Consider the following 72,089-nt stretch of genomic DNA (forward strand, 5'->3'; position numbering starts at 1 on the left):
TGATCCTGGTCACCTCTTGCAGGGTCTCCATGTGTTTTGTTGACCATTTCAGGAGTTCAGTCAACACACGGGCAGCTGAAGCCCTGTGGTAGAAATATGGAGGTATGTGGATGTGCGAGGACACGGTTACCTGGGTTGCTTTCCTACATCAAAGGTCATTAGACTCAACTCCTGTCCTCAAAAGGAGCAGTTTGTTTATTTCTGCTACAGATAATTGTTAGGCTTATATGGAGTATTTGATGCACTTTTGTGTACCACGAGTCTCAGCTAGTTGTCTTTGAGTCATGTTATTTCTTACCTAGAAGAGAGGGTGGGTCCCTCCTCTGTTGCTGAAAGAGCTGTACTTGGAGTGTGGAAAGAACCTCAACTTGAGGTGACATGTCTTTTGCCTGTATCTCTGCTTTAACCCTCAAGTTGTTAAGCTTCCTAAAAAAAAAAAAATCGAAACAAAACAAAACAAAACACCCAAGTTAAGTGAAGAGGAAGAACGGTGAGTGATTTGGGCATGAATTGTGGAATTTGGGAGACACGTTCATTTACCACTGCTCTGGTAATACATCTCTCAAGCACTTTGTCAGGACAGGAACCTGGGTTGTCTGGAGTATCCTAAAATGATTGTGCATCAGAAAGAGAATAACCATATTAAAACAAGCTAATAAATCTTACTTCTTTGCTGAAAAATTTGCCTGGGTGGGCAGAGCTCAGATTAAATGTAGCTATTTTGCTTCTGGTACTATGGTTAGCTCCTTCAGAGATGATTTAGGTATTTCCACATTGCAGCATGAGAACAAGAAATATAAATATAAATAAATATATTGTTTATATAAATATATAAAAATAAATACATATAATTGTGTGTTGATGTGTATCTATAATTGTTGATGAGTGTGTTGATATATATGTAATTGTTGATGTGTCAATGCTTGGTAGCAAAGCAATAATAGTACTTATGTATCTCACAAGGGTCTGAAGAATTTATTAAAAATTGTGAGGGACTTTCATGGTGATTGTAACCATGTAAATGTATATAATTGTGATGTGAGAAGTGTGATTTTTTGTTTTTTTCATAGTTATTTTCTCTGCATGTAGTGCAAAACTTTTCTTCTAAAAGCTCTAAGGTAGGGACAGAGTCCTTCTTACATTACATTGTATTTTTCCACATCAATTTTTCTCTACTAAATAGCTTTTTCAAAAATAAGAGATTGCTTCAGAAAAAGCTAGTAAAAATGCTGAGAAATAAGGGTATGAATAGATGTTCAAGAAAAATATGCACAATTGGAGATATTCCAGAGGAAATAAGCAGGAATTGATCAGAGATCGAGAAAACATGACCTTTTTTTTGAGGAAACACTGAAGAAATCAATAGTTTTTAGTCCAGATATGTAAAATTTGGCTGCAAAGAGCAGACTATTCTCTTAGAAAAAATACACACAAAACCAGTTTAGACTCAAACAAGGAAAACCTTAAAGGCTCTTTAGAGAAAACATGTTTTTCAGGAAGGATTTCCAGATCTGTATTTCCACATCATTAAAGGGAAGGAAGGAAGGGAAGGAAGGGAGGGCAGGAAGGGAAGGAAGGGCAGGAAGGGAAGGCAGGGCGGAAGGCAGGGCAGAAGGAAGGGCGGAAGGAAGGAAGGAAGGGCGGAAGGAAGGGCGGAAGGGCGGAAGGGCGGAAGGAAGGGCGGAAGGGCAGAAGGAAGGGCGGAAGGGCGGAAGGAAGGGCGGAAGGAAGGAAGGGCGGAAGGAAGGAAGGGCGGAAGGAAGGAAGGGCGGAAGGAAGGGCGGAAGGAAGGGCGGAAGGAAGGAAGGGCGGAAGGAAGGAAGGGCGGAAGGAAGGAAGGGCGGAAGGAAGGAAGGGCGGAAGGAAGGAAGGAAGGAAGGAAGGAAGGAAGGAAGGAAGGAAGGAAGGAAGGAAGGAAGGAAGGAAGGAAGGAAGGAAGGAAGGAAGGAAGGAAGGAAGGAAGGAAGGAAGGAAGGAAGGAAGGAAGGAAGGAAGGAAGGAAGGAAGGAAGGAAGGAAGGAAGGAAGGAAGGGCGGAAGGAAGGAAGGGCGGAAGGAAGGAAGGGCGGAAGGAAGGAAGGAAGGGCGGAAGGGCGGAAGGAAGGAAGGGCGGAAGGAAGGAAGGAAGGAAGGGCGGAAGGAAGGAAGGAAGGAAGGAAGGAAGGAAGGAAGGAAGGAAGGAAGGAAGGAAGGAAGGAAGGAAGGAAGGAAGGAAGGAAGGAAGGAAGGAAGGAAGGAAGGAAGGAAGGAAGGAAGGAAGGAAGGAAGGAAGGAAGGAAGGAAGGAAGGAAGGAAGGAAGGAAGGAAGGAAGGAAGGAAGGAAGGAAGGAAGGAAGGAAGGAAGGAAGGAAGGAAGGAAGGAAGGAAGGAAGGAAGGAAGGAAGGAAGGAAGGAAGGAAGGAAGGAAGGAAGGAAGGAAGGAAGGAAGGAAGGAAGGAAGGAAGGAAGGAAGGAAGGAAGGAAGGAAGGAAGGAAGGAAGGAAGGAAGGAAGGAAGGAAGGAAGGGCGGAAGGAAGGGCGGAAGGAAGGGCGGAAGGGCGGAAGGGCGGAAGGGCGGAAGGGCGGAAGGAAGGAAGGAAGGAAGGGCGGAAGGAAGGGCGGAAGGAAGGGCGGAAGGAAGGGCGGAAGGAAGGGCGGAAGGAAGGAAGGAAGGGCGGAAGGAAGGGCGGAAGGGCGGAAGGAAGGGCGGAAGGAAGGGCGGAAGGAAGGAAGGAAGGGCGGAAGGGCGGAAGGGCGGAAGGGCGGAAGGAAGGAAGGGCGGAAGGAAGGAAGGGCGGAAGGAAGGAAGGGCGGAAGGAAGGGCGGAAGGAAGGAAGGGCGGAAGGAAGGGCGGAAGGAAGGGCGGAAGGAAGGGCGGAAGGAAGGGCGGAAGGAAGGGCGGAAGGAAGGAAGGGCGGAAGGAAGGGCGGAAGGAAGGAAGGGCGGAAGGAAGGAAGGAAGGAAGGAAGGAAGGAAGGAAGGAAGGAAGGAAGGAAGGAAGGAAGGAAGGAAGGAAGGAAGGAAGGAAGGAAGGAAGGAAGGAAGGAAGGAAGGAAGGAAGGAAGGAAGGAAGGAAGGAAGGAAGGAAGGAAGGAAGGAAGGAAGGAAGGAAGGAAGGAAGGAAGGAAGGAAGGAAGGAAGGAAGGAAGGAAGGAAGGAAGGAAGGAAGGAAGGAAGGAAGGAAGGAAGGAAGGAAGGAAGGAAGGAAGGAAGGAAGGAAGGAAGGAAGGAAGGAAGGAAGGAAGGAAGGAAGGAAGGAAGGAAGGAAGGAAGGAAGGAAGGAAGGAAGGAAGGAAGGAAGGAAGGAAGGAAGGAAGGAAGGAAGGAAGGAAGGAAGGAAGGAAGGAAGGAAGGAAGGAAGGAAGGAAGGAAGGAAGGAAGGAAGGAAGGAAGGAAGGAAGGAAGGAAGGAAGGAAGGAAGGAAGGAAGGAAGGAAGGAAGGAAGGAAGGAAGGAAGGAAGGGCGGAAGGAAGGGCGGAAGGGCGGAAGGGCGGAAGGGCGGAAGGGCGGAAGGAAGGAAGGAAGGAAGGGCGGAAGGAAGGGCGGAAGGAAGGGCGGAAGGAAGGGCGGAAGGAAGGGCGGAAGGAAGGGCGGAAGGAAGGAAGGAAGGAAGGAAGGAAGGAAGGAAGGAAGGAAGGAAGGAAGGAAGGAAGGAAGGGGGTAACTGGCTGTACAACTCAAACAAACATTTATTTTTCTTCAGTGCTTATTTTTTCAATGTTGACTTTTCTTGATGTAAATTTTACATTATTTATGAGAACATTTCTATTTTCATGCCCATTTAATCTGCAGACTGTTCTGTTCAGATTTGACCCCCAAAAATCATTTGTGAGCATTCCTTCCTGATCTTCATAGAGATTTACTTAGAAATGAAAGTTTATAGTGTTTCTGCCCTTCAGTTTTCTCATAGTCTTTCTGAATTTTTCACAACTGTCTGTCTCTCTCATTGATGACATGGTAACCTATAGATCTATTTGTGTATTTATACAAGCAGATTGTCTATGTACATAACAATATAAACAGATTTCCTTGGGCTAATTATCTCTTACTTAAATTGCCAATAAAGAGGTGACCAGAAGTACCTCCGATTATTTCCTTTTTCATCTTTCTCTATAAATTTACCTCTTACTATGTGACAGGAGCTAAGTACATACATTAACAAATATATTTCAGTGTGTTGAAAGGTTTTATCCATACTTTGGGAGCATATATGCAGATGTTGCTTATGATTACGTACCCTTTGTTTATATTAAAAATAGAAAAGTCAGTCCAGAACTAATAAGTAACATAGACAGTATAATTTAATGGTAAAACAGCTGAGGCATTATGACAGCTTTTTCTTGCACTTATGATTAATCATTTTTCTATTAAGGCTGCTGAGAGGACCATGAAAGCAATTCTTATACTTTGTCACTACTGATGTCACCAGTTTCAGCTTAGCACTTTCAACAGACATCGTGCTGTATACTTAGATTGAAAATGCAGCCCAAAGACTGCTAGCAAACCTGATGCAAACCTGTTGTTAAGCTCTCTTCTGGAAAGATGTCACAGTTTGTCATATCCATTTTAATAAAATCTCTTTGGTGATGGGCAAAGTTCCCCTGAAATACCTGTTTCAAGTTGGAAAGTGCAGTTGTCAGCACGGTGTCAGAGCTGAGCAGGGCTGGGAAAGGTTTAAATTCTAGGTCCTAATAACCAGCGCATCTGTCCGCTCATGGGACTATTTTTTTTTTTTTACATTCTAATGCTTCCTGTACACAGACTTCTCAGGAGAAGCATTTCCCTGCCGTTCCTGGCTTCATGGCAGGTACTGCTCATGTTGAGCTGCAGAGCTCCTCTCTCCCAGGCGAGTTGCCTCTCTCTGCTCCCCTCAGGCTCAGCCAACATGCCTCTGACTGGGGTTTTGGCTCATCAGCCATCTTCAGCACACTCATGTTCACAGCCTGCTGTTTTTGAAATCGTGTCCTCCCTAGGCTTTCATCATGTCTGAGGGATTGCTGTCCTCATTCTCTCTCCTTGTTTCTTGATAGGTTCCAGATCCGATGTTGCACTCCAGATCTGCCTCAACTAAAGTCTCATCCCAGCCTTTTTTCCTAGTCACATCATTTTAATGCTGCTGTGAGAAGCTACTGTCTGCTGTCTTTTCTCTGTCTGTGGTACCCAGGTCTCTTGTCTTAATTTTTTGTAAAATCTGCTTCTTAATTTTTCAGAGAAACCTTTTTGAACTACTGCCCATGCTGCTCCTCATGCTTTCTTTATAAAGCTCTCCAAAGCTTATTTATTCTTTTCAGGTCTTCCATAAAAACTCTTCTGTTTTAAGATTTATATCAGAGTTTGCCAGAGACCACAAGGCCACACATGGAGAACTGTACTGTCTTATTGCACTATCTTCTACATCTTTATTCAGCATTTGCCTCTTCAAGTCAGATCTAGTCAGTTTTGAGTAGGTACAACTTCCAGCTAGTGTTTGGTATATTGCTGGACACCACTGTAAAGATACTGCTGGTATCCCAGCATAATTCTTTGTGTACTAGTCAGCATGTATTCATATAGCACTTTCTCTATCTAGCTGGAGGTGGGTTCAGTGTAGGCAATGTAAAATGCTACAAAAAATTCCCATTGATAGAAGTGATGCCTTACTGACAGGGAATGTGTACTCTTAACCTGACTATGACAAGGGCATTAATAATGTTTTTCCTCTTTCTGTGTTGCTGGGAGAAGGAAAAAATAGGAGAATTAGTGTGCTTTTTGTTGATTGCCTCAGACCGCCAGAGGCAAATGAAGCTGACTTTCCTAATCACATAGATACAAAGCGGGTAGTTTCCCACACAAGAAAACCACCTATATGACTCAAAACTCCTTTCTGTTCAAATGCTTTTATTATTGCTTGTTTGGATAACTAGGAATTTCAGCAACACTGAATATGACTCACCCTTGACAGGGAGAATGTCAGGAACATTGTGGCCAGTTTTGTATCATGGTAGGGATGGTCGAGTCACATTGTGAGGCATGTGGGTTACAGCAGATCCAGCAGAGATTCCCAGCTTGCATGGTCAACATAGAGATTTGTGGGAGGCTTTATTCTCTGTGCAATCTACCTCTTACTATTAGTTCAGTTAGGAAGCAAAGGTCTTAATACTGGTAAGTGTTGAGATCCCTGGCTCTAGTCCAGACATGTACTAGGCATGTGTGAGTCAGACTATTTCTTTGGAATTGATGATGTGCTTAAAACTTAAGCACATGCCTAAGTAATTTACTGAACTGGGACCAGAAAACTTGGCAACTTGCTGGATTGAGCCCTAAACTAATCCAAACACGTTTTTATTTTTAGTATAAATCCCCTCCCACAGCTCCTAGTCCCATCCTCTTTATTTTTTTTTTTTTTTTTAGAAAAAAAAAAAAAGAGATAAATATCTGGAATAAAATTTTCCCTTTAAGGTGATAATTCAGATTTTATCTATTTTTTACTAGGTTCTGCATATGCTACCAGATATGCTGCATAAATATTTTTTCTGACTGGCTTACAAAAGTACTGTATTAAGGGCATAACTCATAGCACAGATTGTTAACATACGTTATTCAATTCAAAAGACAGCAGATTCAGGGCATGAAGGACTGAGATGCAGCTACCAAATTCAAAGAAGTCTTCCATCATTCCACCTTGTACTATATCTGGGTTTCTGTTTGCCTCTGATTTCCATGCCCCTGTTGACAAGCTCTGAAATGAAGCTAAGCTACCTCACATTATTGCAAATGAAGCACAAGTTGTTAGGCTGACAGTAGTTTAACATTTAGGAATTCCGACAAAACATTGTTTTGTGCAAAGTGTTTCAATGAGAAAGAGTTGCATTGAAATACAGAGATCGTTTAGCTGTTGCACATTTAATTCAGTATTTTTAAATGAGAAATAATAAAATATTGGCATTTTTAATCAAAGTTTCTGTAGATTATGCTAAAAAAAAAAATCCCTGAGAATAACATTTCCCACTTTGAAAAGTGTTTTGTGATGTAGGAAGAAAAGCATAAGTAGTGTCCTCTGCTTTACAGTGTTATGTCTACTAGTCAGTATCTCGTTGCTTGACTCCATTAATTACAGTGTTATCCTTAGTTATCTGAACTGGTATTTCATTTGGAAGTTCAAAGGATAACAGACATTTTGGAAGGCTGGGAAAAATTTTATATCAAAACTGAAGGACTATCGAACATAAGAGAACTATGACCTAGGAGTAGAATATATAATATTTTCCTTGAATAAGGTGTAGGATAAAATGTTAAGAAAAGACTTCTATTAACAGAAGAATAAAGACCTCTTTGTTGCTTAGAGATAGCATAATTTTACAGGAATGTACATCACTGAGTAGTCTTGTAATATTATCTGGTCCATTCTGTTGTCATAGTGTAATGACTCCATATTGCTGCAACTTTGAAGTCAGGCCTGGGAGTTAGTGATGTGCAGAGCACCTTCTTACCTTAAGAAGAGAACAAAACACATCATCACAAGGAATAGTTTCGGGAATCTTTTTTTCTATAGGTATCAGAACAACGAATGCTGTACTCTAAAGTAGTTGACCAGGTTTCATTCCATTACGGAGTTACATATATCACCTGAATACGTATGTAGGAAATCTGTCCTAAAGCCTTTGGATCTGTTTATTCAGTTTGAGTTAAAATTAAAACAATGGTATTGAGCAAGAGTTTTCTTGTCATAATTCAGAGCTGAACTTTTCTCAAATTGTGCAAGTGAAGTCTTCCATTTAGCTGTCCTGGAACACTTGCATAAGTGTTGTAAGGTTATGGGTTCTCTTGTGTTAGCCTGTCATGATTTGCAAACTACTGTGGCAATCAAAGGCACTTGCCTAGATTTTTTTTCTGGTTTGAAACATTTTCTAATCATTGCAGACTGATTCAGAGAGTCATACAAATAAAATGACAGGATGGAGTCTTAGTTGCTCATCTTCTCACTTATGCAGCACAGAAAGGGCTGGATGACTCTCCAAGGGGACCTGGCAGACCTCAGCACGTATATGAGGACTGCTGAGTTGCGTCAATGAAAAGTTCTACAATCAGAGCCTTGAGTTCACTTGCCCTCGAGGCTCATGAAGACAAGCAGGTTTATATCACACAACATCCATTCTCTGCTGAAAGCTGTCTCACACCTATTTGGCTGGATGCCACACTTCCTACTGCACCTTCTTGGCCATGCCAGTTAGAAACAAGCACCTCTGGAAAGTGTACTCCTACTTATAGGGCAATCCCTAGGTCATTTCTGCACGTTTCTGGTACACACTGAAAACTTGATTTCTGGGACAAGTTTATGTATAAAATTCACATGTTTATCCATAGGGAAAAACACAGCAACCTTTTTTGTTTTGAAATATAAGTGACAAAGGATACTGGTGCTAATGGGCAGGAAGAAGAAGATGTGAAGGATTATCACCTTTTCTTAAGATGTTTATTTTGTTAGGTATGTGATAGTTGTCCTTCACGTTTTATGGAGTTCTTGGTCACCAAAACCACTGATGCCTCCTTGATTCCTTGGGTGAACATACAAAACATGAAGAGGAGGAATATGCCCTCTTCTTTTTTTTTTTTTTTTTTTTTCTGGATATATGTAAAGTTTGTGGAAGCATCAGTCTCTGTGCTCTTTACAGTTTTGGGACAACAATGATCTTCAGTCTCTACTATGGTTGGTAGCTTAAGAAACTTCCTTACAGTTTCACACTTCTTTGTGTTTAGTACTTCTCAAGGACAAGCAATACTGAAAAGATCCTATGTCCTGTCTGCTTTTCATATGATTTTTTTGCATACATAATGCCTATAAATTGGCAAGTCTGGACATTGTTACTGTACTGTATGCTGAAATTTTCAGGCTGCACAGACCAATACTCTTTCAATATACTGGTTGAGATTTTGTGGGTGTAATATCAGACACCTGTGGTCTTTTGATGTATATAGATTTATACCACTTTGCACTAATAACTCTGGCCAGTTTCTTTTGCAAATGAATGCTGACAAATAGCATTCAGAAGAAATCTGTATTCACCAATATGATTGTCAGTAAAGACTGAGAAACGAATACAAAGTTTCAGGATGGTAAAATGTGGCCTATGCTCTGCATGAAGGGTGAAGGGTGTGCGTGCTGATTTAGGACTTAAGACTTCAGTGCGTGGCTTCAAAAGGGCTGGTGCCCAGAGGAGATTTCCTTTCTTGCCCTTTCTTTTGAAGCGTGCTATTGTTACAAGGGAAAAATCACATCCTGCAATACCTACAAAGAGCCTGGTTGTACCATCCACTGCTCATGTCAAGTAGTGTCTTATGTAAGAAGTTCCATTCACTTCAGTTTAGATGCTGATGTAAGTGAAGATTATCCAAAGCAAGCAAGGTTTGCAAGAGCAGGACATAAAAACACATAAACAAAGAGGAGTATTGCAGAGGCTAAGAGCTTAGTATTCATGCCTGGCTATGTTCTTTAAGAGTAGTTTAAAGGGAAGAAAGAAGTTTTCTCTAAACAACAAGTAAATAAAAATAACCTTAAATTGTAAAGAGCTCTGGCTCTGTATTTTTATAGTAGAATCAAGGGCTAGGAGTGTTTTGAACCTATGGTGGAAGAAAAAGAGAGAAGAAAAAAAAAAGAGCTTTAGATTTTTAGACATTCTTGAAAATATTGGAAATGGCAGTTTGGAGATTTTTTTTAAGCTAAGTGGATCATGGCTTTCCTTGGAACAGACACTTTGCAAATTCCTTCTTGACTGTCATCTGCAAATCATTTAAGTGCTGGTAAACAGAACACTCTGTGTTGTCCTGATAACAGAGGGAAGACTGGAAACAAGGAATTCCACCCTTAAAGCTGTTAAGGTAAGTTTAAAATTGATGTGTATTGGATCAAAGGGTGGAATATTTTCCAGATGATCCTGGAAATCTTTTTTCTTTCTTCTGAGAAAAAGAAAAAAACCCAACAACACAAACCCGAAAATCATTTCCAAGGTGTTAAAGTTCCAGTTACTAAGCATGGGGATTCAATTTACAATTTTGTGTCCTAGGATGAAACTTAAATTGCCAGTAAAAAGCACTTTGTTTTGCTTGCTTGTTCTTTTACCACTAATGAAAATTTACCATCTATCAACAGCTATGGATGTCTGTTTTAGAAGGAAAAATCAAATGAAAATAACCATTTGAAACTATTTTTCTGTAATGTTTATTTTACAATATACTTATGTATGAAAATGACAAGGCCAGAGGAGGTTCCTAATTTAAATGAATCCTTAAATTTTATTGTTGAGAAAAGTGGAAGCTTTTAGTAAAGTTTGAGATTATACTTCTACAGACTTATTAGTCATTACAGCCTTGGAAAGTAAGGAGGAATGTCAGCACAAATCAGCATCCATTTAAATTTCAGTATATGCAAACCACAGAGGGAGATGCTTCTGGTATTTCATCTTCAGCCCCCTAAGAACTTATTGTAAATGTGGTGAGTTCATTGGCTTGTGTAAATTGTATGTTATGCTCTCAGATCCGTTCCTAGGAAGCAGTGACCACATCAAACAAACAGCAAAAACATCACCATTATCACCACCATTAACTTTTCTTCTGTCTCAGTAAAAAAGGACAAGGATAGGATTATGATAGAGAAGAAATTGTGTTCTCACCTTCTGTGTAGCACCTCCATATCTGACTTAAACATAAATTATTACAGGAAAGCTACCCCTGTATATGGCTAATGACGATCAATTGATTTTTCTGTTGTGGTTTTGTGTAAAACTCTGGCTCCAGACTCCCCTCTGGTCCTCTTTCTGAATGTGCTTGTCTCTTGTTCATATCTCCCTCCCTAATCCGCTCATCCCTTCCCATGCAGTAGTTTCCTCCCCCCTCAGCGTTTGGCTCCAGCAGGGGATGGTGCTGAAGGCACAGGAGAAGCACCTGCCCTGGTTTTTGGAGAGATCCTTTACTTTTCTCAAAGACTGACATGACTTACAACATGCTGTGGCTTGTTTTAACGGGAACAACAGAGGAGACATATTTTACAAAAAGGTTCTTTTCCATCCTATTTAAAACCTATGCTCCAAAAAATAGGGAACTGGATTTTATCAAAGAAAAGATAACCAGAAATTTTACTGTGTAGGTCAAATGTCATATTCTGTCCACCATAACTTTCGGAAGGGCACTCACGTATTTTTTTGGTTGAAAAGATACATAAATCCTCAAAATCATACATCCAATGAATCACACAGACTTCAGTGAAAATGGTTGATCAAGAGTAAAGGTAAAACAGCCTTTAGAGTGGAATTGTTGAACTGTTACTACATTTTGTTACCATTGAGAAGACAGCCTTCTGTTAGCAACCTTGCATTTAATTATAGTAACAAAAAAATTTTTAAAAAACTACCCCACCCTAAACTTCTAATATAGATTTGTCACTGCAATATACAGTACAATACTCCATGAATCCTAAGAAAAAAGGTTTGTCAAGATGGGGACTTTATCATTCATTCTTGTAAATTCATTCTTCGTGGAAAACATGGGAAAAAATGAATTAAGAACTCTAATAACCAGCCAGCAGGAAATACAAAAATAAATCTAAATTGATGGCTATGCTCTGCATCTATATGGCTTCCTTTGCAGAGAGTATCAGCCTGAAAATTCTCCAAACTCATTAGTATGGAATCCTAAATTCCAGTAAAATTTCCCCCTCCCATTTTGCTTGACCTTCTGCTACTGTTGACCTAGTGTACAGCTCATCTCATGGCTAATTCTGAGCCAGATATAAGTGGGACAGATATTCTTCAGATCTGCTACAACCAGTGTCACCTTTTTGAATTTTAAGTTGAAGCTGCCAGTACAGACAATTGCAGACCTGTAGTTTCAAAATAAGTGCAAGGAATGCTCTTTCTCCTTATTCTCTTCAAGAGAGCAACAGTTATTTTCATAGTTATTCCCAGGAGTCCATTAGTAAATCTGAATATCTCTGAGTTGGGATCATAGGGAAGATTCAAACCAACATTCCTGTCAAATGTGTCACTAGTAAGATCCAGTCTCTTTCTCAAAAAAAATTTTGACAAGTATTTAGGTGATATTTCATGACATTAGGTGCTGGCTAAACATAACGTGTTATCATGACATTCTTTATCTGATTAAAGACCTATGCACTTTCTAACTGATGTGGAGACAGTGTTTAAGACTGAATTTTGTGTTACCACATATTTTATTGCAGGAGGTTTGCCGAGGCTCATATCATCAGAAACAAATATTAGTGCATTATACACCCCAACGCTGATACTACTGCTTACAGTGGAGATATCATTCCATTCCCACTGAAAGCCTCTTGATGCTCTCAGTATACACTTATATTCCCTCTAAAGTATATTAACCTTTTTAATGAATACATCTCAATTTGTTTTGTTCTTCAAGAGGAGGTCAAATCACATATTTCTGCTCAAATCTCAAATCACATGATTCAGATTTGAACTTAGTAGTTTCAGGCAGATATAGCTCTTTTCACTTCCTCTTAAATTGGTGATGTTATTTTCAAGCAGTGTTGTGTTCTATAGTGCATTTGCATTAAAGAGAAATATTCATTCTAAGACAGGAACCTCTTGTGATACTAAACATTGTACAAATTGTTGCAGCTATTTTAAATGCAGTCCTCTTTAAAGAATCAGTAAATACAGTTTCAAATTGTGATTTTTTTTTTTAAACTCCAGTATGGTAATGATTATAAAGAATCTTTTTTCCCCTTTAGAAAATGTTCTGAGTCTCAAACAGGCTAACAGTTTATTAGTAATTTATTTGCTGTCCTTGTTACTGAATGGCATGTGGCAGTCATTTCCCTGGCTGCTCATCACAAACTTTCAGGAGGCTTAAGTACTGAAAAAAATCCATTTCTAGAACACTAATTGTGATAAAAATCACTAATGTTTTATAAAGCACTTTTTTCTGTCAGGTTTTCACATTCAGACATTGGGAGTAAATCATATAAAATTAACAAATTGCAGTTGACGGTTTATTTCAGTCAATTATGATTTACAAAGGGGAGCTCTAAGGAAATCCAAAATATTTTATAGCTATCACTCTATGTCCTCCTTAAAAACAAACGTCTGATTATATGCTTCTGCAATGCTTGCCACAGTGTGTCTGTGTGTGTGTGTGCATACAAGCGCATATTGGGTCTGACTGTCTGCTTTCTCATTCCAGTTTTACCTCCTTCACCCAAACCGATTGTTGATTGACTCTAAGGGGTTACAGAGATAAATTTTAGTAGTAGATGAAACTTTGAAAGAACATTCTAACATTATTTGTTATGCTACTATGTGAGCAAAAGCATTTGGCATAAGAAGCACCTCAGCAAGCTGCATCCACTAATCACATCTGGTTGATTGGGGGTTCATGTTGTTTTGTCATATCATAAAACATCAGCTCTCTCACTTCAGCTGTGAGAAGCTTTAAGGCCAGTAAACCTCATCTTTCTCTACAGAAGCATAATTCCTTCTCTTCTGAACAGTTCCCCTTTTATTCCTCATGCTTATGTCCTTCTGCAGCACTGGAGGAGAAACTGAATATGGAAGAGGGTATAATGGATATAGAGGGAGCCGTAGAGATGTGGGTGTTACTGATTTTTGGAGACTGCATATGATACAGAAAATATTATAAAGAGGTGATGAGATTCTGAAGCACCTCAGGGCAGAAAGGATGGTGCCAGGCTTGTGCAGGCACACGGTCATACAGAGGAAAAGGCTCAAGGAACTACAAGCATGGGCAAAGAAAGGTAAAAGTAATTTTAATGTGTCTCTCTGAGAAAAATAAACATGTACCCAGAGGCCAGCTAGGGGGGCTGCTTAAGAATAAAATCAGCAAAAGAGAGTTTAGATATTAAGAGAGTTGAAGATATTAAGGTAAGGCATAGATGGACAGACTACCAGTACTCTGACACCATAGTTTCCCTTGGAAGACTAGAAACGTGATGTCTCTGGCAGAAGCCTGAATTTTATCAACAAATTTCCTAGTTGTAGGGTTTTACCTATAAGCAATAAAGCAAGTGGAAGATAGCCACCACATAGTCATATTTATTTTCTAACAAAAGCGAACTGACTTTAAAATGGGATATGTATTTATAAGAGCCAGAAGAAATAGAAGCAACCAAGTAGTATTATCCAAATATTTCAGCATTCTCAAAACACTTTTGTTCTTCAGTTAACACCTGAAATATCCTGGGAGGCTAGCAACCATTTATTTTCATTATTTGTTAACTATCTCATCCAGCATTGCCTATTTAAAAGTTAGCTGACTATTTTAAGCTCTTTATCTAGACTTCTCCTGTATTCAGTGAGGAAAGACAGGTCAATCTCTCCACTGATAGGGAAAGTTTAGATGAATAATTTTGACTAACTCTCTAACTTTCAGATGCAGAAAATTCACTGAAAGAAATTGCACCCTTAGTAATTGATGAAGCATAAGAAGCTGAAAGGGAAGGTAAGAAAGCATGCTGAAAATAAGATTGGAGAACACAGATACCATTGTTCAAGTTAAAAAATATCTTATCTGTTATTTTCTAAGGGATATTAAAAAATCAAAACAATTCAATTACTACGTAAACAAATAATCTAAGAGGTAAAAATAATTATAGACAGCAGAAAAAAATTGAGACTGACTTTCTGATTATCTAAAATTTAGAATCTACTAAATGTCAAAGGGGAGGTGACTAAAATCTCAGCATCTTAGACCAAATTCTGCTTTGAACTGTATTCATAAAACATTACTTAAGTTATGAATACTTCCTAGGTGTGATGACATAATTTGAATGTCATGTAGTGTGGTGTGAGATCATACACTTTCATTACCTGGAAATTGACATAATGGCAATAAAATACAGTTTAAATATGTGACTCTTAAAATTTTAGGAGAATCTAGAACATGGCTTTTCTTCAGGAGTTGTGAAATATTTGCTTATTGGTAAAAGAGAAAAAATACATGCTGAAATTAACAAAGTTTCAGTCTGCAAACAGCTTTGTTGCATTTGGCAAAGTCTGTCTTTAACTGTTTAAAATGGAACGTGCATCCTTCTGTTCTGGCATATGGAAAGGCCAGAACTGGGGAATGGAGCTTCACATCCTGGCTGGGCCTCCTTGGATCGCCAAGCGCAGAAGCATCCTCTCCAGCAATTTTAATTCATAAGGAAAGGTGATTAATTACTAGACTAATCTCTGCTTTTCTTTCCAATAAGTTGACAGGAACTTAGTTAATTTCCCCAGGAGCAGGTTTGGGGCCTTTGTCATGGTCTTTTATGTTCTTTCTATATCTTACTTTCCTATTTTTAATCTCCTTCAAAATTTGACAGTTCTCCTTTAAATGCTGGAATCCTGCTACCCATTACTATGGTTACAGTTCCTGAATCTTGACCCATTTCACTTTCTTTTGAATGTAGAAGTAATAACATTAGCAAATACCACTGTGCTGAGTTGTCATCAAACAGGATACAACATGCTAATGCTAGCTGGGCTGTAATGGATATCTGTGCAATACCAGTAATTACTCTCATTTAGCGTATCTACAGTTGCTAGACTTGTCCTTCATGGTACAATAAATGAAAAAAATTATTTATTCAAACTGGGACGAAAAGTGTATTTCAAATAACAAGATTTACAAGTCAGGTTAGCAAAAGGTTACCATAAAGACATTTATTTTTCATTATTATTTCTTCACAAAACAAACTGTAAACTCTTAAATAGTTTTATTAGTATTAACAACAGATATTTATTATTATTATTATTATTATTATTATTATTATTATTATTATTATTATTATTAGCAGCAGCAGCAGCAGCAGCAGCAGCAGCAGCAGCAGCAGCAGCAGCAGCAGCAGCAGCAGCAAAAACAAAGCAACAAAATATTTCTATGAAAATGGCACCAGATATCCCCAGACTAGAGCTATACTATACTGATCTAGAAAATAAGCAGTTGTTATCATTTATTGCTATATATTTCAGTTTTATAATTACTTTCACCATACAATCTGAGGACATCTGTCAGGTGAAATGCACTTAACCAGGGTGAGATAAATTAGACTCCTTCATGGTTTCCCATTTCCTTTTACAGACACAGAAAGAGCAGCAGGGTAGTTTGTAGGGCAATGATGTGCAGTGCTCTGATTCAAATGTTACCAGACAAAAGAAGTACATTTTCTGCTGTTAAAAGGTAACACATTGAGAGTCTCCTGCTTCATCCCACCTGTGCCCTCCTCTCCTTTTTAGTCCATGCTGTCACTGGGCACTGTGTGACAGGTATTGCTTGCTGGAAGGGCCACGGGTTTGTGTGGCGAGTCATCTCCGTTCAGTAGTGCCATGTGTGAAAGTGAAGTCTGACAACTACGTGGAGGAATGATTGACTTTTTTTGATGAGATTGTGAAAAAAGATAAAAAAGTTTTTTATTTAAAGCTGACATTTTATATGATGGTAGAGCACCCTGTTGTGTTTTCTGCTCTAAAGCACTTCCATCATATTATAGAATAGTAGTTTTTTGAGAAAGAAAGTGGTTAAGCAAATGCATACAGTGAAGCGCACCAAAGACCCTTATGTTTTACTTGTAATTAACATGTAGTCAGTTCTAGATTATAGGTGCAATGAGGTATGTGTTTGTGTTGTCATAGTGGTGGAGAGACTACAGGGTTGTTTTTGATAAAATCTGCCCACATGCTCCTAAAATATGTTGGCAGTCCAGGATTCCTGCTTTGACAGCTTCTGTGCCTAAATTTACCTCACATTCTCACGGTTTGCAATACTTTCTCATTTTGGTAGGTGAACTTTCATTTCAGTGCCACCATTGTCATCTTCCTCCCTCTTCACTTGTGAGCACCTCAGGGACTTTACCAAGAGAGCCTGGGGGCATGTGTGCACACATAAGGGATAGATTAAATCAGGGGTGCAAAGCTATTAAACCAAACATGCAATATGAGTGCTGCCAGCAGTGAGATCTGGAAATGGGTTGATGAGAAGAAACACAACAGGAAGGTTGGTCTGAAACCGTTTTATCTAGAGCTGTGAGAAAAGTGTTGCACATCTGCCCCACAGATGGCCAGAGCTGGAAGACCATTTCTGAGTGTGAAGTATGCATTGCTGCTTCAATTTAGGGTATATGGAGGCTTCGGATTGAAGTGTGATTGTAACACATGTAGCACATACCAAGCTAGTTTTAATCTAAAACTGAATACTATAGGATACAGCTGCCAAGCAAGTATTCAGGTTTATGTGCAAGCATTCTTTGCTCACAGCAAAACCAATATTCTGGTGGGTTTTCTGCCATCAGTACAGGAACAAAGCAGGTGATTAGAAGATAAGAAATAATCCAGTTATGTCTATATGTGCACCAAACCTATGTCTTAATTGCATCATAAATGTACTTTCCCTGTCTGTCAACACACAATGTTGGGTTTTACTAACCTAAATTTACATAGAATATCCTCCAAACTGTAACAGTAGGACATATATGTTTATGTTCAATGAACCCCAAAGAGAAAAGCAAGATATTATTCCACAGTAGATTATTTCACAGAATGTTTTCCAATATACATACATATAAAAAAAGTGGGAAGAAAATATCATAAAGAAAATTTTACATTGTGATATATTTTCCATGTTATAATTTCAAGGGTATATGTTAGCAGCCATGAAATGATGGAATAGAACACACTATCCATGTTAGTAAGATACAAGGTTGTCTTTACTGTGAAAATCATGCAGATGATGTCCTCAGAAAACAAGGGAGCATTTTATACATGAAAACTTCGGGGAAGGTTAGGAGAGGCAATACTCATAACTTTTTATTGTGTTGTTGAGAAACATAGGTTTCATGGATTTTTACTTTGGAGCTACTTAAGAGCAATTCAATATCTGAAAACTAAGCACTTACATCAGAAGTATTCTGATGATACAGATAAAATATGCTTTTTCTCTAAAGCTATAATGCTGAGATTTAGGGTTCTCCTTCTCTTACCAGCATGTGTCATATTTAGGTACCTGACCAAAAAACCAAACTAACATTTTATCATAATTTAAATTTCCCCTTGTTTCTCCCACCCACATGGATACTGGAAACACTTTCTAAAGTGTTCTTAAGAAGAGCTAAGCAGTGAGGCAGGCTTCAGAAAATAACAGAAGAATCCAATTTCTCTCCCAAAAAGAGAAGTCTATCTTAGGAATGGGCTAGACAGACTTGTCATGGATAGCCTAGGCACATTTAATTCTTCCTCAAAGCAAGCAGATAGCCTACTTGATCTTTGAAGTCTCTTCCAATGCTACATTACTATGATACCTTTATTTGTTTTTATTTGTGTTAAGGGGATTAAGACTGCTTTTGCTGAGCATTATACAGGATCTAGAACAAAGGGAACTCTTTCTCTGATGAATTAAGTTTCCCTTCCCTAAGGGTCTTAGAGTTCAACTACAGACAAGACTACACAGATGAAGAAGGCATAAAAAAAGTTCAAAATTACAATCATGGCACTCCATCTGGCTTTTCACAAGCATAACTTTAACATTTTTTTCTTATGTCCTCTAAGGCCATCTCTGATTTACCCACTATAAGTGATAATATAAGAGAAATATTACAAATATAGAAAAATTAGTTATCATTCTCATCTCCTTTGCAATAGAATTTTATAACTTCAGGTAAACTGCTGAGTAAATTTTGTCCCCTTCACAAATCTCACATTTTTCTTTGATAACTACCATTTCATCAATGTAATTGTATAATTGTTAACTTAGATCCCAGCAGTGAGAGCCCATTTTTTCAACACTACTTTGAATAATTGAAATTCAGGTCTGGCCTTTAATTTTGATTTATTATTGTAGGCCTGCCATCAGTCTCTGGCCTACAGGCAATAGAACTGAGCAGGAAATGAACTATAGTCAACATTAAACCTTTTTTTTTTCTCCCTGTAAGCTAATGAAACATGTAGAAAACAAAATACTGGTTTGCAAGAAAAATCAGAACAATTTTTTGCCTGTGTAGTATTAAGTGGGGATTACTATAGGTCAAGTGTTATTACAGGGGGACATTCACCAGCAGAGAAGGGCAGGCAGATGCATGCTTGTTGCTCTGGACAGCAGCTAAATGTTGTGCCAGGCAGTGGCTGTAGAACCCTGTGACTCTATTCTGAAGAGGAAAGAGGATTGCTGCTGCCCCAGGTCCATGGCACTGGAAGCCAAGGATGCTGGACTAGTGTGTAGTCTTCTGCCTGGCAGAAACTGGGGAAAAAATAGATGGTGCAATACAGGTAGCAGGAGTTTTTAGGAGCTCTTTAGACAGACACAAGGTTAACAGTCCAGAAAGCAAAGACATACCTTTGAGCTCGGGTTATGGTGTTTTATGGTTCCTGAGAATGTTTGTCGTCTTGATGTCATCAGACCCATTTTGCTGAAATTTTATTTTAGGTTATTGTTCTTTACTGACACTATGTAAGTATCTGCATTTGCTAGGAGACTGAGTGCCCTCTACATTGGTATGATTTGGAGACCTGCTTCCCTCCAGAGCTTTTACATATACTTTTGGATAGAGCAGAAGAAAGTGCTGAACCTCAACTACACTACTGCACCCACTTTTCTTGAAATAACAATGAGATAATATAGATTAAATTATTTAATCTAAATGATTTTAGAATTTTAAGAAAACTATGGTTGCAGTATAACACACACAATATGAACATTTGGACTTTCTTTCCTATGCTAGATTAGGTATTGAATTATTATGGTATGATGAGTTAAGATCTTGAATAAACTCTAAATTAAAAATACATTTCCATATGTAGACGAGCAGTTGTTTTGACAATATATATTATGAGTTCAGCTTATCATCTCTAAAATAACCCCACCAACCCTTTTTCTTCACATAGTCCCTTGAAATGCAAGAACACCTTATATTTTAGCTGTCATCTTAATGGTAGATATTATTATAGGAGAAAAAGAGCTAATATCAACTGCTTTTAATTTAGGCAGGATTTCTTTTACATGAAGACAGAAAATTTTTCTTCTATAACCATTTTGACTGGAAGTCATAAGGCCGTTGCCAAGAAGTTTCAATTATGCTTTTAAAATATAAATCCTAGGAGTCTTGAAATTACAGGGTGTGGGTAGCGATATGTTAAATGTTTTACAAGTGAGGAGAAATTAGTGCATTTTGGCTTATCCTCAGTGCTGTTAAGAAACAAAACTGTTCTTTTGTTGTAGGTAAAAGCAGTTACTTCCAAAGAAGTCTGTAAAAACTGGAAAGCATTTTCATATAATTCTATGAAAATGACACACAGATAGCTGTAGAATGTGGAAAATAAAGCCAGCCGCAGAGCCTCACCCAGGACGTGTTCATCAGGAGGACATGGTGTAAACACACCGTAGGATGTTTTGGCTGCTAGAACAACCATGGGATTATTTGGGGTGTGTTTTAGATCTACCCACCTAACATATTTCCCATGTGGTATTTGGGTGGGGGAAATGAAAAACTACCCCCTTGTCAGGTATGAAACTATTTCCTTTTGTCAGTTTGAGGTTAAGTGTATGCCTTGGTCGTTTGGGTGGAGGACACTAACAGCTGCAGTCAGTTTTGAAGGAGAGGGTATTTCAGTTGGGGCATGGAGGATTTCTCCACACCTTAGAGTTGTTCCTATCAATACTGATTGGGACAAAAGATGCTGTGTCAGGAAATGGTATAGAAGACTATTCATAAAGCTTTCCTTCAAGTGTGGTATGTTACACTGTAGTTCCATTGTCACCAATACTATGTTTGCTAGTGATAAATAGTAAAATCACTCCTCTATAAAACAAGTGTGATCCAGCTTGGATGTGATCAGTTGGCTGTACTTCTGTCACATTAGCCAGAGTACACATGCCAGAGTTTATTTTGGTATTATGTTTTTTGTTTTGTTTTGTTTTGTGTTTTTTGTTGTGTTTTTTTTTTTGTTTGTTTGTTTGTTTGTTTGTTTGTTTGTTTGTTTTTTCCTCAAAGACAGAAGAACAAATTATATCAGTTCTTGTAATAAGATGGAATGGTGAAGATGAACAATACCTATTGCGGTACAAAGTTGTACCTACTGTTAGTACAAAGTTAACTCTTCAACTATTTTTGACCAAATTTGAGCCAGTTGAACAAGATAATATAGAATCAGCCTTTTATATCATATGGGTTTGGCTTTTTCAACCAGTATCAGGAGCCTTAAAGCCAACATTTGCTGTCTTATACACCTATGGCATCAAGTAATAAAACACATACAGCTCCTAAAGTGCCATTATTACAGGTACATAAATCAGTGCACTTCAGAATAACTGTCAAACTTGACAGGTAAATACAGCAAGAGTCACCCTCAGGGTTGCTATTGACACTTGTTTAATGGGAATATGAAATCCTTCAGGTGTCTCAGTCCCTAGGGTGGTCAGTGAGTCTATTATATTTTCCTTCTTTTCACTGTTGGAAGTAGAGCTTAAAACCTAAATGGTAAGAATGAGACCTTAGCTCTTCATTTTGGTAAGCTTTCTCTAAAAAATTGTGTTGAATCATTAATTTTTCTTTAATTAGCATTAGCAATAATAAACCGTTAGCACTTATCTAACCAAAGCTTTAGCCTTTGGAGAACTATAAGAAAGCAAGGGGAGTTTACTGTTCCCAAGTGAATTATTTTAGACTGTAATCTGTGGGAGGCAGGGAATAAATTCCTATTGCACTTTTGAATGCTGAAAGCAAAATGGTCTACAACTGGGATTCCTGAACACAACTGCAAAATTATAAATCAGCAACAACTTTTAATACAGCCATGACCTAATTAAAATTAGTACACAGTAGGCTTCAGTACAGACGTTGGAGGAGCTGATGAATGGTGGTGTATGAACAAATCACCTTCCATCAAACACAAATTACTGAACTCAATTCAGGGATAACTTGGGGAATTGTTAGGCATCTGTGATAAACAGGAGATGAAGATTAGGTAATTTAATGGTCTTTCCTCTAAAGTCTGTTAATCCAAAAGAACTGATGAATAAATACGATGTGAATTGGATACCCTGAAGTGTAAACACTCACCTTAAGCTTGGTGCTGTTTTTTTTCCTTTAAGGTTTCTTTTTCAAGGTGATGTGTGCTCATTATTTATAGTACTACTGGGAAATTACCTGGATATAGTTAGATTTCCCTGTGAGGCTCAGACAGCAATTCCTGACATTTTAAAGACTTCCATGGAGCCAAGGGGAACTAGAAATACCATGAACCACCCGCAAATTGAATGCAAACTGTGTCAAAGAGCAAAGCTCATGATCAGAAACTACTATGAAAATTTGGCATTACCTTCTTTCCACTCCCTCTCCCTAAGGTCATCCAGAATTGGATTTCTGTGATTCCTGTTTCCTAATCTTCTGTTCAGTAGGGCATGTTTTGCTGCCTTGCTCTTGACATTTCACAACAATTCAACAGGATATAACAGCTATTACAAAACTTGACAAATTAAATTTTAAGGTAATCTGAGAGATTTCTTTAAGCAGGTAAGATTCTGATCTTGCTATTTGTTTCACATAGAGAGGGTTCTGTACAGGATAACACTCATGGGGAACTAAGGATTAGTGATGCATTAATGAATATGAAATCTGTCAGGTATTATAAACACCACTGCTCTTCAGTATGAGACCGCTATCTTTCATCCTATTATATCTACTTCTGATATCTTGTAAGAAAGCCATGATCCTGACCTAACAGAGGCATCTGTGTGTCCCATTCATAAGTCATTAACAGATTCTTAGAACTGAACACATCAAACCAATTTTGTATTTTTTTTTTTTCAGCCCATCCCAACTAAGGAAAGAACATCTGTTTGTGCTGAAAGCTGAGCTCATATTTAAGTATATAGCTAAGCAGTGGCATTATTTTTTAACTTCCTTTATGGAATGGTTCAGAGTAAGTAAAGCTCAGTAATCTAGAAATAACCGGAAGACAGAACTTGAAAACTTGGCCCAGTTTGTTTCTAGGATATAAGAGATAAGTTTCTGAATCTGAGGTTCCTTCCCACCCTTCAGAGATAAAAAGGTCAGGACACATCCTTTCGTTCTGCAAACATGTTGATCCAAAATCAGAAAAATGCTTTAAAAATCAAATCTGAATTGTTACTTTTCTTAGGGTCAGGCACCCAGTTTGTAGGAAGATTTACTGTCAGAGTATTCAGATTATCTGACAAAAAAAGCGTCACTTGATAATTTAAAGAGTATCTTTGTTCTGTCAAATGGCCAGTTGACCTGTGATACATGTAAAAATTCAACAGAAGTCATTTATACTCTAAAAGGATACTATGTAGAAAAATTCAGCAAAAAGCTTTGGGGATTTATGTGTTGAACTAAGGCATCAGTCTCATGTTCTATTGAGGCTTATTATCTTTATCCCACACTACCTAGTAGAATATAAATCTATAATGGGAGAAGTACCACAGATGCTGTAGATTACAATATCTAGAAGAAACAACAGAGACAAAGGAGACATAAAAGGATAATTTTGCTTATACAAAATAACAGCCTGAAAAATAAAACCAGGAAAACAAACAAGCAGATGGAGAAGGCGAAGTCTGGAAGACACAGCTGTGCAAAGTATTTAAATATCCAGATGCAAATCAGTTTAAGGGTCAGGGACAAGGAAAGGACTCAGAATGCTTTTAGCAGCTCTGTAACATGATTGAATAGTCTGCTTTAAAATTTCAAACACATTAATGATTGTTGATTGTCCAACTTTCTGTCAAATTTAAGCAAAATCTTAGATTTTGTTAGAAATCCAAACTCCTGAGATTCCTGAGAACCTTTTAATATGGGTTTGTAACTATTTATACAGGAGTACAATAATTAATGTGTAGGAAGAAAGCTTTCTCAATTGGTCTTTACTTGATTCTCTTTTAGCAAAAGGAATAATAAAACATTTTTTTTAGAATAGTCAAAATTATTCTCTGAATAAGTTGCTACACAATAATAATAATAAATAATAGCAATAATAAATAATAACAACAATAATAATAATAATTTATGCTTTTACTGTATACTGACTTCATCTAGGGGATTCAAGTGTTCTATGAATGTTAATTAGGCATCTGCAGGCATCTATTAGGCACCACTGATTGCTAGATGATGATTTTGGTCTAACATTAGCTCAAAAGACTCCACCTGCTTACTTTGCTTAGTATGATGTAAAGGGGGCTGGGGGAGCATATTTGCATACTAAAATGTGGGAAAGACACCTTTTGCTCTAAAATGTAGCCATAGTGGAAAGCGTTAACTTAAAATGAGTTCCTGAATGAAATTTTATTACTGCTTTGATTATCTTCCTGGGCTTTGGACTCCCTCCTGAGCTGGCAGATGTCCCCTCATGTCACGTCAGTGGCTGAAAGACAGATTTTCATTCCTACCCTCAGTCGTGTCTCAGATTCTTCAGTAATTTTGGGATCCTGTTCAAAGCTACAGATTCATCTTTTAATCCCTCCACAGACAAGTTCAAATGCCTTGAATGCTTTCTTACTCACCACACTTCTTTCCCCATCTCCTCCTTTGCCTTCTTATTTTACCTTTGCTCTTAACACCGCATGTTAAGATGGCCAACATTGTGACCCCATACCAGCCTGACCAGAGTCAGGAGGCAGGCATTAAAGCCAGTTTTGTGACTCAGTCACAAAGTTATTCATCCTTCCTTTGTGGGGTGAATAACTGCATTTAAAATGAGCCCCGAACCTGTTGTATTTTTTGGTAAAAGCTTCTAATCTCCTTGCAAGGAACTTCAGAAACAAGATAAATAATAAAAGAGTGCCAGGGGCAATAAAAACTGAGCTAGCGAGTCACGTGGGAACTACAGTCTAGTGTAGCATGGTACTTAAACAAACATACTGCAGCAGCCTGCATTCCTCATAGGGGAGACCTACAAAACACAAAGAATATTGTTTTCCTAAATTGTGATTTCATAATTAAGGTAAGAAAGTGCAGTTAGATGATGAAAACCATATTTCCTATGACTAGAGAGACAAAAAAAAAGGGTTATATAAAAGGATTTTGATAGTGCTATATAAGGACAATCTTCTGTTAAAGGGTATTAAAATCTTATTTCAGTGAGATGGATGGTTTTAGCTTGCAAGCTCCTTCTGCAGGCCTCTAATATAATTTTCTATTCACACATTCATATGTTTACGTTAAACAAGGAGATGTATTTTCCAGTTTCCTGAGGATTTTTTGCATGCTGCCATCACAGTTGGGCTAGAAAGTAGAGGTCTGCTTCTGACAGGAGGAAACCCTGAGACCCTAGTCATATCCTTAGGTTCTAACTCTCATGGAAATATCACTGTCTGACAAAAATCACCTCATGAAAGATGGTTTATGACTAGGCAGATTTGGTTTAGATGGATCGAATATGATTAATATTGTACTGTGGATGGCTGGGTGGGCCAATTCATAAAGATTATTCACGTAACAGCTGCAGAATCAACCCATGTTTTATAATTTTAAAGATTGATATTAAAACTTGCAATCTTTGCTGGATCGGATGAATTATCTTCAAGATGCATCACTAGCAGTGCCTTAGATGTGCTAGAATGGTGCTAGGCTGTTCTGTATCTTGATAAGGACAGCAGCTCCTGTGTCTGTTCTGGTCAATAGAGATTGTATTAAGGCTGTATACCACTTAACGCTATCCTAGAAAGTTGGAAGCTTTTTCCTGGTTTAACACAGTACAGCCAGCCACTGCCACATCTGCAGGGGAGGGCTGGTGAAGCACACGGTATAGCTGGGAGAAAGTGCTGCTGCCATCACACAGCCTACTGAGATGCCCTCACATCTAAGAGGTGCCAGTCTGGTCCCAGGCTGGATCTTGCAGCATTACTCACTTGTCTTTACATCACACATTACAGTTCTCTCCATGGTCTAATTTGCTCAGAAACCTGAGGTCAGAGACAGAGCTGCAATCCAGACCCCAGTCTCAGCTTTGCTCATCTCCCGGCGTGGCGCAAACAGCCCAGATCTCCCAGTGCAGGCATGCTCCTCCTTGATGTATGGTGGGATACAAACAAGTGCAGATCAAGAACTCCTGCTCTACATGTAGCTGCAGCATCATTTCCTTGTTATGAAATGAATCATGCTTTCATTCTTCAGACTGTTACCAAAAAAAAAAAAAAAAAAAAGCATGACTGAACTACATTCCTTTTTCCTTTTATTCAAGAAATTAAGCTAAAACTAAAGCATTGCTGAACATGGAACCAATATTTACTTTATCAGCTACCCAAGGAAAACTTATCTACCAAGGAAAAAAGACACACATACATACTATGCTAAGCTTCCTCATAATCTGTAGACAACTTTTTTATTTTTTTTTTTTATTCTTAAAATCCCTTGGATCCCACCTCTTTTTCTCCTGCTTCCTGTCATTGCTATAACAAACCTTTTTGGCGAGCAAACAAGATTTCTTTTGTTGCACTGAAAACTTTGTGCATGATTCATTTTTTTTCTTAGAAAAAGCTTCAAGCCAAATATTGTTTTCAGAGCTTTTTCTTCCTACATCCTCTCCCCTCCCCAAACCCTTTTTCCTGAGGGACATCCTTGTTCATGGTAGCCTACTGTAAACAAAAGAAAGATGATATCAGAGTAATTGCTTGAAATATTGATGACAGACTTCTTCATGTGCAACATTTAGCAATGTCTTTGCATGCACATAATACTTTTGCACACTTTGTTAATGCCTGGAAACTAATCATCCTTTGGAAGAAAAAAAAAGACAAAAGGAAAACCACACGAGTTCATTACTTAAAAAAGCTTGGAAGCTTGTAAGGTACATCCGGTGCTTTTCCAAACATGGTCTGTGTCTGCATTTCACCAGTTTCTTCCAGCAGATTTTGGTATCTCGCCCTTTGCAGATTTTGTGTTTGAAAGGTTTTATCATCCACCTCTCCATATGCTATCACATATTTCCTGATAGGTTTTTTTCACAGCATACCCAGAAGGCTGCTTGGGGGCCTCCTCTTTTTTGATCAATCTGTAATATGTTTTGCTTTCATCCATTCCTATTTAGATGTCTGTTTTCTTAATTTTTTATTGTTTTCATTCATGGTTTTAAAAATTGAAATAGGTGTTGTGAGAACAGACAGAAGGGAGTATGTCCTCATCTCTGGGTTACTCCACCTTTCTCTCTCCATATTCATCTGGGTTCCATTTTAACAAATTACCCAAATTTCCCACAAGGACAAGTCAAAACAATTTGCAGACACAGCAAAACTAGCTGACCTTAACCTGCATACTTTGGTTGCTACTAGTGGTCTAGCTGTAACAACAGAGAATATTTTACCATGATACGTTGTGACAAAAAGAGGTACAATTCTAGATTTTTTTTATTATTGTTATTTGATATCACAAGTGGCAAAAGCAAACCAGGAAAAAAGAAAAAAGCACTATCTAAAAGAAGGATTTTGAAAGAGTTTTGCCCACTATATTTTGGTTCTTTGCAAAATGTGGCTTGTGTTATTCTTGTGTAAAGCTTGTATCTTCTTCTTCCAAAGGCTACTTGAATTACATGCCAGGACATCTTGTCCAGATAGGAGTCAGGAGAGATTGTGAGTATCACAATCCAATTTATGGATTTATGGTTTGCGATGATTCATCATGGAGCAAATAAATGATGACTTGCACTTAAATACATGAATTCATGGTTAATGTGTATAGCCACATAATGTTACTGTTGTGTTTCTTCACTTTCCCCCTTCTGTGTGTTCTACTCATTCATATTCAGTTTTAAAATGAAAGTCTCATGCTTTGAGATAATCATTGTATGAGACTAAGTATAATGAGATGTCAACCTTGATCCAAATCTGCTTGTTCTAGCTCACTGCAAATAAATAATAGCAACAACAGTAGTTTAAAGACAGTGGGTGGGATCCTGTCCATGTAATTTAGGAATATAATCACACTTTAATTATAGACCCTTAGGGTGAAATTTCATTTCATGTAAATGTAATTGTTTGCTACACAGATGTCTGCATTTAAGCTATTTATTGAAGTTCTCTTTATATTTATTGGAAAAAGAGACACTTATGGGCAAAATTCTGATCTGTTTTAGGATGAGATGCATCACACCCTCCAAGGGAACAAGAGGAACTTTGTTGTGATGGAACACAGATGACTTCAGGGGTTTCTGCCTCACTAAACTCATGTTGTTTACATGTGGAAGGCAGGTCTCTAGGAGAAATGAGATACTACTATGTGGCTGATGTCTCTGATAGAGATTTCAATAAGGTTTTGAGTATCAGCTTCTGATCTTATGATGATGAAGGTCTTGATACTGATGGAAAAGCTTTGAGAAATCTTTCTGGATTAGATGTAAGACTATCACAAAATTATTAGCTGCACAAGAAGGAAATACACTCTTAAAGAAATTGGGTTCTCTGATATTCCTGAGAACACATTGTCTAATACTTCTAGTTGGGCTGAATACACAAAGAATTATTTCATGACTAAAATAATTTTTCCTTGGAAATGTATGTCTTTCCCACAGATTTCTTTTTTTGACTAGGTAGGATAGACAAAACATAATTCACATAATCTTTGTAAGTCTAGCAGTATTTTGTGAAATGCAGAAAAAAAATATATTAGGTTTATATGAATTTTCTTTCCTCAGTGTGGAGTTTTGGCTGAGACAAAAATTTGTAGTTGGGCTTGTAGACATCTGTAAAAACTGTGGCAATCAAAACTGGTTTGAACAAGGGGCAGATATTCCTACAAGAGCTGCCTTTTGTCCTTCAGTCTTTCTCAGGGCTCTTGTTGCATTTGTGGCAAAGTATGTATCAGCAGATCTATCCAGAGGATCATTAATTATCCTTTGTTCAACCTGTTCCTGGAATAACATCTTTGACTCTTGGTCATATTCACAAAACATGCAGAAGTTCATTTCAGAGATAGGGTATCTAGTGTACAATTTCACTTTGGGCTTCGAAGGAACAGTTAAGAATAACTCTGCAAATTCAATAAAACTACACTATCATAAAAACACTGGAAGAGCAAAAATAATTATGTATTTATTTTTTAAATGTAAATATTATAACTACGAATATTTTCACATTTTTGTGGATTTAAATTAAGCTATTTTGAACTCAGCACCCCTAAATGAAGACTCTGCTGATCATTAGAAACTTTTGAAAATCTGATCCTAAATGTCAAAGAATTGTCTGACTATATCTCTCCTTTTCCTAGAATGACAACAGTGTTCCTGGTTGCTCTGTGGATCATAAAGAGCAGCAATTTCTTAAGGTCTTCTTTCCTCTTATCTACAAGTGACACTAGTGCCTTTCACTTATTGATATGTTTTTCTTTGACCATACATATATAATTTGACAGGAAGATGGAAATGTTGGTTGGAAAGATGCAATTTAATTGCATCTAATATAATTAGAAGGGCATGATAGCCATATAAAGACAGGGAGTAAAAATCACACATGAGAAGAAAGATACATGGCTTTGATTTCACTCTCTAATTAATTGCATTGCCCAAAACCACAGCTGTATACCAAGAAAGAAGGCTTAAAAGTGATGTGTGATGACAGTTATGTAGCTATTACTCATTTATCCCAAAGCAGCAAACTTACGTTCTGCAACAGCTTTTTCTAATATATTTTTTTATTATCTCTCTCTGCATTGTAAAATGAAATAAATACAATGGCAACAAGTTCCAAAATATAAGTAAAAGCTTTATGGACATATTTTTGCTCATTGTTTAACAAATTATCATCTGAAATGTTTTTGGGTTTTTTTGTTTGTTTGTTTGTTTGTTTGTTTTTAATTAAATGAGAACGAAACACTAAAATATGTGTCAGTTTTAAATCATAAAATGTTAGTTTGCATTTGCTTTACCATTTTGTGGATTAATCTTATTAAGGGTTCATTTATTACTGAGAACTCTAGATTTAAAGAAGCTTAGTCTTCTGCAAACATACAGTTTTCATTCTGTGGGTTAAAAACAATGTTACACATTCAGTCTGCTAATAAGCTCCTCAGAATTAGTGAAGTGGGGTGGTAAAAACAGGCAAAATATCACTTATGAGGAATCTGTGAAATGGAGGCCATTTTCCATTAAGAGTTGTCAGGCTGAATATGGGACATGTATGTGTAAACTGCAGCCCAGACATACCTCTTATTTCTGGAAATATGTGACAAATCATGCATACTACTTGTTCTAGGACTTCACCGGTAAAACCGTTATATATTTTTTTTCACCTTTCTGCATATCTAGAGAAGTTGTCTGAAAATGAGGTGTAAAAGGAATTAGGTTAACCTTCAAAGATTAGGCTATAGAAAAGTGTAAGCAAGGAAGCGTTGGAGCAATTTAACATCATTCATATGTACAACTACATATGTACATTGCTCTATTAAGGTGCTTGGCTACCTGAGCATTTCTACAGTTTTCAGGTGGTAGTTCATGATGTGAAGGTGATTTCTGATGAAAGTAAACCACACAGGCCATTTAGTTGAACTAGCCTTCATTTTAGTATTTTCCCCCCCTTAGTTCTTTAATACTTAAACTGCATGAGCAATATGCAATAGTTACTCCAAGAGACAATTGAAAGAACAAAAGAGAAAAAGGCAAAAGAGAGAAAGAGCAAGTAAAGATAAGGTTCCCTCCAGATTCACTCAAAACTGAATGACATTTCACAAAAAGTTTCCATTTTGTGCTTTTTCTTGCAAGTGTTTTGATCAAAATGTTTACCCATAGGAACTATTTTTTTCCTTTTCAACTTTTATTTTTTCCCCTTAAGATTTCACACTTTATTTCTCTAATATTTTGCTGCAGAAATGTGATCGTGTTTTTGACAGCAATATCAATTCTACAAGATAGAAAGGAGAGGAGAATCACAGCACCTCAGTCAAAAATAACGCATTTAGATGAGGTGCCAAATGGAGGAGTGTAGGTGCTTTGAGACTTTCTTCTAAAAGCAGGCACAGCAGGGAGATGCAGCTATCTCCAGGGTAGCAGCCTCCCAAGGGCAAGTCAGGTCAGGGTGAGTCATGGGCTGGAGCTGCCTGTCCTGACTACAGAGAAAGCTTACAGCAGCTCCTCTCCTAATTTAAACACCTTGTCTATGCTCTTGTTGTTCAGCAGGATAAATCTGAGCCTAGCAGTATGCTGCAAAGTGTTTAAGGATCATTTTTGCTCCTTTTTTTAATAGGGCTTTGCTGGCAAATTAAAGCGACAAAAAATGATTATGTACCCATCTAGAACACATACAGCATCTGATATAATGTTGGGTAAATCCCTCTAATCCTTCCTCATAACAAACATTTTAAACAGTCATGCTCAGCATTACTTTAGGAATGAGTTCTGAATGAAAGCTCACATTCCTCCAAAATCTGTAAAGTTACAAAAGTTCAGAGTATTATGTTTGTAATTTAATCTATTTACAGTTTAGTTAAAAGGTACACCCATTTGAATTTGTCTGATGGAAGTACTGATCATGGCTCACTAGTTCCATAATTTGTATTTTATTAAACCCTGCCAAAATATGATTTATGTCTAACCCAAGACAGCTCTGAGACATGAAAAGAGAAATCTTTTGTAGGTGCTATATGACAGATGTTAGTTTGAGTTTGTTTACTTTCTTCATAATCCATAATTTTCATGAGAATAAGCACTCTGATTTCAGCTAATTGATATGTGCCTCTAACCATCATGTCAATATTCTCTGTGGCAGGGCAGACACCTTCAATATTGCGGTGTCATCCAAAAGTAACATTGTAAATGCACAGCCGTGCTCTAACCTGCCACCAGTTTCAGCACAGTGTTGAGGGAGTTTCAAATTCAAGGGATCCCTTTTTTGCCTTGCAGCCCTTCGAAGAACTACACTGATCTAAACATGAACTAAATACTTCATACTATTCCCAAGCACATGAGCAGGGTTTGCTAACACAGAGAAGATGATAATAGTAGAACAGAATCTGAAAATAGAGAGGGTAGGATGTCCTAGGCTCAGATATTATTTGGTAAGGATGAAAAGGGCTTTTCTGGGCATTCAGGGAATCAGTCATTTCTAAAGTATACAATGAATGGTAGTCCAATTTTAATTACTGCTACTCTAGCTATAGAGCATTTGAAATTTTCTACATGTTGCTTTCTAAAAGTAGGTTTCTGAAAGAATTCTCTCTGTAAGTGCTGTAAGGATCCAATTAGAGGCAATTCCTTGATTTCCAACTCCTTTTGATCAGCCTTCAGTAGTGGCCCACTTCTGAATTCCTCAGGAGCTTTCAGCTTCATTGACAGTCTAGAAATAATGCCTCGGTAGGATGTCACTTGGTGCTCTGAGCTCTGATACACCCTCTATTCAAGCACCTGTACTAGACATTATCAGACCACAGCAAGAGTCTTTTGGTAACAGCAATAAAGCTGGCCAGAAAATAGGAGGACTAGAATTGTTAAGCACTTTCCAAAGCTTCAGCTTTTCAAAGACAAACAGCTGAGTCCTGTCTTCAGAGAATTATGGTGTCTTTCTGAAATCAACAGAAAGCTCCAGTTTTTACCTTTTTGTATGCTTAGAAGATTAAAACAAGAAGCATTCACTATATAAGTTAGACACAATTCTCCTTTAAAAGGAACTTGCAGAATAAACACCGCACATCTCCCTAAAACAGTGTGATTTACATCATTATGTTGGAGAGGAGTGAAGAGAATTCTGCTTTTCTTTTAGCCATTAGGAAAACAGTGGGGATAGCACAAACACATTTTAAAATCAGATGGGACAGGTCAATACCATATCCAGTGAAATGTCCTGCTCTGTTCACAGAATCACATTTTCTACATTTTCACTGCATAGTCCTTTTCTTCTTCTGAAAGACTCTAGTGATAAAGAGGCTGGGAAAACTTACAGATTTCAGCAGTCATCCTGCTTTCAAATGGACCATATTGGGCTAAATATAACAGTCCACAAATCAGAAGAATTCTAAGACTTCTGCCCGTAGACTGACACTTTCTTCTGCCTTCAGTTGATAAAAAGACACCACTTGCAGGATATTAAACACCCTCTAATATTGATATAGCACTTTGGCTGCAACCTCAGTGTTGCACATATCTGAGATTACTGAGTTTTTTTTTAAGGAAAGAGGTAGACCATATGAAAAGTCCCTTCCTCTGGATAGCAAAATAATTAAAAAATCAGCTGTGTGTGGCAAATACCACCTCATAGCATGCCTTTGAAGATTACGACTAGGTAAGCAATCATCCTTTCAGAAGTGAATATGTTTCTGGAGTTTCATCTTGTGCAAAACTAATCTTTGAAACATAGCATAATTCTTTTTTCACTTGCCTTTTTTTACCAATGACAAGACAAACCAAAAGTCTTGTTATTCTAAACATTTGGCAGGACTCTGCAAGGACATAGTACTTCAACAAAAATACATTTTTTCAGCAGTGTTTTCCTTTAGTTTTCTTAAAATGTGAATGCTATACCATGTAAATTTGTCAGGTGTTTATGAAATGTGTGTAATTAACTGCTTCCTTTCCAAAATCATGTATTATTTTTAAAGCTGATGGTAACTTTGCTTTAAGGATGTTTTAGTTCCAATGGAATGAAAGAATATACTTGTCAGATAAGTTAGTGTTGTCAATATTCCTATAGCAATTGGTTTTAATGGAGAGAGTTCCTGTAGGATTAATTACAGTAATAAAACACATGAGTTAACACTTTTGTAAGGTTTTACATCTTCAATGATTGTGATATCTAACTTACACGTGAATTAATGATGATCCATGCAAGTATAAGGAGCTACAGCAATTTACATCAGTTGAAAATACTATATTTTAAACTAACACTAATACGACAAAACTTATTTTGTGGGAAAACTTTTCTCCATACAATCCCAAAATGTAAGTATAAGACGCTTTTAGGGAAAAAAAAAAATTAGAATAAATGACTGGGTCAAAACCTTCTTTTTAAATAAATCTGTGCTGGCTTGGCCAAGGTATCTACAGCTTGTTCTTTAACATCTTGGTCTTTGTGACCTAGTGGCAATCCAGTGTTCAAAACCAAACTCTTTTATAAACAAGCTTGTTTTGATGAGTCACATATTATTAAATGTTGTTTTTAAATGCATCTACCGAGATAATATGAATGGACTTTTCGTCTACTCCCACGGACTTTTGAGTCTCAATTTTTCCCTGATTTATATTGGTATAAATCAAGAATAATGTGCTGCAGAGGTGTAAAAATTGCTTAAATGAGAATGTAATCATAGTAATATTGTGGGATTTTTGAGGGGGAATACTTTTGTTGAGTACATATACTGTAGGTAGAAATGTTATCTTTTTCCTAATGTAGAAATTTAATGGATTTCTTTGTTCCTTGTATGTTTCTCAAAGGAGTAGAAATTTAATACTGACTGTTGATACATGAAAGAATTAAATATGTGTAGGACTTTGTTAAATTCTATTCTTGCCATCTCAGTTTTGTCAAATCACCTCATCTCAAGCACTGAAAAAAAACCCCAGTTAATAGAACTGTATGTGACCTTTGCACCAGCAAAGTGCTGAAGTATATGAGTACATGAGCAGTTACCCTGATTTGAGGAATATGATTTCCTGAATGCTAGTACATTTCCAATGGGGCAACTTGTATGTTAAAAAACATGCATGACTTAGTGTTTTTAAAATCTGAGGTTTGAAATGCAGATTTTGTATCCTATACTCTATATCTACAACTAGAATATTTAATTATATTTTCTGAATTCATTTAAAAAAGAAAGTTGTTTTTCCAGATTTTCTACAAGAGAAACCTGAGCCTGTTTTCCCAGAGTGAAAAGAAAAAAAAAAAAAAAAAAAAAAAAAAGGTCAATTAAAAACCAACTTCCCTACAGCAACACTATATTTGGTCAAGCTCCATGACTCATCTTTCCTAGAAATACTACAATGATATCACAAAGTCCATTTCCTTCTTGCTCCAAGTAGGTTTAGGCTCCCAAGTATACAGGGAATTCAGCATTTTGAAAGCTCTTTGATTTCTAATGCAGCAATATTTCATAGTGCATTAGACAAGCATTAGGCAGCTCTTCTCTCACTATAACAATTTTAAGCCTCTGTTTTCTCCACTGGTTGAGCCAAAAGTTGTTAACATCAACTCCAAAAATAGCCCATGTAACCTTTGTACAAAGGTCTAAAGTAAAATTCTGTGAAAAAAAAAAAAAAAAAAAAACAAACCATACCTTTTTGTAACATCCTTTAAAGGTATTTATGTAAATCTTTCAGCCATGTTTGTTTAAAAAAATCCCATCTCTCGGCCAAAAAATTAACTCTGAGGCTGAATTTTAATTTTTCACTCTGTAAATCACTACAGATTAAGCCTGCATTTTGGGATAAAAAACAAGCCTCCATGGTTTGTCCAGCACTGGGTATACATGACTGCTAGCAGAAAGAGTTTTCAAAACAGACCTTTTTCCAGGAATAAAAGAAATAATCTGTAGAAATTTGATATTATTCCTCAAAACAGTTCTGAAGTCCTCTAGCAGTCCTCCCATTGTTACTGAAGAAGCCATTGGAGCCTGACTGAAGCTGTGGGGCACTAAGTAGCTAAACTTTATGTGACTGATAAAGACAATTATCTAACTGTATCTGTCTAGTTTCCCCTTAAGCTTACTTGCTGAGAGAGGAAAGACACAACAGTCAGGGATGACGGGGAGCCCATGAACCAGGAATACAGTGAGTGTCCTTGGAGACCTAGTGGAAGTGAAATTACAGCTGCAGCCTGCAGCAATAGGACTGTAATGTATGCTTAGCAGGGGAAAAAAGCATTAGAGCCTGGCTGTTCAGCAGAACTTTGTGTTTTGTTCCAAGTCTGGCCCATTGCTTTGTAAGACAGTATCTAATAGCCACTGATAATTATGAGGGTAAAATATACAACAACTATCTCCCGTTAATCAGCACATGAAGCATTTCCTGGGATTTCAAAAAGTATACAGAATAATCACATTTTAATGCTACCAGTGAGTGAAGATTTTTCCTCCATCCACTTTTTCTTCAAACTGAGCACAAATGGGTTTAGTAAGAGAATGATACTAAAGATGTTACTGCTGCAATAACTGTGAAATCTGTGTGGGAGACCACTGGAGGTCAAACAAAAAGCACAGCTTGGAGCCCTGTCAAAGGTTGAGTGTTTATGTTTTGGGAAATAATCTCATTATATTAACTTCTGTCAATTCTGTGATAAACATGAAGTCTTCAAGGAGTTAGGGCTCTTAGAAGATGTGCAGGTCAATACAAAAAGCATAGTCACTGTGATGTAGGGGTAATGATGGGAGATTTTAGTATCACCAGTTTACAGATGAGTGTGAAACTCATGGGCGACACAAAAGCCATTGTGTATCTATTCAATTGTTATATGGATTCCTTTATATAGAACTTGATAAGGACCTTTTTGATTTATTCTGTAACAGCAGGGTTATTAATGCTTAGTTAACAGGCAGATGTCTCAGAAGGAACTAAGCTTTTTGTGCCTGAAAAAGGAAATACTTTTATTCCACAATCATATAACTGTAGTTGACACGTACTAAACATCTATGCTGTGTTCGTATCTTCATGAAAAACATTACTTGGTAGAGAATAACCAAGAAAGTCTGTTGAAGTGGCAAACTGAATAGGATTTAACTGCAGCCACCTAGGTATTAAGGACTGGTCTAATCTGGTTTCTAGTTTGCCTCTACAGGTAATAGGCAAGAAAATATTTAAGGCTGGGAAAAGGACCTGATGTTTGTAGATGCCTGTATCTTTCTTTTGACAGTGGCTGTTACACCACATGTGTGTGCTGCCATCCAGAGGGATGTAGAAAGTTTAAACAAATGGGCAGAAAAGAACCCCATGAGGTTCAAGAAAGGAAATGTCAAGTCCTGCACCTAAGGAAGAACAACCTCATTCACCAGTACATGCTGGGGACTGACAAGTTGGAAAGCAGCTTTGCAGAGAATGACACGGGGGTTTTGAGGGAAAACAAGATGAACAATTTGCCCTTCTGGTGAAGAAGCCCAACAACAGCAAGGATGTGGAACTTTTGGAGTGAGTCCAGAGAAGGGCCACAAAGATGTTCTTCATATTTTGGGGTCTCCAGAGCTGAACACAGGACTCCAGGTGGGGTCTCAAGAGAGTGGAGTAGAGGGGGAGAATTCCCTCCCTCAACCTGCTGGCCACACTGCTCTTGCTGCAGCCCAGGACACAGTTGGCTTTCTGGGCTGTGAGTACACACTGCTAGCTCATAGTCAGTTTTGTATCCACTAACACTCTCAAGTCTTTCTCCACAGGTCTGCTCTCAATCCACTCATCACCCAGCCTGTGTTTGGGCTTGGGATTGCCTTGACCCATGTGCAGGACCTTGCACTTGGCTTTTTTGAACTTCATGAGGTTTGCACAGGCCCACCTCTCAAATTTGTTCAGGTCCCTCTGAGTGGCATCCCTTCCCTCCTGTGTGCCACCACACCACAAAGCTTGGTGTCACCAACAAACTTGCTGATGGTGTACTCAATCCCACTGTCCATGCCGCCGATAACATTAAACAGCGTTGTTAAACAACGCTGGTACCAATACTGACCCCTAAGAAATGTCACTCATCACTGCTGTCCACTTGAAAATTGGGACATTTACTGTGACTTTTTCAGTGTGACCATCAGTCAATTCCTTATCCACTGAGGGGGTCCATCTATCAAATCCATGTCTCTCCAATTTAGAGACAAGGATGTCATGAGGGTCAGTGTTAAATGTTTTGTGCATGTCTAGGTAGAAGATGTCAGTTTCTTTTCACTGAATTTGTCAGGCACGATTTGCCCTTAGTGAAACTATGTTGGATGTCACCAGTCATCTCCTTAGATTACATGTGTCTTCGCATAGTTTCCAGGAGGATTCACTCCATGATCTTGCAGAGCACAGAGGTGAGACTGATGGGCCCGTAGTTCCCCTGATCTACTTTTTTTCCCTTTTAAAAATGGGGTTTAAGTTTCCATTTTTCCAGTCAGTGAGAAGTTTACTGGACTGCCATAACTTCTCAAATATGACAGATAGAGGATTAGCCACTTCATCTGTCAGTTCCCTCAGGACCCACAGATGCATCTCATCAGGTCCCATGGACTTGTGCACCTTCAGGTTCCTTACATGGTCTCAAACCTGATCTTCTCCTACAGCGAGTGCTTCTTCATTCTCCCAATCCCTGCCTTTGCCTTCTGCATTTTGGGTGACAGATATACTTGTAGAAGCTTTTCTTGGTGCCTATGACATCCCTGGACATATTTAATTCTATCAGGGCTTTGGCTTTCCTAACCTGATCACTGGCTGCTCAGACAGTTTTGCAGTATTCCTCAAAGGTTATCTGTCCTTGTTTCCACCATCCATAGGCTTCTGGGTTTTTTTTTTTTTGATCTTATCTAGGAACTCCCTGTTCATCCATGCAGGCCTCCTGACATTCTTATCTGACTTTCTTTTTGTTGGGATGCATTGCTCTTGAGAATGAAGGAGGTGATCCTTGCATATTAACCAGCACTCTTGAGCCCATCTTCCCTTCAGGGCTTTAACCCATGTTACTCTACCAAGCAGATCCCTGAAGAGGCCAAAATTTGTTCTCCTGAAATCCAGGGTAGTGAGCTTCTTGTGTACCCTTCTCACTGCCCTAAGGATCTTGAACTCCACCATTTCATGATCACTGTAGCCAAGGCTGCCCTTGAGCTTCACATTCCCCACCAGCCCCTCCTTGTAGGTGAGAACAAGGTCCAGCATAGCAGGTCTCCTCATTGGCTCCTCTATCACTTGGAGAAGGAAATTATCATCAACGCATTCCAGGAACCTTCTGGATTGCTTATTCTCTGCTGTGTTGTCCCTCCAACAGATATTGGGGTGGTTGAAGTCCCCCATGAGGACCAGGCCTTGTGAACATGAGGCTACTCCTACCGGTCTATAAAGCGCCTCATCCACTTGGTCTTTCTGGTTGGGTGGCTTGTAGCAGACCCCCACTGTAACGTCTCCTGTCCCTGCCCTCCCTTTAATCCTGACACGTACACTATTGGTCAGCTCCTCATCCATCCCTAGGCAGAACTTCACACACTCCAACTGGTCACTGACAGAGAGGGAGACATCCCCTTCTTCTCTCCCCTGCCTGTCCTTCCTAAAGAGCCTGTATCTTTCCAACACTCCAGCCATAGGAACCATCCCACCACGTGTCCATGATGCCAATAATACTGTAGACCTGCAGGCATGCGCATGTCTCTAGCTCCTCTTGTTTGTTCCCCATGCTGTGTGTGTGTGCATAGAGGTGTTTAAGTTGGGCATCCAATGAATATAACTTACTCTCTGGATTCTGTGTAAGGAACTCCTACCTAGCTCAGTAACTAACTGGGATGCTGAACTTTAGAAGTTAGGGAAGATGACTTTCACACAGTATCTTCAGCTTTGGAAAAACAAACAGAATTTGGGCAAGGCATCTGGTCGATTCTGGGTTTGTACTGTAACTTTTACACACATAAAGACAGAAATTGATGATGAAGAATGAATAATTACTGAATTTTACAAAGTTTATCAATCATCTTAGTGCCTTACTACTATGAAAGATACTTTCTGATCTTAAACCCTATAAAATTCTGAACTTATCTCAAAGGCTGGGGTGCATGCAACACTGCAAAGAATCATTAAGAACAATGAGCCATTCATATTTGCGATGGTTTTGTGCTTGCTTTTAACCATGCATATGCATGTACTTTGCATGGAACAGAGAATGAATAATTTCTGAGGGAACGTATTTATCCAAAAGCAACCCAGACAGACTTAGCTATGAAGGCAACTGAAGACAGGGACAAAAAGAGATGTAATATAATACTTGCCAGTTTAAGGAGTCTTTATATTAACTATATTTTACAAAGAATATAATTTAATATCTTACCAGAATTTACTAAATATCAATCCACAGAAGCACATATGTTTTCAGTTTTCATGTGATAAGATATTACACTTCTGAAATCTTTCTGAAATACCCAACTACTGAAATTAAAACCAGATATTTAAGATGTGGGCTAGTTCGACTAACGCAGGCTGTGCCTCACCAAGTCCTTGCCTAACTTAAAGAGGGGACAGTGGCAGTCCACTTTTCTTAATTAAATAATATCAGTGGAAACAAGTGGAAGGCTTTCATCTGAAGAGCTGTCATGCAGTTCAGCTAAATGAGACTTGTTCCCTATGGAATACAGGCAATTCTAGGAGGTTGTCTAGTCCACCTGAGTTGGTGTCTAAGGAGTACAAGGAAGGTAGCATGTCATCTATCCATGGTGCAACTCCAGCCCCAATCAATTTAAACTGGGATTACGTAAAATTTATTAAAAATTATGCAGGTTTTTCCATGTCAAATGGTTTAGTGAGCTGACCTACCATTCTATGTTGTGAGAACAAATATAGTAGACCTAGGGATACTCAAAACATATCTGATGCTGGAGACAACACATTTTCTTAACGTAATCTGTCTTTCTCTTTGCCCTGAGATTGGTCAAGGATAGAAAGGTTAGTGCCTGTGAAGCTCCATGCTACCACAGACCTGTTGTTTCTAGAACTCAGACTAGCAAACCACAGCACAGCACTGGGGAGAAGTGCTAGCAAAAGACCTGGCTTGAGCATCCCCTCATGCCACTGATTGCACCGTGTGAATCCATCTTCTCAGTGTTGCACAGAAACCTGACAGGCAAAAGTAGCTATTGAACCCAGTCCTCAGTGCTTAATTAAATACAGATTGTTCTCTACTCTCAATGCTCTGCTTCATTTTCTCTAAATTTCCAGCTTTCCACAGGAACAAGGTTAGGGTCCTAGAGCCAACAGTATATCTTTTCTCAGTTACTTTTCCGCAGCTCACAGACCAACGTGTTTTCTGAAATATTCTTTTCCCAGTGTCATTTATGACAACAGATGAACTATTTTAGCCATATATTCCTCCAAGAATTCAGAGGCAGATTTCTGGCCTAAAAAGTTGAGCTTGAACTGCTGAATTTGATAAGTGTAAAATGAATGAGAACAGGCTCTCATGATGAAACACTGTCAAATGATTTTCCTCTAGTTGGAGCTGCTGGTTTGGCCTACTATATTTTTTTGGTTTATTGTGAAGACTCTAATTTCATTCATTTTGATAGAAAATAAGTGTTAAGAGTTGATCTCTGGGTCTGAGCAGGTGTAGATCAATAAGTCAGTTATTTCTTGATGTTTCCTTTCTTTTTTATTTTGTAACTAATTAGTGTGTACTGGATGCCCTCTTTCATTATAGAAGCACTTCTCCCTGCTTTCATATCACCTGCGGTATTTAATTAAGTTTGAAATAATTTTGTTCATCCATGGTTAACCCTTGCCACCGCAACATCTTAATTTCCTACCCTACTCTGAACCACCCACATGCTACAACAAAAAGAGTCAATGTGGTTTTATCTTCATTTGCAAAAGCAGCTGGTCTCAACCTGTTCCTATGCTGAGTATTTAATTTCATGCTGAGAGTGTTACTCCACTTTTGTTTTATCATTCTAGGCTCTAAGAGGTTCCCAATAGACTGCAAAAATCCCAGCAATGCAATGGAAGGAACTAGTTCCTTAGCAGCCATCTAAATGCCTTCAGATGTCACTTTTCATCTGCATCACAGCATGAGGCTTTAGAGATTTCTGGCAATTAAAACAGTGCCATTAAGGGGCATGTCAGATAAAGTATGCCATGTCTTGGTTATCTGAGGCCTCATTACTTGCGTTGCTCAAAGTTGATCATACTGTCCACTTTGAAGAGAGGGAAGCCCAAGCCTGCAATTATTTATCTACACTCTTGAAGCCTGATAAGGCTTGATTTCCTTTAGAACCTCATTCACTAGAAAATAAATATTTCTAAGATTTATAGTTTTCAGATTTGCATTTTTTCAGTCTTTGCTGATAGCAACATGACCTTTTTAATCTTTTTTTTTTTTTTTTTTTTTTTTTTTTTTTTTTTTTTCCCAAACTATAGACAACATATCTTCAGTAGGTGCTCTGTTACATGATGAAGACATCCCCCCACCTCAATCCCTTCAACAAGGGGTTGAGTCCTGTTAAGTCTCATTTCTTGCTCATCAGCATCAGTGCTGGGCTAGGACAGCCCTAAGGTTTGACTGCAGTTCCCTTACATGCGGTCTGTAAGGCTGAAGAACCAGCAACATGTGTTCCCAGCACTGCAGCTGGGGAAGGATTTTGCTGATGAAGTAGTGAAAATGACAGTGTGGTAAGTATGAAATCTGACTGTGAAATACTACAGAATTATGTGATGATAATGAATCATAGCAGCAGATAAAATGTAATTTTAAACACTGAAGAATATTGATAATGTAATTAAATGTAAGGTACATTGGAAAGAAAATTCCTCTACTATACATAATTAGTATATAAGATCTGAGGTAGCAGTTACTACCAAGAAAAAAATCTTGGATTGTCTCTAGTCAGAAATGCAAACCTTAGATCATAGAATCATAGAATGGTATGAGTTGGAAGGGACATTAAAGACCATCTAGTTCCAACCCCCCTGCCATGGGCAGGGACACTTTCTACTAGGCCAGATTGCTCAAAGCCCCGTCCAACCTGGCCTTGAACCCTCCCAGGGAGGGGGCAGCCACAGCTTCTCTGGGCAACCTGTGGCAGTGTCTCACCACCCTCACAGTAAAGAATTTCTTCGTTATATTTGATCTAAATCTACCCTCTTCCAGTTTAAAACCATTACCCCTCATCCTATCCCTATACTCCCTGATAACGAGTCTCTCCCCATCTTTCCTATAGGCCCCATTTAAGCACTGGAAGGCCGCTATAATGTCTCCCCGGAGCCTACTCTTCTCCAGGCTGAACAATCCCAACTGTCTCAGCCTGTCCTCATAGTAGAGATGCTCCAGCTCCCTGATCATCTTCGTGGCCTCCTCTAGACTCATTACAACAGGCCCATGTCCTTCTTATGGTGGGGTGCCCTGAGCTGGACACAGGACTCCAGATGGGGTTTCACAAGAGCAGAGTAGAGGAGCAGAATCCCCTCCCTCGACCTGCTGGCCATGCTTCTCTTGAAGCAGCCCAGGATACATTTGGCTTTCCCCCAAGTCCTCCACAGTGCTGCTGCCAACCTACGTGTTGCCCAGACTGTTTTTGTGCTGTGTTTGGAATTGCCTTGACCTGTGTGCAGGACCTTGCACTTGGCTTTGTTGAACTTCATGAGGCTTACATGGTCCCATATCTCCAGCCTGTCAAGGTCCCTCTGGATGACATCCCTTCTGTCCAACATCTTGACCACACCACACATCTCGATGTTGTCAGCAAATTGCTGAGGGTGCACTTAATCCCACTGTCCCTGACATCTACAAAGATGTTAAACAACACTGGTCCCAATACTGACCCCTGAGGAATGCCACCAATCGCTGCTCTCCACTTGGACATCGAGCTGTTGTCCACAACTCTTTCAGTGAGACCTTCCAGACAATTCCTTATCCTCAAAGGGGTCTATCCATCAAATCCATCCCTCTCCAATTTAGAGACAAGGATGTCACATGGGAAATGTCCTCAATGTTCTTGGCAGGCATAGAGGTGATATAGACTGGCCTGTAGTTCCCTGGGGTTCCTTTTTTCTTTTTTTAAAACTCAGTCATCACCAGTACTCAGAAACAAGCTACATGAAACAAATACTAGGAACAAAACCAAAAATGTTAGGAACAAACCAAAAAAAATTTGTCTCTCCTATCCTCTCTTCTATTCTCCCCTTCCATTCTCTCTCCTGCTTTCCCTTGCCCTCCTCTCCCCTTCTCTTATAGGTTATAGACAAATGAGAAGAAACAAATTACAAAAAGTAGTGAGAAGAATATTGGTCAACTCTCATACAAGTCCTAAATAGATTATGATTGTATAGCCAGAAAATGGATGACTGAAGAGGGATATAATAGTTGTCTATAAATTGCATGAAGAAAAGTTATTCATGATTCTTACTGTACCAAAAGTAGAAAGAACTCTACAAGATTACCAGGTGGCAGGAATAAAACAATCTGGAAAAGGCTTTTATTCACACTACATGTATTAAATCGTGGGACACATTTTTCTGAAACACTGAGATTATCAAACTTTACCTGTCTTCAAAAACAAAAATACCCATTGTAGATGACAGCTCAGGTGCAGCAAGTCTCTGTGCATCAGGTTGCTGCAGCCCTGAAGGTGCCAGTGAAACACTGCTGTGTGCTTGCCCAGATTTCCCCCACAAGGACTACTAGTAGGCCAAACTTTTTTTCATGGTAGCCCAGAATGACAGTTCTGGTGTCTACTACAGTAATATATTTCACTTCTGGTATATGTGCCATGGATTTTACATATCATCCCTCTATTTTGCTTTTTTTTTTCCTTTAGATTAAGGATAGTAAGACCTAATATGAAGAGATACAGAGCACCAGAAGGTGTCAAGTTTTATTGTTGTGGAAAAAAAAAAAAGTAATTCCTAATGTAGGCTTTTAAAAAAAATGTGAGCTACTGACTACTATCGCATTCTTTTTCTGGCAAATGTTTTCAGTTCTGAAGGTGTCTCATCAAATCTCAGTAGTGGCAGGTGACATTAACAGAATACATCAGCCATTCATCTTATGCAAAGCTGTTACCTAATTTTTTCAAGGCCTCATCCTTTTGTACCATTTACAATATCATTTAAAACTATTTTTTTTTTTTATCAAGTGGACAAAATGGCTTATGACCTGAAGATAAAGGGTATGTTTACTGATAAAGATACTGATTTAATCTGTGTTAAATATTGAAGGATGACAATCTATAACTTTTATTCATAGATATAGTGCTATTCCCTTTGGCAAATAATTTGAGAGGAAAGGTTGTTTAAGCTTCTGGACAAGTTACCAGATTGGTTTTAAACCTCTGCTTTCTCACAGACTTCTTGTGTGTTGTTTCCTAGCTGAAAAAAGAAAGGGTACTACTTTTTCTTTTCACCTAATTTTCAACAATTTCTTTCTCCAGTCTGTGAAGACTGTTTCATTATGTGTAAGAGTAGTTCCTATTGAGACAGAATCCCGATCCTGTTTGAGGCACTTAAGTATTGCTACAATATCACTGATGTGAATAATTAAAATAAGTAATAATTTGACTCTGGTAGTTTTGCATTCCAAATATTTTTGAATATTTTTCTGTCATAGGAAAAAGTAACTGAGAACTGGAATTCTCTGACAAGTTTACATATTGCAAATGTTACACAGGCCGGTGGAACAGAAGCATCTGAAATTTGTCAGAAATCCACTCAGCCATAATTTTTTTTTTGTGTTGGAAGAACAATACAATTGAGCAGTTCTGTAATCTCATCAGCCTCTTGGATATAATCTAATTTAAAATTTATTGTACTCAGAAATATTTATTCAAATATTCAGGAAAACAATATAGAATGTGAACCATTAAAGCTATCCTAAGGTTATATCTTCATATTCTATTAATTTTGTACAATGACTCCAGGTTTTATCTGTTTTAGTTTAATTCAAATAAAGGAATGAAATGCAGCTATTCTGTTCTGGAAGTTTTGAGAGAATAGAAGCAATAAAGTATATAATCTAGCAGAGTTGTCTCTTGATGTTACGTGCTTACTTTATTTTTATGCGGTTATTTTAACAGCTTCAAGTATTTTTCCACGTTGTCTAATAATGATTTAGCTCCCAGATCTCCAAAAGCCTTGACTAGAACCACCTGATGAGTCCCACTGTGGCCAGGTTAAGCCACATTTGAAGGTAAGTAGACTTGTGTATGAGCCTATACAGTCCATTCCTCTTAATACCACCTTCCTCCCACATTGTTGAGTCTTGTGGCCCATCGCTCTGTTCTTCTGTCTCGCTGAGCATACAGTCCACAGCACTGCACTGCTGAACTGCTGCAGGCCAGCAAACTCCTCTCTGTTTCCGGAGATGATTGTTCCCATAGCAGCTGATGTCTCTTGCTTTTGCTGAACTTGGTCTTCTTTACCTCTTTTGATGCCTGACTCAGTAGCTTCTTGCCTGCGTTTTTCCAGCCACTCCAGCCTTCCCCATGGAAACTTCCCTCTGACCTTGCAGTGTTGTTTGCCAGTAGGTCCCATCAAGCTTTCCTTAGAACCTGCCCCAGATTTCCCACTTCTAATTTACAACCCAGACCAACATCTTCCTCAGCAATCACTCCTCTTTGGCTCTTCTCACTCCGCTGTCTCGCCTGGCTCCTTCCCTTTGCCTGGGGTAGATGTCCTTTGCTCTGCAAACAGCTCTTCTCCTCCAGTCCTACGTGTCTCCACTGCTCCTCCCAGGTGCTTGCAGTGGGGAGAAGGCAATGTGGCAGGTCATGTCTGTGACAGTGTCTTTTGCTGTCAGAAACCTTGTTCCAATATCAACATGTCTGGCACAAAGCATACAGAGTTTGGACAAGAGTATCATGGGCCTGATCCAATTTCCATTGAAGTCAGTGGAAGTTTTTCCTCTGACTTTAGTGGGTGCTGGATTAGACTCTGATGGCTGGTGACTAATTCTCATTTCATTGTATATTTCATAATGTAAATATTCACAAAGGAACATGATCCAGAGAAATATAAGGTACTTATTTTTCAATATTCATTCCCAGCTCTTGGCAACAGCAATCTAACAAAAATATTGTTTTTAAATGTTATCCAAGGAGCTTGTTTATCTCTATTCTTCACCTAGGAGCCTAGAAAAACAAACTTCCAGTTTAGAAATCTGTTTTACTAAGGCGGTATTTATATTAAAACAGACTCATTAAATCTTTGTTAAAATATAATATATATTATTTTTTACTGCCAATTTGAAACTCTTTTCTACCTGGGTTCCCTTCCTACTTCCAGTAAAGCTGTCACTTGCAGTACACAGGACCATCACTTTGCTGCTGATAAAACATTTACTGTGGACTGCATCTTAACCTTAGCTGTGCAAGTTTGCATATTTATCATGGTAATCCCTACACTTGGAATCTGAAATTAGGGTATTATCTTGACCAAAATAAATAGCAGTTAGAAAGCCATTGATGTTTTTTCTTCCTTCAGCAGGCATATTTCTCATCTAATTTGGGACTTGTACAGTAGAAATGATTAACTATTCAAGTTAGTATCAACTCCTCTCATAAATAATATAGATGTTTTCCATCCTTCCTACTCTACTGTAAAGTGAGAAACACTTGGCTGTGGTACAGTAGGACATAACATGTGAATATGAATGTAAAATCTACAGCCACTTCAGTAAAATGCATAATGAAGATAGAAAAAAATAATCCAGGCTCTCCATACACTTAGATTTAGCCTCAAGTAATTGGCAGCTAATATCTTCAAATATTTCATCTCTACTGAAGATTCTTCTGGCCCTCACAGGTTATTAAAAAAGATAAGAAATAATTATGTCTCAATCTTTGTCTTCTCAGTTCTCTATCTATAAAATGGGAATAATACTGCCACCTAATTTTCAATTGATACTTTAAAAATAAGTGGATATAAGTATCTATGATATACCGACACTTAAGGGCAAGGACATATCCAGGATATAATTAATAAATTTGTCTATATTGCAGACTTCAGATTAACTATGCTAAAACCAACCTAAGCAAATAACTAAGTACCAGGAAATAGTGGATATCTCATTATTCTGTGGACAGGGGAAAAATAGGATTTTGCAGTGTGATAGTATTGTGATACATTTCATTGTGAAGATTAATGCTCATTGCCAAGCTAGGCTCATGTTTGCTATTTCATGAGTGCTTTCTATGCATTCTTAAAACCCTTTTAACGTTGAGTGGGGTTGCTGAATTAGTAGGTCAGAGAGAGGCCCTCAGGAGATGTCACCTTGCCTGTTCATTGGTACCCACTTCTGCAGGTTCCTGGGGGAGGGTGGCAGCTGGCTGTGCCCAGGACGCACAATCCTGGCAGCGGACACCCTCGCCCCCCAGGGCTCTGCAGGCAAACACACGCCCATGGTGGATGCCAAGTCTTTTCGTGTGCACGCATTCAACAGTTTTCTTGTATCAGGACATAAAACAGAAACTTTGGGCATTCCAGATTGAAAATAATGCCAGTATTTACTGAATTTTATTTTTTATAAATATACCTTAGTCCATTTCCTGAAAGAGAATACAAACTGGTAAATTCATATATTAGCACTGAAACGAAATAAGGAAGATACAGATGTTAAAAATGGTATATGGAATGTGTGCACATATATTATAGTACTCTCTATTGTGAATTTTAGTAATATCTGTGCAATGCCAAAGTATAAAACTTCAGTATATAAAATAGTAAAACTGTAAGATGAGGAGCCTGTTTGCCTGTTTTTACCATAGAAGTTATCTTTATCACTACAAATTCATGTTAGCATGTTTTGTTAGACTTTTTCATGAGAATAAGATTTGTGTTGTCTAATTTATTATATTGATTACACAGTGATGAACTGCTTTGGCCTTTTCGATATGCTGTTATGGGATTGGTTATCTATTCCAGTTCATTACTGCAAGCTACTTTGGTTTAAACATGAAAGAAGTGGAAAAGCCAGCCAATAAAATGACATAGCTGTATAAAGGTTAAAGAACTATGCAGTGTTGAACTAAAGCTGACAAGCATTGAAGTTTGGATTTCTCATTCTTATGACAAGGATGGTAATGGGAAGAGAAAACAGCAGTATCTAATCCATTTTTATGACAGTGATTGTAATTAAATTGGAAAGGATATAAAAGCAACCTGTTCTTATTATAATTTATATATCCTTATCTTACAGCCCTTCCTCAATTCTTCTAATTTAGAGTCAGTGTACCAGTGTAACCTTTGGACAGTGATTCTTTGGGAAACATGTGAGATGTATGTACAGAGCACTGTATTATAAAGAGGCTTATATATTTCTAAAAAAGATTCATATCTACTGATATTAATATTCTAGACTGGAAAATGAGTGGTTTAAAGTATAGATAACAATTTTACTGCTTGATGTTCCCCAAAGTGAGCACATATGTCATATGAATCTTTTGTGAAACATTGTTCGAGGCATTTAATAGGATTGATCTTTACTTTGGAGTGACCAGTGATTCGAGATTCAGGAGTTTCTGTCTTCCATTAACTCAGACATTAACTTTTCTTAAGAAAATGGATAATAAAAGTGAAATTAAATGATAGGAATCAATCATTTTTTACCAGTATGGTAATATATAAAGGAACCCACTTCCTACAGAACTGAATGAAAATGTAGGACTGACTAAATATTTCACTATGAAAAAATAAATTTTTATTAAGGTTTTTTTTTTAATAAGTCTGTCTTACGTTGAAAATGTAAGGTTTCAATTAAATTTATTATTGTGATCTATATATTAATATAGAGTTTATTTTTCATAGAATAAATAAAGGCCATGTTTGGCAAAGTAATTTCTTATATCCCTTACACAGGCAGTTCTAAACAGTTCCTGAGAATTAGTGACTGATTGGCTACCATTTAAAGCCTCAGTCATGCAAAAATTTTTAACATATGCTCACCTATAAGCATAGGTAAAAAAGATTATCTATGATGAGCTAGCTCAGCATCTTGCAGTAATGAGAAATGGAAGCTTATGGCAAAGCACAAAGAATAAGATGTCTATAAAAGTATAACAAATGTCTGTGGCATGAAATGACGAACAGAAATGACATTTGAGAATGGCCTTAGATACTGATACAGCTGAATTTATAGAGATCCTGCTGTTCTTAGTCACACAATATAGCACTACAGCTTTTCCCCTATCATGGCTGTGTGGATCATGCTGTTTATGTCAGTCCAGTCAGCCTAATGTTGCTGCTGTTGCCCTTTGCCCTCAGAGTTTGTAACAGCTCAGTACATTACTGCATGAAGACCTACCAAGTTAACTGGAAACATTCTAGGAGAAAAGCAATTTCATTTTTATCTGGTATTTAATGTACTTATCTTGTATTTAGTCTTGCAAATCACAGTGTTTGGGTTGCTAGCAGTGATATACTAACTATCATTTCTCTATTTTTTAATTTAAAAAGGAATTGTTTCCTTTAAAAGTTTCCTATTGGTAAACATTTGCCATGATAAAAAGCATGGATGTCTGTGTATTATTAAAGCAGCAAACAGATTTCTGATTAATTTTCACATTCTGGTCAAGCTTTTTTCATACCAGCTGAGGTCATCTCTGTTTCTGACACTGAGATGGCACTGTGTGAATTTGAAAGATTAGCACAAACAGTTTTAGTTTGTAGGGTGTGATGGACAATAACCATTTTATCAACAGTTTGTCTACCTCTTCCCTTTATAAAAGTGGTTGGCCTCTGAGAAGATGGCTGTTGTTTGCTTTGTCTGGTACAAACAGATTTTGTGAGAAGATGGGCTCCCTGAAAGCCATTGCACATGCAAAGGAAGCTGTAGGGAAAGAAGGGGTTATGTGAAAATGCAGTGAGCAGGGACATGGACCACAGCAGAGTCTGGGAGACTTTGGAGAAAATCATGAAGCATGTCTGCATGCAGCTAGACTTCTGACAAGACAGAGATGCTTTCAAGGACCTTTAAAGAGACTATATTGACTTTGTTGCAACACAGAAAGCTGTTGAGGTACAGATTTCAGGTCAAGCCTGGTGGAAGAGCTCACCTGCAAGCAAGCAGTGGGTGGGGAAGTTCCATCCAAGAGCCCTTTTTGTTATTTTGGGGTAACACAATAATGAAAAATCCCACTCAAAACTCTAGCCTGACCTAAGGCTTATCAAGATTTTTTGGCTGAAGGTATGTAAGTTAGTGCTTTGGGATCCTGAGATCTAAATGTCTGCAGGTGCTGGTTCATCAAAAGAATTAATGATGCAAGCGTAATTCCCAGTGATACATGGGTCAAAGAGCACTGTGAACTTTGTATAGGCTTTTGCAAGGGAAAAGCAGAGGTTACAACTCATGTGCACACGTTTTGGTGCTGTGGAGTCTGAGACAATTTTCAGCTGTAGTAACAGAAGTCCACAGTTTAACTTGAATTTCCAGGTTCAGTTCCTGCAGGTGATGACTTACTCAACTAATAATGAGTCTGGAGGTATAGTGCTGTTGGGATATACTTGCTAAATGCACTATTACTATAATGATTTGTAATTAGACACTAATCACCATATAAAATGCTAATAGAATAAATGTACTTGACATTTTTTCATGCTCCTGGCAAAAGTCCTCTAGGCATGCCATTTTCTCAAGGACGTGCTGAGTAAAAGCAGACTGAATAAAAGAGTTGGAACATGGCACTCACTTTCTGCTATTGTTTCTCTTTTGAAAGAGAATTATTGGTGGTTTGAGGAACATTTTAAACTGACAAAAGCATTAGGTGTTATTCTATTCCCAGTCTCTGCCCATGTGTCCTGCTGTCTGCCTTGTGTCTGTGGTAGCAATTAGCTATGGGCCTATGGTTGTGTTTGTCAAGAAAATTATACAGGTGGAAATTAGTGCTATTTTGTTATTGTCAGATTAAATTTTAGTCTGTTTGGTCTTCCCTTGTGACAGGATCTGGGGAAAGAGACAGGAAAAAGGGAAAGGTACTTCTTTTGGCAATGGTCTTTACTTATGTCAGCTTAAGTTAATTGTTAATAGTAACTTGATTTAGAAGGCAGTAGAAGAGCAACTGAAAACCTTCTGCTTCTCTTGCGTGCACAGCAGACTCAGTAAGTGCTGTTTTGTGTAGGATACAAGGCTTCTTCCACATGTTCCTCTGTAATCTGGGAGAAAAGCGGATGTGTAGGTCCCTGTGGCCTTTCTCCACCCTGCCTGTCTGCATGCACCCATATGCTGGTATGTGCACCTGTGTGTACTCTTTTCCCTGCTTCACATTTGAATACTTGCAGCCTCAATACTCTCAGGGTCAGGTTCCTGCACAAACTCTTTCTCTCTCTAAATAAGTCGTATTTCTTTTCAGTTTCTTATCCCACATTTTGATTTATTCCTTTTGTAAATATGAAGGTCAGCAGTCTCTGGGTGTGGAGAAGGTTTTGATAGCTTTGGCTGGTTTCCATGTCAGTTAGCAGCATTGTGTCATGTGTCTGCCTGGTGAGAAGAAGGAGGACTCTGTACCTGATCTAGCTACCCTTTACCATCTGTGGTTGATGTGATGACTAACTGGCTTATTCAGTTCTTACTCTGTCACCGGAGAAGATAAAAGGAACAATATTATAGGGAAAAGCAATGTCTTTTATTTAATCAGTTGTGCTATTTAGATTGATTTCTCTTTTCTTCATGCTGTGTAGTATTCATTTCAAATAGAAAATTTAGTTACTTCCACTTAGAATAAAAACAGTGTAATAACTGGCACATTGTTTATGTATATGAGAAGAAAGGTAGGAAAAGATAAGCCACATGCTAGAATTTTTCCTTTCAAATCCATGGCTAAACTACCACAGCTGCTATTACACTTGGTATATACGGAGGAGTAAAAGATCAGTGTCAAATCCACTAATCTTATGATAGCAGATATTTTTATAATATTTTTGAATTTTTGGCATTAGATTATTAACACATTCTTTAATGGATATGGAAATATACAAGAAGGAGAAGCTTGTTGTATGTCCTTTGTACTGATTTGCTGAATCTCAAGACATTTAAATCACTATAAATGATTCAAATGGGATATAATTGCATATTGGACTGAATATTACAAAGGGTTTGGTTATATTTAATACAAGATTGAATGTTTTTTAGTAATCTTGGATCTGTAGCAACTCAGCAAAAGATTTTCTTAAATGTACTAGCAATAACACGCCACCAGCATAACTTGTTATGTAGTGACATCACTTTTTTGCTTACCTGAAATCTGTTACCATAAATCATCTATACAAAAAATGTGAAACTTAGATTAAGTAATAGGGATAAGAGATGGTCAATATTTGTTAACACTTTTGCTTTTATCTCTATTACTAATAGCTGGTGGTTTGTACAATGCATATGTCACTAATATCTATTATTGGCTTGTGGGAGTTCTGCTTATTGGTTCTAGTGGTAACATCAGATGCTGTGGCACAGTACAGGTGGAATGAGGTTTTAAATAGATAACATCCACAGGCATACAGAAACTTCTCAGCTCCAATTGTTTTACCTTGTTGTTGGGATAGAGGAAGATTCAGATTTTAAAGTGTTGGGGACTGCAGTTCCTAACATCCAGGCAGTTGGTCCTCATTTGAAATCCAGATTTCTCCACAGAGCCCCTATGCAAGAAATTTAGAAAGCTGGGCTCCTGACAATGAATGCTCAAATACCAGCAAGCTGAGTAAGACCTAAACTAGACAGGTGAAGATCACAAAATGCGAAACTCCCTGGGCCCTGCATGCCTTAGGAAGACATCCCCACATGGGATTTTTATCTTGGACTTCTTTCCTAGCCTCCCTCATTGTGAGGTGTAATTTTTGAGTGCTCTCAGGCAGTGGGAAGGCCTGAAACATGCTCTCCTGCTTTCTGCATGAGTGCTCAAGCTGTTGCTAAACTTCTCTGTTAAAGGGGGACTGTAGCTGTTGCCAATACTAATATAATTTCAAATAAAATATTGGTTAGTGTTGTGCTTTGGATGCAGCCTGATTAAACTAGATCAAGGTGAGACATTGCAATGACCTCAGTGCTTGTGAGTCTCTGAACAAGTATAGAAAAACCTTCCTTAGGTATATGTGGACTTACTACATCTTCAGAGTTAGGCAAAAGAGAAACAGAGGCTCAGTTTTCAATGGGTTTGTCTCTACTTTTTCTTATTACTTTTCTTTTTCTTTTAAGCTTAGTCCTAAATCTCAATTTCCACTTGCAGTGATAGCAGTGATAACATTAACTGTTTGAAAAATGTGTTGTTCTGTGACCATGTTTTCTTGAAAACACCAAACCACAAAAATAAGCCTGTTACCCTTGCCTGGTTAAAAATAAAACAAAACAAAACAAAACAAAAACGTTAATCATTTTGACAAATCAACATAACAATAATGTATCCCACAGAGTTATTCTGATGCTTAATTGCTATATTTGAAATATCTGCAGTTGTTATGAGGTTTTCAGATACATGGTGAGCAACAAGTAAATGGCTGCAGTTTCAAACTACAGCAAGCCATGTAAGAGCTAAATATTTGTTACAAGATTCAATCAGCTAAAGAAATTTATGAGCTTAACTACTATGGTAAAAATATATACAATTAGGCACAAGTTATAGCTGATACTGCTTTCTAATGTGGAGCTAACAAATGGACAGTTAAATAAAAAGAATCTAAATGTTATATATTCTTTTTATTATTTTCTAACTTTGACTGCATGATTTTGTAGAGTTTTCTGAGTTATATTTAACACCCACAGAAGACAAAGTCAGACTTTCCATTCACTTTAAAGGTAGGTGGACTTGTTTATTAGTCATTTTAGTAAAACCCAGTGATTTTCCTGTCAGCTTTAGGGTGCTACTGATTCTAGACTGTTCTAAGAGACATTTTGAAAGATATAAAATGTTGGAAGAAGTTTGAAAGATGTAAAATGTATGTTGTAAAATCTTAAAAAGCTATTTATGATATCACGACTTTTTATAAGTAGGCAAGAATCTACAGGGTTACTTATACAGAGAAAATCATATAATTTCCAAACCGTTGCTTTCACTGTCAATGAAGCAGACCTGTGAGATAATAGATTTAGAAGTAACAATAATATCTAGCAGTAAAACAGATTTCAAAAATCTGTTGCCTTCAGATGATTCACATGTGTTGTGAACTGCTTGGAAGAGAGACCACTTTTCTACTGTGTTTCTCGACTGCCTTAGCACAAGGCACTCACTGGTGCCTGAAGCTTCATACAGTTTTGCAGTATAAATACTAATGGTAATACTAATTGTTTTTCTAAAACAAAAACCATGGGCAGAACAAAAATTCTCCATTCCATCTGAAATGGATTATTGCAGCATGAGGACTTCTGTGCTTGCATGGCTATATATCCAGTAAAAAAAAAAGAAAAGAGAGAAACTGCTACCAGAGTTTTATAGGAGACATCATAGCTTTTGCTTGTTGTGACATCAGATGATCCATCATTTCCTTTAAATATACTTTCTTACATATGTAAATATGTGGTGAGTTGTGCCAGCTGGGGTTAGATTCTTCCTGAAGCTTTGGAATGAATCAAATGTGGTTTGCAAAGTTATAGTTTTGCAGACTGGAATATGACATCCAGCTGTCTATAGGGCTTCACTTTGTTCAGCCAACAAATTAAGAAACATAGATTAAGACAATGTAAAAAAAAAAAAAAAAACAGGATGATTTAAATGTACTGAGGTAATGTTTTTTCTAATGTGCAGTTAAAGGAGTGGTTATGTCATGATGTACTAGCCACTGAAACTATCACATGGAAAATTAACTTCTGATCAAATGCTTCCAGATCAGATATTATAGGATTACATTAACTTGTGGATTGTCTCAGTGGCGTCTCTTTCAGATGTAGATCTTCAGATGGCTTAATTTCAGGCAGTATTTTTACTGGGTACAACAGTTCAACAGAGTTACATTCAGGATTAATTTGCTGGGCTGCTTTAAATTACTTTCTTGCTCCATCAGAAAGAATCTGATAATTCTAGTTCTTGTTATTATGGGTAAACCAATATGGCATGTCCATGTTTATTAAAATTAGAGTTAAGGAGGGCTAATTAACTTATCTTAAGTGGTGAGCATGGTTACACTGCTATTGATACTCAACCAAGCTTGAATATCAAGCATTAAAAAGTACCTTGAGAGAAGTTGATTAACCCAAACCTTGATTTGATACAGAAAACCTTTGTATGATACACCACTGTCCAGATTTTTCATTTTATCATCTAGCAGTTGTGTTGTAGTAGCCAGGAAGATGTGGCAATGTAGGCTTAGCAAATCTGTAGTGAGTAAATAATCTTATATTAGACAGAGGTAGAAGATAGGGAAAAGATCACCAATGTAATAACAATCAGGGTTTCACTTTCAGAGTCTGGACTGTAAAACAGTTAATGTAAAAAGTGACAGAACAAGCTTTCTTAAGCCTTGCTTATATTGATATTTTGGCCCCTAGGTTCCACCTAATTCTCAGCCAGCAGCCAGACCATCTGTTTACTATCCCTGCCTTATCTGGTATGTGCCATGCTGGTTGGACTGGATGCCTCGAGCTGGGTACCCAGACGACAGTTCTGACTGCCTTTCTCTGAGGAAGGGTGTGGGGGAACCTTTATCCTTTTTCATCATAGCCTACAGGGTAAACTCTTACTCAGAAAAAATGAAGGGATTCCCCTGTCTCCTGCATTGTATCAAAGATGATTTTGCACCTCTGGAGTGCTATAATCGCCAGTATTGGGTATTCTGCTCTGTCTGCCTATGACATTTGGTCCATTGTGCAGACAGCAATGCAGGAGTCACAGGCCTGGAAACCCAGTCTGATTGTAGCCTAGGCATAGTCCAGATTCTAGCAGTCAGGGCACGCATTTGATGAATAGTGCTCTCATGTTTAGATTCATATTCCCAGGACTGTACAAAAAAATGGAACCATGGTCTAATAGACAATGCCTACATATATTGCTAGGAGTGGGATCCGAAACACTACTTGTAGCAGACTTTTCTTTGGTCTGCCTCAGGACTCATGGTTATACAGTATTCCCTCTTCAACAGCAAGGGTAGCCAGGGACCTGAGCTGGGGTTGGGGCACTCTTCTGCAATCCTTGTGTGGCTACGTGGAGGAGATCAATGAGCCCAAATCTGTTTCTTGGTTAAATGAGCAAAAGTAAGGCAATTATACAAGATAGTGACTAACAGGAGGGGACAGAAATCCCCACCACACACACCTTTCTCTTTATAAAGGGCCATCTGTTCTCTGTGAGTTACCTGTGCGGTGGTCTGGGTCCTAGCAGGATGGAGGTGCTCAGTGATGTCTGTTGGTTCCTTAGACATTCACCAGAAAAAGACAGAGCCTTTTTTAGGTGTCCTTACAGTGCCCTCCGGAGGTTGACAGGGCCACCTACAAGTTGCCTTTACAGGGAACTTGCGCCTACACGGTTGTCTTTGGATTGGTGGAGATGGGTGTAAACTCTGATGCCCACTACAAAGCACAGTAACTGAGGACATTTATTAAAGCTATACAGAGTCAGGAACCTTCAAAGGAAAAATGATAACCAACAAAAGGCAAAGAGAAAGCTCTTCTCCCAGGTCTGAGCACTGCGAGGAAAAGAGGGGTCAGAGAAGTGGGGAGTGTGGAGATAAGTGAAACTTGGAGTGTAGGACAATGAAAAATGAGGAATGAGTCATATGGAGGTGCATGATAGAAGGTGAAAAATGAGCAGTGGGAAGAAGGGCTCTGAAGAGAGAGTCCTCATGGTTCACATTCAACTGGGTCATTAATGTGCTACAGGCATAACAAGAGGCTTGCTGGTGATTTCTTTCTGTATAGATCAGTAACTTGATTTACCTTACAGATGCCTTGTATTTTCCAATCTGCTAGTGTTTGGCTATACTAAATAGTTCACTGTCCTCTCTTGTAAGGTAAAACTAACTCTTAATAAGATCAACAGGTCTAATTAAATCGTCTGTTTTAGGATTTGCCATTGTTGTGATTAATTTCTCCAAGGTGATTAATCTTAGTAGCCAACTCAAACAAACAAGAAAAAATAGTAAGTCTTAGGTTGAACTTACTTGGAATTTAATTAATGCATAATGGTTCCCAGATGACACTTGTACACTTTCTTTTACAAGTCTGCAGTTTGTTTGTTAACAAAAGTACAGTTCACCCACCTTTCTTTAAGTGAAAGGACAGCATTTTTCATCCAGGGAAAAACATCTCACAAAAGCAACTGGAAGGCCACTCATCTTGACCAGGATAAGGATCTGATTGTTTATTCACTCAATTTAAGTTCCTATCAGACTTGTTGCAGGGGAACTAAAGAACTAAGAAATAATATAGTGTGAAAAGTAAATCTAAGTGTGTTGGTGATTCCAAAGAAGATAAATGGAAACTAAGGACACCATGTGCACAGAAGATGATGAGATTTAGATGCCTACCTCCCTTTTGTGTTTTTTAAAGGCTTTGTCTAAACCCTTCTTCTGTTGCCTTTCCAAGGAAGTTTTATCAAACAATCTGAGAAATTAGTTGCAAAGTAGTCAAGTTGGTAGAGGTCTGTAGATGACAATTTTTGCCTCTGTAATAATCTTGAGCTTTTCTAGTTGTACTTTTGCTAGCAGTTGTGGGATGTATTTGTGGGTGTTTTTTGGTTTTTTTTTTTTTTGTTGTTTTTTTTTTTTTTTATTTGGTTGTTGGAGGTTTTTTTTTTTTACATTAGAAAGGCTGTTGTATGCTTCACATATTTAACAGCTGCCTTAAAAACAATGGACTGATTTTGTTCTTAGCGTCACTAGTCTAAATCTAGAGTAATAGCCAAAATGATTGATTCACTTAAATTGTAAATTCAGAACATTTGGTAATCTACTTAACTGAGAGAAGTACTAACATTGTCATTTTTCCTGTTTCATATAAAGCTTCTACAAGTTCCTCCACCACAGCACACTGTTGCCTGAGATTTCTCTTCTCTTATTTTGGCATCGCTTCATATTTCTTCAGTGAAATGGGTTTCAGCTTACACTAGAAGGAAGCAGAAGGAAGGCCCTTTCCAGTACCCTTAGGGAAGGCAAACTGTATTTGCAGAGAAAATACATGGAGTAACAGCAGGAATAATGTGTTTACTTTGTTGTTTCACACAAACACTCATAAATATAATTGAGAAGGATGACATTGCTCTTGGCAAACAAACTTCTATCAGGTTCAAGTGTCTGGAAAAGTTTATGCTTTTACCTTGATCTATCTGTTTTGTAAGTTTTCATAGTACAGAGCAGAGCAAACATGAGTTTCAAGGTGTTAAGAAGAGAGAGCACAGAATAGCACAGGATTAGATAGAAAAATTAATTGGAAATGCCTGCCCCTAGCTACCCTTCAGAGAAGGGAAATGCTGCTTAGACTTACACTTGTGTTCCTAGGAGAAAAAATTACGTGCTTGAAAGCAGAGTTCAACAACAGATGAACTCACTCAAATGAAGGAAGTTGCTGTCTTCTGCCTCACTGGCTATTCCTGTGAAGGGAAAATATACATTTTCCAGATTGGAGTCCTTGAGTTTTTTCTATATCTTGATAAAGAAGTTTGCCCATCTTCTTCCTATTAGCAGTTTCTTGGACCATTGCTTTTTTCTTTGTCAGTCCATCCTGAGACTGAGAAAACTCTCTGTGGTAGCTGCTGGCATTGTTCAGATTGAAAAGTAATATCCTGAATAAAAGTCACATATTTTTACCTGCCTCTTAATATGATTTAGAAGGTGGAACCAGGAAAGTTACCACCATGTGAACTAACACATGCTGTGCAGACCAGGGACAGCTTTTAGATGGCAGCATGTGACCTTTTACTTTAAGGGCTTTTGCTGAGGTTTCAGGGGAACAGTGAACAAAAGATGATGGGGCCATGTTGGCAGAGTCTGTGGCATGGTTTGTGGACAAGCTTGAGAAGAAGCACAGAAACACTCTTTCTCTGTGAGCTGCTAAGAACGCAGTAGATATGTCTTCTAAAAGCAATTTTTTGAAGATGTAGACCATCTGCTGATGTAGAAATGACAGTGGACAGAACTGAATCATGGCCACCTCTCTTCACTGCTCTCACAGGGGGATGAAGCTATAATCTTGCTTGATTCCTGTGTAGGCCCTACTGAAAGGAGGAGAAAGTATTTTCCACCTTTGCCACCACTTCTGCATAACAGCCTGGTGAATAAGGCACAAATCTAAAACACAGAGAAAAGACCATGATTTATTTTCTAGCATGTTCTATATATTGAAATGAGTGATGATCCTCTGGAAAAAAGAGAAACCACACATCAAATAACATACAACACAGAGCTAGGGAAAGAGCAGGTTTTTTTTTTGTTTGTTTGTTTTGTTGTTTTTTTTTTTTTTTTTTTTTTCACCACAATGCTAAAGCTTATTTTCTTTTCAGTTTCAACCAAAATACAAAATATTATTCCTGAAATAGATGTCTAATAAATTCGTTGCAGATGTACATGACATTTCAATTCTGCACGACTGAAATGGTCCTATTTTAGTTCAAGAAAAAAAATACATATTGGTGTTAGAAACTGGTTTTAAATTGAATGATTGGGTGCTTTGACATTGGTGAGCTCTTTTTCCTTGGGAATGAAGCATAGACCAAAGTGATTGAATTTTGAAGTATTTTGATTCTGACAGAATTGTATTTTCTGTTAGAGAACTGCTTAGTTGAAGTTATTCTGACAGCGTGGTATGGTGTCACTTGAGCAAATAGAGTTCAGTAACTGAACTCTTCACTTGAGTAAACAGACTAACTGTTGGCATTAGTAGGTAGTTCTTCCCTCTAGAGGAAAAAATCTTTATGCTTTCAGTGTTCCAGATATTTCATGACAGTGGAAGGATAAGAATGTTCAGAGTACCAAGGTCCAGAGAAAAATGTGTCTTGTAGTGATCTGTAGACAGTTTTGTGCAGACAGTTCTTTTCTTATTCATCCAGTTTCCTGCGCTTCCTCTCTACTCCAACCCAATCATGTGTGATGTCCTTATTTGTGTCTATCCATTCCTGTTCCTTCCCACAACCTTCCGGCTCAGACATAATGTCACTTACACTCACTATTCACATCTATGAATTTCTAATTAAGCAATGATTTACTGATAATGGTATCCATAGTCTCAGTTCCCTTGTCGAGTGGCACAGGAGAAAGAAGAGCAAGCAACTCATTTGGCCACCAAAGTGAAGTGTGTCCTTTGCAGAGAAAGAAATCATTCCCACTTGCTGCTAAATTAACTTATCTATGTTTCTTTCAGTGTCTGCAAACTGAAAATTTCAAGTATTTTCCTCACATTTTGATCACTTTCCCAAAGGATAGCAAAAGGTATGTGGTTGCTCACTTACACTTCTGTCAGCTGGAAAGCTTGGACTGTTGGAGAATGTTAATAAAATGGGACTTGCTTCTTTTTTAAAAGCAGGGATAAACTACTTATTTTTCCTGTGCTCTTTCTGAGGGAAGGAGAAAGCTCTCAGTATGGGATAAATATGCATTTTGTGAAGGTCTAAATTTAAGGAATGAAACTAAAAAGCAACTGGAAACTGGGGTGCTAAACAAAAAGTGTGAGCATACATTTACTACCTCCATCATTACTCAGTAACTCAAAATTTGTTATGGCTTCAATTTACAAAGGCCACATACAGAAAATCTGCAGCTTCCCACAAGTTCTGTATCACTGTTTGGCCATTTACTCAATCTGATGACATCATTCAAATCACAATTAGCCCCTAACAAAATGAGACTGGACAAATTATCCTTTACATTTAGCAAAATGCAGATGGGGGAAATAATTAGTCATATATTTCCCCTTTTGTGAACAGCTTCCTTGTACTCCAGAAAGGGATGTCACCCTGTAAATTAGTCACCTGCAATCTGTCATTTCTGATCCATAATGGTAAAATGACTGTCCAGCTAAACAATTTACAGACTGCTTGAAAACCCTTGTGCTACTATTGACTGCACATAAGTCAGATTTGCAACTGATTGCTTAATCAGTCTGCACCTTGGATCCTGTATGCCGTTCCTACTCTGCTTGAATGAAGCAGCTAGGTAGCTAAACCTGACACACATAGCCTTCTGCACCAAATGATTTCTTGAGATTTCTGACCTCTAATTATCCTCTCTAATACAGGAAAGCTAAATGACTTACCTGCCTGTTTTGTGATCTTCTCCTGTACTTGTGCTAGAGTCTTCTTCCACTTAAATGCAACTGAGTGCTCTCCTGGGTAATGTGTCTCATAAGAAAAGGGCTTAGTTCACCAAAAGATGTTTCTTAAAGGATAACTGGGGAAATTAAAATTGTGAAATCACTTGGAGACATATTAAATAATGCTAAATTATTCTGCCTTCATAACTAACTGTGCTTGTCCTTTGTTTATACAACACTTAAACTTTATTATTCTCTGGAAATAATTTAGCAAATTTTGTTTCTATATATGATCTATAAACTAAGAAAAAAACAAGATGTCTCCTGCACTAAGAGTAGGTCACTGGGTTTACGTTGTTGACAGACCACAATAGGTCAGATAAAAGAAATCAACAGTGTTGGAATGATGATCTTCTGCAGTGGAAACTTCCAGCAGGAAATCCTCTTTTGGGCAATGGTGTAAATGAAGGAATTCTGTCATTCAGAGGAGACTCCCACTGAGTCCTTCTCAAGGGAGGGGGTTGCAAACTGACCACAGACAGCTTTAGACAATCCAGCTGTTCCCTTTGATAAGGTTATTTCGCCATCCTAGTCTTACATTGCAGCAATGTTGAGTGATTGAAGAATATTTACCAGCAGGGTTATAACATTGTAACAAAGCATATGGGTACTTTAAAAACATGAGAAAACAGCTGTGTCTGCGCTGTTGGAGGAAAGCATGCAGGTGTAGAGTATTAGTTGGTGTTTTAAATATATTCAGCCCAATAGGAGTAGAGATGGACCTTGCTGGAAGACATTGAAGAAATGTGGGAAGCAGGATTGTTCTTCTGGAAACCGGTCTGTCAATTTGGGTGATGAGAGATGTGTAAATTATTTCAAAGTGAACTCATGAAATGTCAGTGGAAAACTGGGGGTTTGTTCTAGTCCTGTAGCTCTGTTGTTCATCTGCCTGAAACTCTGCTCGGATGGCATTGCCTCCGCCCGCGGGGGATGGCCTGAGCGTGGGCTCGTCCTGCCACCTCGCGGTGCCGAGCGGCGCGGGCCGGCTTAAATAAGGGCTCCCTGCGACGCTTTTGTGGCAGGCTATTTCTCTCCTTAACAAGCCTTTAGCTTTAGAGAAGCCGCTGTGGTTGCGAAGTTGCCAGTCAGGATAAATCTGTAGTCCGCTCTACTGGAGTGCACCTATTTCTCCGCAGGAAAGCAGAAACTGAGTTAGCTAACTGACAGTTTGGTAAGAAAATGAAGTGCAAATGAAGACAGAGGCAACTGAAACTCCGTCTATAAATCAAACAGGCTTTGGGCAAGGCAGGAGGGGTGCTGCAGCGTTGGGTAGTGCCTGCGCTGGATTGCTGGCAGGGGCCAGGGGCAGACCTGGGGAACAGCGAGGAGCAAAGCAGAGGTGGTAATTTTCAGCAGTCCTTTAGTTTACGTTAGACAAGTTCATTGGCTGATGTTTGCTGCTACTTTGCAACCTATGATACAAAGACTCCTACCATCTGGGTTCATGTGACTAAATTAAGAAATGGGATAAATGAAGTAAACAAGATCCAGTAGGAAAAAAATCTATTAGCAGAAGAAATTGCTTCTTTGGTAAAGTGTTACTGGCTTTGTTCTTCTGTGTTTCCTGGACTGAATCTAACTGGAAAGAGACTAGGAATGCCTGTTAGAAATACCTTGGCAGGTTCTAAGTACCTTCTTAATCCTGACCACTTTAGTAAGACAGCAGATACCACAAAATTTTGAAACATATTATGGCAGATAAATGAATGAATGCACTTTGCAAGAGCAGGTAAACTCTGCAAAATTATAAGGATATGACATTGCTTGGTTATTATTTTCAGGTCACACCCCTTCAATTCCAATTGCTTTACAGTATTTTGAAGTTATGGTTGCTGTTTTATATAACCTCTGTATAAACTGGGAAGAGTTTCATGTAGGACAGAAATGGATGCATAAAGTCACTTGATATAGGTGACTAGAATTCCTAGTTCATATTACAGAAGGTGGAGAAGATAATATTCTTTGTTTCCATCACCACTTTTTGAATGTAGTATATGAGAAAGAAAAATATTGATGTTGACTTTGCCACCTCTAAAAATGAAGAAAGAAGTGAGGATAAGGGAGTGCATTGAGAGAATCCATGACAAACATAGTGAGGGAACAGTGGGAGAGGAGAGCTCCTATCGCCTAGCCTGATCTTCCCTTCTTACTGGGCAGAGCTCTCTGTTGCCTTGAATCTACCATTTGGGAATTATCTGAGCTGGGAATGTTGCAAAAACTTCTATAATTTTTTTGAAAACTGAGATGAATTATTAATATTTAATTGGAAAAAATGTTCCAGCAAAACAATCCTTCTGCCTTTTAGTACCAGTTGATAGGCTGTGGTACAGTTCTGTCAGTTGTAACTACCAGGGCTAATCCAGAGACATTGGCTGAGACTTTCCAGAGGTGTAAGAAAATTAGAAGCAACATGTTTAGACTCCATTCATAATGATGACCAACAGGAATTGCAGTACCCCATGCTATTATTGTCAGAGAAAATCACTGATACAAAACTGAGAGAACTTTATTTCAATTTGCACTAAAATAGCCTGGCACAATTTCAGTGAAGTTCGGGTGAATCCTGGGAGGACAGAAGGACATGAAGTTTTGTATCAAACAAGCAAAATCAACTCCCAAGTCCTAGTATTTTTCCAGGTTTATGTATTGTCCTTATTAATGTCCTAAATAATAGAAACACTAATGGTGATTTGTCTTTGGAAGGAATGGATTTGCTTGCAAATATATCTTCTCTGGTCTTCACCCTGCTCTCTTCTGAGAATTGCTTGTGTCTCTTCTCTCTCCTCATGGGGCACATACCTTTTGATCATGATTGCCCTTGTTACTCATCTTTACTATAAGCCTGCTTTCTTTCCTTTTTTATTTTCCTACTTTAATCTTCCTGAGAAACTATTTACCCATACAAAAAAGGCAGTGCTCTAAGTGTCAGCAGTACAAAAAGTTCTTAGTCCTGTCAGAGGCAGAAAATAGTTGAGGAACATCGTGGGGGGATGGGGTGGAGAAGAAGATATCTAGCTGGCTAAAACTTAGTGTAAAGGTCAAAAAATATAGGAACGATTAGCTATATAATTTGGAAATTAATGTGTAAACCAGGAGAGGAAATACAAGAATGACAGGAATGTCAGAGAAGTGATTAAGAGCATTTGTGGAAGACAAATTATAGGTGAGTATCCTATGGAGATATGAGGAAGTCCACTGATAACTAAAGTTAATGTGAAAGCTGCTTATAGCTGATAAAAATCAAATACGTGCCATCCCTTTCAACTGTTGCTATTACGTGTTCTGAACTTATATCACTAACTACAAAAATCAAGAGTTGAAATAATGAAGATTGTTCATACAATCACAGATCTGACCTTTCCGATGTGATTTATTGCAAAATTTTGGAAACAAATAAATTATCTCCTGACATTGATTCTCATATGAACCTGAACCTGAGACAAGGGAAATCCTAGCTTGGCTGTGAATGCTCTGTCAGCGATTATGTTTAAACTACAAAACAGAGAAAAGAAAATTAATATAATGACTGCTTGAACAACACACCTGATGTTGGCTTCCAATACCTTGTATCCTGTTTCAATTTTTTTGATAAATGGTAGTATAATTACCAGACATTGTGACAAAACAGGTGCAAGACTTCTGACACTTTACCGTATTTGTCTGTGTACATTGTTTTCATTATCATAGAACAGTTTGTGTTGGAAGGGATGTTAAAGATCACTTAGTTATAGCCCCAATTGCTGTGAATATTAACCAGCTTTCTTGGGCCTCTCTTCCCTCCAGGGCTTTATCCCATGCTACTCTACCAAGCAGATCCCTGAAGAGGCCAAAATTTGTTCTCCCGAAATCCAGGGTAGTGAACTGGCTGTGCTCACTCATCACTGCCCTAAGGATCTTAAACTCCACCACTCCACTCCATGGTCACTGTAGCCAAGACTGTCCTTGAGCTTCACATTCCCCACCAGCCCCTACTTGTGGGTGAGAACAAGGTCCAGCATAGCAGGTCTCCTCATTGGCTCCTCTATCACGTGTAGAAGGAAGTTTTATCATCAGTGCATTCCAGGAACCTCTGTGGATTGCTTATGTTCTGCTGTGTTGTCCTTCCAACAGATATTGGGGTGGTTGAAGTCCCCTATGAGGACCAGGGCTTGTGAACATGAGGCAGCAGGCAGCTCCTATTTGTCTCTAGAGGGCCTCATCCACTCGGTCTTCCTGGTTGGGTGGCCTGTAGCAGACCCTCACTATAATGTCTCCTGTCCCTGCTCTCCCTTTAATCCTGATACATAAGCTTTTGGTCAGCTCCTCATCCATCCTCAGCCAGAGCTCCGTGCAATCCAGCTGGTCACCAACACAGAGGGAGACACCCTCTCCTCATCTCCCCTGTCCATTCTTCCTAAAGAGCCTGTATCCTTCTATTCCCACACTGCAGTCATAGGATCCACCCCATCATGTCTCTGTGATGACAATAAGATCATAACCCTGTAGGCGTGTGCATGTCTCTAGCTCCTCTTGTTTATTCCCCATGCTATGTGTGTTTGCATAGCCGTGTTTAAGTTGGGCCCCTGATGAAGCTGAATTACTGGCTGGAATTCCTTTGTACTGCTCCTCAGGTGCTCTCCTGCTGACCTCTGATCCCTGTCCAGGCTCTGGACATCTATTACTGGCACTGGATCAAAAGTAGGAGTGGGATCGATTGAGGGTGTCCTCTTCTGGCAACTTTAATTTAAAGCCCTATTCCCCGGCTTGGCAAGCGTATGACCAAAGATGTTCTTCCTATTTTCTGATAGATGGACCCCATCAACCCCCAGTAGACCAGGTTTCTCAGAGTGACTCCCATGATCTCAGTAGCTGAACCCCTGGCTGTGGTACCAGTCCTCTAGCCATTTGTTGATTCAACAGATTCAACTGGTCCTTTTGAAGCACTTCCCTTTGACCGGGAGGATTGATGAAAAAACTGCTTGTGCTCCAGAGTCCCTTGATGCTGTTCCCAGGGCTCTGGAATCCTTCATGTTACTCCTTAGGCTGCTCCTGGTTGTATCACTGGTTCCCATGTGAAACAACAGCAGGTCATAACAGTCAGTGGACTGTACAAGGCTCTCTGTGACATCCATGATACCACGCCCCACCTTTCCCCCACCCCTCCCTTTTTGTTGGGTTCACCTTCACTTGTGATTTTCTCTACATCCTCCATCCGAGCAGTACAGGGGGACAGGGAATGGGGGTTTTGGTCAGTTCATCACCTGTTGACTCTGCTGCTCCTTCTTCCTCACACTCTTTCCCTGGTCCAGTGTGGGGTCCCTTCCATGAGAGACAGTCTTTCAAGAACTTCTTCAATGTGGGTCCTTCCCACAGGCTGCAGTTCTTCATGAACTGCTCCAGCATGGATTCTTTCCTCAGGGTGCAGTACTTCAGGAACAGACTGCTCCAGCCTGGGCTCCTCTCTCCACGGGGCCACAGGTCCTACCAGGAGCCTGCTCCAGCGTGGGCTTCCCACAGGGTCACAGTCCCCTTTGGGCATCCACCTGCTCCTGCTTGGGGTCCTCCCTGAGCTGCAGGTGGGTGTCTGCTCCACTGTGGACCTCCATGGGCTGCAGGGGCACAGCCTGCCCCACCATGATCTTCACCACAGGCTGCAGGGAAATCTCTGCTCTGGTGCTTAGAGCACCTCCTCCTCCTCCTTCACTGACCTTGGTGTCTGCAGAGTTGTTTCTCTCACATATTCTTACTCCCCTCTGCTAGCTGTTGTTATACAACAGGTTTTTTCTCCCCCTTTTTAAATATGTTCTCATAGAGGTGCTACCACCATTGTTGATGGACTCAGCCTTGGCCAGCGGTGGGTCTGTCTCGGAGCTGGCTGCACTGGCTCTGATGGACATGGGGGAAACTTCTGGCAGCTTCACACAGAAGCCATCCCTGTAACCCCCCTGCTGCCAAAACCTTGCCACACAAACCCAATACAAAGGGGAACATGCAAAGAAATCTGCAACACAGTAACATCTGGAGGAATTTTTTTGGTTAAACTACTATTTAATCATGGAGGAATTAGCCCTGATGAAGGATTTTAACCATGTTTCCAAGAACTTAACATTTGTCTGCACTTCAAGATCACATTTGACTTTTGGTGGCCTTCTGGGTTAGATAAAGAAATGACAGAGACTGTTGGAATGATGTGCATACTGTTCTGCCAACTCTTTATTCCCAGAGCAGCCCATGCTCAGGTAAAGAGAGTCATTGCATCAATAATTAACTTGAATTTTCCAGGAAGAAAAACTAACACACATGTTGTCAGGTCTAAATATGCAATGGGAACAAAATTCTGCAGTTATGCCAAGATTAACAAGTGATGGAAGTGGAGATCTATTTTTAAGACAAATAGGAATGTTTAGTACCCTTATTCAATGTATGATCGCACTTATCTTTTGTTAGTTTTGTTTTTTTTTTTCATTGAACTCGCACATGGTTTTAATTTTCTCCCATATTAATCATAACCTCTACTTCTGTCTTTTTATTTTCAACTTTTTCCAATGTATGACACATGCTTTTTTAATATATTTTTCTACCCTTGATTTCTTCTTGTTAAACTGGATGCAGCTTTATTGTATCTTATACAGATAGATTACAGATACAATACTATGAGGAAGAAATATTTTGACAGAAGAAAGTGAGATTCAGCATTCTTCTCCCTGTATTTTATTTCAACAAGATAGCAGCACTTAAAATGAAAACTACACCTGAATTTCTTTTGTTACTCCCAGTTGCTTTATTTGGGGCACACACTGAATTTACTACAGCAAAATCTAACATTGCTGAAGATGGTGCTCATCAGAAAAGTCAAAAGAGAAGGCTCCTAACACAGCAGAGCGATTCTTTTTTGTATCCCTAGTCACCTTTGCAAACCTTAATTCAGTTCCTCAGTCAACCATCCTGTGTAATGAGACCTGGGCTGGAACTTTTCATATTGATTTGTGTGAACTCTTCCTCTCAGGACTTATTTATTCTCTTTCCCCCTACTTCACTCTCTGTTTCTATTGTTTCCCTGATTTTTATGTCTCCCTGTTTTTTTTTGTACTGCTCTATTTTTCCCTGTTGCTCATTGTGATAAGAACTGAGACTTTTTTTTTTTATTATTTTTTTTCAGAACTGTCTACATGAAAAGAACTTTCTTCTATTCAAATGTGATCTTCATGCATAAATAACTTTACTTTGGGGTAAATTTAAAAGGAAAAAGTACCTGACATTTATGTGTAATGAAGGAGCCAATGAACATACCAAATTTTTTTTATGCTATATCAGAGAATTTTAGAACAAGTGTTGAAATACATCTGTGTTTTCTCAGCTTCTCCCTAACAGTGTGAGATTACTCAATTTGTACATGACTATATTATGTGAAAGCTGGTGCAGTATTTGCAGGTGCTTTTTTCTTTCTCTATATGGCATTGTTAAGTGTAGGGTTTTTCCCCAATATGTATCTGATATCTTACATTTATGAGAGTCTATTTTTAAAAAAAATTGTCTTTTTCATTAACTAATTTATTATTTTGAAAGTGAAAAATCACAATAAGATTCTTTTTTATATTACAATGTTATTACAACATTTGAGAATGTTTTCAAACCTATCAACCTCACTAAGAATCAGGATCATCAAGTATATCTAGTTTCTATTCAGACTCATCTGTTCTTTTGTTCCCCCTCAGCTCTGTGATACTTATTAAAATTCTAGATATTTCGTATATGTACATATTATCTCAAATCTGTTCATTCCAAAAATATGTCTTTGCCACTGAATTTTCTTGACAGTTACTGATATTAGTTGTTACTGTGGTGGTGCAGAAGTTCTGGTAGTGGATTAAAAACTCATTGTGATAAGACCACTTAATTCACCATAAAAACATCTTTTTTGTTCTAAAATTTTATAGTCTTTCCATTACCCTGACTAAGGTACAACACTATACACTCTTATATCCTCTTTCTGGTGGATTATAAACTGGGGGTCTCAAAAAGCTTGGGCCACTTTTTGACTGACAGCAGCATAGGGATGATGTTCCTTCTTTTGTGTTGGATGCTAGTTTGCTGGTGTATCCATGGGCCAGCAAGGGGTGAGAGCAGAGAAATGTCGAAAACTGTGAAGGAAGGGGAGCAGGAGAAAAAGTTACTAAGGACCAGTCAAGGGAATTACATTTGCTAAGGTTTAAAAAAACAGATTTGCGAACAGATCTAGGCGTTAATCATGAATTAACACTGCTGGGATTGAAGGAGTCAGTTAAAGCTCAGGGAAGCTTGTGCTGGGCAGTGTTTAAAGGCATTATCTCACAAAAGATGGACATTGCCATGGAAAATGTAAACAAGGGCTGCAATTATTTGCATTAAAGCAGCATGACTGATCATGAGGTTTTGCTGATCTGGGGTAAGACTGACGTTCCCAGACTGATGCTTAAAAGGGTTTGAGTACATTTCAAGCTCATGTGGATTGTTTCTGACTGCCTCTAAGACTTATGTTCCATGACCACCGCGTTCTTATAGAATTAAGCAAAAGGGCTGGCTGTACACACTGAAGAAGATTTTTATATATTATAATTTATTAAATAAGTGGGAAAGAAGCTGGAACTCCAGTCAGTTCACTTGCATATGTGACTGTATTTGGCCTTTTCCAAAATATGTAGAGCCATCAATCCATAATAAAGTTTTAAGTGTATTCTTCTGAAACGTGATTTCTACTGATTATTAATCCATGTTTTATTTATTAATCTAACTACTGAGTAAATATTTTTGCACTGGGTATAGTTTCAAATACTAGTTAAACTAAACAAGAAGCAGTGCGGTAGCTTAGCTGAATGTACTTGTGTACAAGTGCTTCAGTTCTGAGTTTTGGGTTAACCCTGGATGGAGCTAAAAGCATAAACACTGTACTATTCAGATGCTCTGTCTTGGAGTGAGCCCCTGTTGTCCACCTTCCTAGTCTGTACCCCCAGGCTCTGCCTAACACTGCTGGCAGCAATCCTCAATAGATGTTAAAATCTGTGAGAGACTTAAAAAATGGTAGTACATCATTTATAGAAAGTATGCATCAAATTAACTGCTTCTACAGACATTTCAGGGATATAACAAAGCACAGCACAAAGGTAATAATTTTTTTTTGCTAGAAGTCTTGAATTGCTATACATGCATGATGCTGTTGAAGTAAACATAGAGATATTATAAAATGGTGGGAGGTATCCAGACAAGGAAGGTGGGATTCTTTCACCACAAATAAGCAAATGCTTTATCTGAACAGTCAGTTGTCTGATGGATTTTTCCTTTGTCTGCATTTTTTACACATGTATATAGAATGGTGGCTTCCAAGGTGCTTGGTTAAGGCAAGAATTTTTATCAGCTCTGAGGAGCTGATGCTACATTTAAAATAACTGTAGGAGACAGTAAGTATAAAGGGTAGGAAATTCTTACATTTCAGCACAGGTATCTATAAATTAACTATCTAACTTGGGGTTAGTTGGGCTACATTCCCTTCAGAAACACTTCCTGAGAATGATTCATCTCAATATATGTTAGATAAATTAAACGGTTCCAAAGTTAGAAGAGTCCCATGCTGAATAAATATGTATTTGTTGTTTGTTATTCAGGTCCCCAGATTAACTGTACCAGAGAGCTAAAATAACTTTCTTCCCTTTCCTCTCCACCCCCTCTGTTCCCATTATGTATTTGCTGAGAAAAGACACAAGGACCCCTTTTGAATGTCAGTCTTGTTCTACTTTTGACCTTGACAATTGTCAGTGTCCAAATGGCTACAGATCATTTTGAATACTGTTGATTGTGATGTTTGGTGATTTGTGGTCTGCATGGCAGAATTTAGCCTACACAGAGTCTGAAGATCTCCTTCTCTTTAAGTCCATATTTCTTTCTGTGCAGCACTGTTATAACTTTGCTGGGTGAAAAAGCTATTTTGCCACACAGAAGTAGTGACATGGCATCTTCTTGTCCAGGTCCATATTTCCATTGTATTCTCTCTCTATGGGCTTTCAGCTCTTGCAAAAAGTAACCACTCTTTGATGTACCACCTCTGAGGTATCTATATGCTGATGTTACAATGTCTTAAATGTTATATATGAATGCATTTCCTAAAATAAAAATACATACAGTGACAAACAGGGCATATTTCAAGATATATGTTCTACCTTCTACAGCAGGGTTGGCAACCCTCAAGAGTGATTTGCCATGGAGCTAGGGAAAGAAAAGCTTAAAGTTAATGGTTCCAGTAGCAACTTGGTCACAGTTTGGAGATGCCACTTTTCGGAGACAGGATGTGCAGCTGTTTGGGTAGTTGTCTCATGCAAAGCAGGGTCTCCCAGTTGC

This window comes from Tyto alba, unplaced genomic scaffold (genome assembly GCF_018691265.1).
Source record: "Tyto alba isolate M040663 unplaced genomic scaffold, T.alba_DEE_v4.0 Super-Scaffold_40, whole genome shotgun sequence".
In the NCBI taxonomy this organism is placed as follows: domain Eukaryota; kingdom Metazoa; phylum Chordata; class Aves; order Strigiformes; family Tytonidae; genus Tyto; species Tyto alba.